Below are 72,089 nucleotides of genomic sequence, written 5' to 3'. Positions count from 1 at the left end.
TGGTGAGTGTGCCTAGACCAGCCACACCTGGCGTTCTCCTGAGAGTATGCGATTTACCCAGATGGAAGAAATATGCTATGTTACTCCGCAAGGGAATAACTTAGGCGCAAAAAGAGAAGTGCTAGAGCCCTTCAAGTAGTGACACGTGTATGGTTAGATGTGAGTTGCATGCCTCCACGTGTCATCATCTGAGAAGGGCGCGGTCCAGACAAAGGTGCACTCCGTACCGCTAAGGGTACAGACAAGCGCAGACACGCACAGACACTCACGCTCTACTGATTCTGGAGGTACGTTGTCGCAGAAAGGCATAACAGGGTTCTGGCACATGCCAGAGGGGCATAACAGAATTCTGTTAGGCCCAGATACAGAGAGAGGCATAAAAGAGAATCAGGGTGAGATTCAGAGAGATAAAAAGAAAAAAACAGAGAGCAAGAGTTTTCACACACACTACTAGTTTTTCTCATTTGGTGGTTCTGTGATCTAACTTGATCGTCGGAGTGCAAACCGCCGCTAGAGGCGCCGTCTGTGTGTTTTGCAGGTCGCGTTTGGAGATCCTAGAGAAGGTTCTGAGGGTGATTTTGCAGATAACACAGTCGCGTAGACGGGGCAGAGAGAGCTGCGAAGCGATTCCTCCATGCTCGAGTTGTCAGCAGGATCATTTGGCGCCCACCGTGGGGCACGAGTGAATCGTGGTCCCATATACACCACAGTTTTTGAAGCTTACCAAAGTTTTGCCAAGTTCTTTGCTGGGAAAGATGCCAAGAAACAGACAACCATCACCTGCGCCATCTGCTGACAAAGGAGCTGTGACAATGGCGCAGGTCCTAGAGATGGTGCGCACGCTGCAGGACAACGTCGCAGCGTCAAGAGCTGAACAAGAGAGGATGCAGACGGAGTTGGCTGCGTCGCAGAGTAGGAACGACGAGCTGAATCGCGTCAATGAAGAGCTGAGGCGGACGTTGCTGACACGGAAGGAACGCGCGGTTGAAGAAAGGGTGTCGAGGCCACCGTCGCCTCCAAGAGCGTTTCCCATGCCATTCTCCCCTGAAGTCATGGGAACCATGGTGCCTCCCAACCTGGTGGGAGTGAAGGCGTCGTTCACAGGGGTAGAAGATCCGAAGGCACATCTGACGGCGTTCCACACCCAGATGATATTGTCTGGGGGCTCAGACGCTGTGTACTGCAAAATGTTCATGAGCACACTAAGCGGAATCGCCATGGAATGGTTCGTGAGCCTACCAGAAGGACATATCACGTCCTTCCCTCAGTTTTCAAAGCTTTTCACTGAGCAGTACATCGTTAACAAAGCACCCGCAGTGGTGTCATATGATTTGTTCGATGTACGACAGTACCAAGGCGAGTCGCTGAAGGACTACCTCAACCGCTTTGGAGCACAAGTGGTTAGACTGCCCAGCAAGGATGAGGATATGCTGGTGCACGCGTTTAAGAAGGGAGTGTTGCCTGGTCCCTTCAGTGAGTCTCTCATCAGGAGCCATCCCAGCACCTTTGCAGAGATCCGACGACGCGCGGTGGCGCACATAGTGGCAAAAACAGAGGTTTATGAGAAAAGAGGAAGTGCTGCACCACCAAGACCGCGTGGAGGGCAAGGGAAGCCGCAGCAGCAAGCAAGGGTGCATGAGGCGAAGGAGGGGAAGAGGGTGCAGGGAAAACCTCGTCCCTATCCACCAGGCAAGGACCAGGGCAGGGGGCGTGCAAGGGAGAATAATGCACCCCCAAGATACAATTTCATGGTGGGATTGGCGGATCTTATCGCCCTTCCTGCTGTGGCAGCGAGACTACGAGTACCGGAGAAGACAGATAAGGTACTTGGAAGGAAGAAGAATGAGTGGTGTGAGTTTCACCAGGGCTTTGGCCACACACTCCACTCATGTTTGGCGTTGGGACACCAACTAGCAGAGTTGGTGAAATCCGGATTCCTGGCAGATTACCTGTGTGAGCCGCAGGGTGATCGCGCGTCGGGATCCCAGGCTGGAGAACAGCAGCATGAAATCCCTGTGCACGGGGAAGTGCAAACAATCGCGGGAGGCTTCTCTGGTGGAGGATGCACCGCGTCACAGAGAAGGAGGTACGCTCGATAGGTTATGGCGGTAGACTCGGTAGACGAGAGCCATTTCCCTGAAGTAGATATTGTCTTCAGGAAAGCTGACCTACGGGACGTTGTCCCGCACGATAACGACCCTGTGGTCATTTCCCTCATCACGGCAGGAAGACGAGTGCACAGAGTGATCGTAGATCAAGTTCTGGCCGACGTTTAATAAATTGCAGTTGTCCCCTGATCAACTGAGGCCGTATACCGGGTGTCTTTACGGCTTTGCAGGGGATCAGGTAGAGGTGCGGGGGTACATTGAGCTGAGGACAACGTTCACTGATGGAACGACAGCCCGCACCGAAAGGATAAAATACTTGGTGGTGAATGCCCCTTCTGCGTACAACATTTTGTTGGAGAGGCCAACACTCAATAGGTTGGGCGCAATACCATCAACAAGGCACATGAAGCTGAAGCTGCCGTCGATGGAGGGGACCGTAATAACCATCAAGTCAGATCAGGCTGAGGCTAGACGCTGTTATGAGAACAGCCTCAAGCAGAAGAGAAGCGTATGTCACGTCACCACAACACCACCACCCGGTGTGCGCGAAGAGCGATCGGTGGTTAGGGGAACGCATGGCGCACGGAGGATGGAGAACGCTGCGATGGGGGGCTCCCAGGTAGCTCAGGTCGAAGAAGAAGAGGAGGGCGCGATCACTCCTCACGAGTCAGGGATCGCGAGGGCGGTCATCGCCATGGAGAGAAGGCCCCACCCAGCTGAAGGATGGGTTGAAGTGGACATAAGGGGGAAAAAGTTCAAGTTGGGAGGATCTCTCGTTGAAGAAGAGCGAAAGCTGATTGTCAGTGTTATCGAGAAGCACATGGGTGCCTTTGCATGGTCCGCGTCCGACATGCCAAGAATCGACCCCGACTTCCTTTGCCATCGTCTGTCGATGGATCCTAAGGTTCGACCTGTGCGACAAAGGCGAAGGAAATTCAACGAGGAAAAGAGGAAGGTGATCCACGACGAAGCGCAAAAGCTCCAAGCTGCAGGGCACATCAGGGAGATCCAGTACCCAGAGTGGCTAGCGAACGTGGTGCTGGTGCAGAAGTCAAATGGCAAGTGGAGGATGTGTGTGGACTTCACTGACCTCAACAAGGCATGCCCCAAAGACTCTTACCCCTTACCCAGTATAGATGCTCTAGTGGATAGCGCGTCGGGGGGGAAACTACTCAGCTTCCTGGATGCGTTCTCAGGATACAACCAGATCAAAATGCACCCGATGGATGAATGCAAGACCGCGTTCATGACTGAACGGTCTTGCTATTGCTACAAGGTCATGCCATTCGGACTAAAGAACGCGGGGGCTACCTACCAGCGACTCATGGATAGGGTGCTCTCGCCCATGCTGGGAAGGAACGTACATGCATATGTAGATGACATGGTGGTCACGTCCCAAGAGAAGAAGCATCATGCAGCCGATCTGGAGGAACTATTCACCACCATCGCCAAGTACAGGCTGAAGCTCAACCCTGAGAAGTGTATTTTTGGCGTGGAGGCTGGGAAGTTCTTGGGTTTCCTCTTAATAGAGCGGGGAATCGAGGCTAACCCAGAGAAGTGCGCAGCGATCGTGGCAATGAGGAGCCCGACGACGGTGAAGGAGGTGCAGCAACTCACCAGTCGCTTGGCAGCCTTATCTCGGTTTATGTCCGCTGGAGGGGAGAAAGGTCATCCATACTTCCAGTGTCTTAAACGCAACAGCAGATTCCTTTGGACACAGGAGTGCGAGGAGGCCTTCATCAAGCTGAAGGAGTATCTGGCAAGCCCACCAGTCTTGCGTAAACCACAGGTAGGTATCCCTCTTTGTCTATACTTCACTGTGACGGAGAGAGCAGTCAGCTCAGTCCTGGTGCAAGAGCAAGATCAGGCCCAGAGGCCTGTGTACTTCGTGAGTAAGGTGCTGCAAGGCCCTGAAACAAGGTACCAGGCCCTCGAGAAGGCTGCCCTGGCGGTGGTATTTTCAGCAAGGAGACTCAGGCATTACTTCCACAGCTTCACAGTGGTGGTAATGACGGATCTGCCCATCCAAAACGTGCTGAAGAAACCTGACGTAGCGGGAAGGATGGTCAAGTGGGCGGTGGAATTGTCAGAGTTTGAAATTCAGTACGAGCCCAGAGGACCGATCAAGGGGCAGGTGTTCGCGGACTTTGTGGTCGAGCTGTCATCGGTCGCGACACCTGCAGAAGGTTTAGATTTCCGATGGGTGTTATCGGTGGACGGCTCCTCTAATCAGCAGCGGAGCGGCGCTGGAGTCATTTTGGAAGGCCCAAACGGAGTACTGATCGAGCAGTCCCTCCGCTTTGCCTTCAAGGCTAGCAACAATCAGGTGAAGTATGAAGCCCTGATCACAGGAATGTTGCTGGCAAGAGAAATGGGAGCAAGAAACCTGGTGGCTAAAAGCGACTCTTTGCTAGTCACCGGGCAGGTTACAGGGGAGTTCCAGGCAAAAGATCCCCAGATGGCAGCCTACCTGGAATATGTACAGCTCCTGAAGACGTCCTTCACCGAGTTTGAATTGGTGCACGTGCCAAGAGAGCAAAATGCCAGAGCAGAGCTGCTTGCCAAGCTGGCCAGCTCAGGCAAGGGGGGGAAGCAGAGGACCGTCATTCAGGAGACCTTGAAGGTACCACGAGCGTTCGTGTCAGACAACCAGGTACTTCATGTGTAAAAATCAATGGAGCGTCTGACGATCGGTCATCGGTCGTTGACTCAAGAAACGTTGAAGGCGCCGAGGGTGAGAGCGCGACCGTCGAAGATCGATGAGTCGTTGGAGGCCTGCGCGGTGAAGGAACCCGACACGTGGATAACACCGTACCAGTTGTACTTAGAAGATGGTGTACTCCCACTTGACGTGGCAGAGGCAAAAAGGATAAAGAAGAGCTCGAGTAAGTTTACTCTAATTGATGGGAACCTCTTTAGATTTGGATTTTCTCACCCTATGCAGATCTGCGCGCACGACGAGCAATGCACCAGACTCGTGTCTGAGCTGCACGAGGGGGTGTGCGGAAGCCATGTAGGTGGTCGTGCTTTGGCAAGTAGGATACTCCGCGCGGGGTACTACTGGCCAAAGCTGAAGGAAGACTGCGTGAGGTTTGCTCAGCGTTGCAAACAGTGTCAACTTCACGCAGACTGGCACAAGGCACCTCCTGAGGAGTTGAGGTCCATCCATAGCCCGTGGCCATTTCACACATGGGGGATCGACATCCTAGGACCTTTCCCCCTAGCGATAAGGCAGATGAAGTTTCTTATCGTGGCCATCGAGTACTTCACCAAGTGTGTGGAGGCAGAACCAGTCGCACACATCACTGCACAGAAAGTCGAGCACTTTGTCTGGAAGAACATCGTCTGTCGCTTCGGAATACCCAAGAGGTTGGTCTCCGACAATGGCACCCAGTTCACGAGTCATCAGCTGAGGAAGATGTGTGAGGAGTTAAAGATACAGCAGGTTTTCGCCTCAGTAGAACACCCACAAACCAATGGGCAGGTGGAGTCGGCCAACCGAGTACTGCTCAGGGGGCTGAAGTGAAGACTAGACAAGGCTAAAGGAAGCTGGGCAGAGGAGGTCCCCAGAATCGTATGGTCTTACCATACCACCCCGCAGTCCAGCACCCATGAGACACCCTTCAGCCTTGTCTACGGGACAGACGCCATGATTCCCGTGGAGATACAGGAGAGCTCCCCCAGGTTCTTGAATTTCATTGCTGAAGAGTCCAATGAAGAGCGAAAGGTGAATCTCGACCTACTGGACGAAGTGCGAGAAGAAGCCAGAGTCAGTGCTGAAGCCGTAAAGAGAAGAGTAGAACGGAGGCACAACTCTAAGGTGAGGCTCAGGCGCTTCCAGGAAGGTGATCTGGTGATGAGAAAGGCGCATCAAAATGAGATGGAGAACAAATTGTCTCCAAAGTGGACAGGCCCGTACAAAGTGGTTGAGACGTTGGAGAACGGAGCTTATCGGCTAGAAACTCTGGAGGGAGGAGCAATCCCCAGAACGTGGAACGCCACCCACTTAAAATTTTACTTCAGTTAAGTTGTAAAGTAGTTGCGTTCTCGCGCTAAAGATACATGCTCTGTATATAGTGGAAACAGTTGAACAGACAAGGGGGCACTCTTTTCCCTAAGGAGGTTTTTTGACGAGGCCACCCAATGAAAAGATTTCCAGCATATCAAGTGTGCGCAAGTATTAAAGTTAAAATCCTCCTTGCCCCAGGCGCAAGCGCAGGTGACCGGTTAGGCCTTACTCGCCCTAGGCGCGAGTACTGGCACTGATCTAAGTCTTCCTGACCCCAAGTGTGAGTGCAGGCGACTAGGGTTTGAAAAGCCAGGGGTGCTAGTAAGACCAAGAGAGGGAAAGGAAAGATTTTGACAAAAGTCCTTACCCACTTGGTATACACCAATATTGGCCCAGTAAGGCTCTTAGTTTGAAACCCTTCTCACCCCAGGAGTGAGGCAGGGAATGAACGACCCAATCCGCCAAAGGGTGATGACCTTAGGGAAGGTAAGAGGGGTTAGCGAGAAACACTTTTCTTTCCCCAAAACAAGGCATCACCTCGAGCGATAGATGCCAAAGTCCTCTATGCACTTAGCGCTAGAGCGACAGAGAAGCAAAGTGAAACCCGAAGAACGGCGACTGATTAGTTGTTGGTAGGTACGCTACCCGAGAAACGATGACTGATCAGTTGTTGGTGGGTAAATGCCAAAAGAGCGATGACTGATCAGTTGTCTGGGGATGCGCTAGTGGATAATGCCTTGTCGGAGGAGGCCTTTTCAAACAAGCTCTTGCACGACAAGCTGAGGCAGACAGACTGTGCCTGGTCAGTCATCTAGTATAAAGCTGCGCCCAAGAACTGTTGAAGATTAAGCTAACGAAATTGTTAGTCGTGATCAAAGTGAAGGCCAAAGTTAAAGAGGGCAGATCGCGCTAAACCTAAGCTAGTTAGCAGTTAGTTGTGCGCTAAAGGAAAGATCACATAGATGAAACAAGCATGTATTCACACCAGAGTTTATACAAATTCAAATACAAAGATCGTGCAGAAATGTAAAATTACAAAGAGGGAAAAGAGAAAGGGCTCAAGAAGGAGGGACGAGCTTTCCATCTACCACTTCGTGGTAAATGCTGAACTGGGAGAGGTCCAGATCCGGGAGAATGCACTTGATCTGCTCGAGGGCCAGCTCGAACCCATCAGCAAGGGCCTCGGCGCCCACGCCCATAAGGTCAGCCTTCTCCACTTCGAGTTTTTGCTTGGAGGCTTCCACAACATTCTTCTCGGCGATAAGGGAAGCGATGGAAGAAGCAGCTTCTTCCAATTGGCCCCTCGCCTCGGATAGCTCGCTCACCACCTCCTCGAGCTTCTTTTCCCTGGTAGCGGCCGCTTCTTTGATGGACTCGAGCTCCCCCGCTAGGTGTAAGTTCTGTTGGTGTAGGGAGGAGGTCTCGGCCCCCAGGTGGGTCACCTTGCCCCGCAGCTCCACTACCTCGCAGTCCAAGGCAGTAATGGCTTGTCCCATCAAGATCTCAGTCTTGATGGTCTCTTGGACCTGCGCCAGGTACTCACCCCTGGATTTCTCCACCATACCCCTCAGCAGGGCTGTGGACTCTTGGGCAGCTTCGAAGTCACTCTGCAGCGACTCCTTATCATGCTCAAGTTCCTTTACCCTCCTCTCCAGGGCTAGTTGTTTGCGGTGTTGGGTGGAGAACTCCAAGGAGAGCACTATCTGCTTTGCCAGGTGCATGTCCACCTCGTCCCCATTCCACTCAACAAGCTCCCGGCTGCGAAGGAGCTGTCGGACCAAGGCTATGACTCGGCTGAAGTTTTCGTTGCTGGCTCCAGAGCCGCTTGGTCGCGAGCTGCCCCCACCTTCGGCGGTAGCAGCGGAGGTTGGCGGTGGCGGTGGCGGTGGTGATGCAAGGGGCCCTGGGAGACCCCCCGAGGGAGCAGAATCACCCCCAGCAGGTGAGTTAGATTGGCCAAGAGCTTGGCCTGCTGGGGGAGGTGATGGAAGTGGAATTGGAGAGGGAAGTCGGGGGGTTGGAGAGGGCAGTTGTTGAGCAGAGGGAGGCGAGGCTGAACCCTCCTCTATCTCCACCACCTCGACTTCCCCAGGTTGAAGAGATGAAGCCCCCCCAACCGCAGGTAGTTTCCTCTTGCGGTGTACGAGAGGAGAGCCAGAGCTCTCCTCTTCGGTTGAGGGAGCAGCAGCAGCGGCAGGTGAAGCAGAGGCCTTCACCAATCTCTTTCTCTTCCTTCCTAGCTCGGGGCCTTCAGCTGGCGCAACCGAGAGAGGAGGAGCAGCAATGGGATTGGTGGTGGAAGAAGAGGAGCCAGTCCCCTGGGCCCCTCTGAGCCTGGCAAGCTCCAGCAAAGCTTTTTTCCTATCTTTCCCTGACATCGTATCTGCATTGAAGAGAAAGGAAGAGTTAGATGGGGTAGTTGTGCAAATGAGTCAGAATATATGCAAGCATGCATGAAAATGTGCAAGTATCCTAAGAGGTGAAAGAAGAAGAACCTACCTATGTATCTTTTCAGGGCCAGCACATCAAACTCGTGTTTGATGAGGAAAGCTGAGTTATACTTGGCCCCCAGGAACAACCCATATAGCTCGCGCTCGTAGGGGGCCATGGCTTCGAGACCTCGGGGCTTCTTGAACTCAACCCCAGGAACCCAGTAGAGGGGGTACCCCTCGAGCAAGGTTGGACTTTGTGGGGTGGCAGATATCATGTAGAACCTGCCTTTCCAGTCTTTGAAGGATTGCTGGTACAGGCCCAAGAGCACCCGTCCAGCAACCCCATTCAGACTCACCCAGGACCTGTCCCCGGGGTTCTTCGCCTCGAAGAAGTAAAGGAACACGTTCACGGAGGCATTGAGTCCGAAGTAATTGCAGAGAATTTCAAATGCCCGGATGAAAGCCCAGGCATTTGGATGGAGTTGGCAGGGTGCGACGTTCAGCTCCATCATCAGCTCCTTCTCGAAAAAGGTGAAGGGCAGGCGTAGCTTCAAACTTTTGAAGATGGCAGAGTAGATGAAGACGAAGGGCACCCCATTGGTGGCCCTATCGTCCGCGCAGATGGGCATCCCTCGAGGAGGAATGCAGACGCGGATGTTGAAGTCGTTCTCCCGATCGATGGCGCAAGAGGGCTCATCCGGGTCGCTGCTCAGGAGGGACTTTAGGTGCCCTTGCGGCAGCAAGGTAGAGGTTTCAGCGAGCAACGCCAGGGGAGCCCAGTTATAGACCCTGGCGTTGTCGTGATAGGAAGTTGCAACAGGTGGTGGTGGAGCTGGCGCACTTGCGAAAGGCTGTGCACCAGAAGACGAGGCAATAATGCGGGCGGTTTGTTTCAAGCGAGCCATCGCGAGATAGCTGCAATGGAGAAAAAACGAAAAGTCAGAATGAATGGAAGAAGAGGGAATGATGAATGGTTCAGTGAAAACAGAGAAGGGGAAGGAGAAAGAAATGCCCAGGTGAAAAGAGGAAGGAGGAGAAGCAGAAATCAGAGCAAGAACGCGAAAAACCCTAGCGCGGGTCGAGAGAGGGAAAACAGAGAAGATGAATGCATGATAAAGAGAAAGATGAATGCAATCGGTAAAAATAACCTAAGTGGACTGAGGAAGAAGAAAAACCATACATTTGAATGATCGCAAGAGTCTTGAAGGTAAAAGGCTGGAAGAAGGATGGAAGCGCGGAGAGAGAGTTCGCAGAAAGTCTAAGAGTTGATTGAAGAAGATGAAGAAACAGTGAAGGCGCGCGCCTATTTGAAAAAGGGAAGCGCTAACGACACTCCACGCTGACCGTTGATGCGTCCACGCGTCGCAAGATTAAGGGAGGAAGTTGTAACGTTAAAAGGGCCGCACGTGAGGTGGCACGAGATGTGGCCCACATGCCACGTGGACCAAGGGCACGACCACTCAGTCTCTTCGCTGAGAACGAGTTCACAGCTTGAGACTAGGGGGCTTGTGATCCGGTCGGTCATCGGTAGTCGATGACGTCAACAGAAGACAACCACGTGGACCACTCGCAGGGTGACACGTGGACCAGGTGACAGATAGATCAGGGTGAACGTGATCGGTTGTCAGTAACCAAGTGACCACCGACAGATCAGGCGGCAGAGAGGTCAGGGGACAGATCACCCAGAACGGTGATCGGTGGTCAGTAACCAAGTGGCCACCAACAGACCAATTCCCAGATGAACGCCTGGGGGCAGAATGCGAGAAGCAATAGAGCACTGATCAGTCATCGGGTGCATGGTCATCGGGGTCTCGTGTTATACGCAGCTAAACTGGGACTGAGGTTCCCAGCGAGAGCGTTACGCATGGACCTCGCATGAGCACATCTCAGGGAATCGTGCACGAGAGTGGCCTGAGGGAGCTAGTAAACCGGTCAGTGATTGGTTATTCCCTCAACCCATTACGTGCGTGACACTGTGAAAGGTAAGCCGTTTACGCAGAGAGGAACGCTTGGTGAGTGTGCCTAGACCAGCCACACCTGGCGTTCTCCTGAGAGTGTGCGATTTACCCAGATGGAAGAAATATGCTATGTTACTCCGCAAGGGAATAACTTAGGCGCAAAAAGAGAAGTGCTAGAGCCCTTCAAGTAGTGACACGTGTATGGTTAGATGTGAGTTGCATGCCTCCACGTGTCATCATCTGAGAAGGGCGCGGTCCAGACAAAGGTGCACTCCGTACCGCTAAGGGTACAGACAAGCGCAGACACGCACAGACACTCACGCTCTACTGATTCTGGAGGTACGTTGTCGCAGAAAGGCATAACAGGGTTCTGGCACATGCCAGAGGGGCATAACAGAATTCTGTTAGGCCCAGATACAGAGAGAGGCATAAAAGAGAATCAGGGTGAGATTCAGAGAGATAAAAAGAAAAAAACAGAGAGCAAGAGTTTTCACACACACTACTAGTTTTTCTCATTTGGTGGTTCTGTGATCTAACTTGATCGTCGGAGTGCAAACGGCCGCTAGAGGCGCTGTCTGTGTGTTTTGCAGGTCGCGTTTGGAGATCCTAGAGAAGGTTTTGAGAGTGATTTTGCAGATAACACAGTCGTGTAGACGGGGCAGAGAGAGCTGCGAAGCGATTCCTCCACGCTCCAGTTGTCGGCAGGATCACTTACCAATACCACGTTGGCTAGCCATTCGGGGTATTAAATCTCCCTAATGTGGCCAGCCTTCAGCAGCTTCTCCGTTTATTCGCGCACGACCTGGCGCCTTTCTTCATTAAACTTTCGCCTTCTCTAGCGAACAGGTCGGATCGAGGGGTCCATGGTGAGACGGTGACACAGGAAGTCGGGGTCTATGTCAGGCATGTTGGAGGCAAACCACACGAAAGCGTCAAGGTGCCTCGCTATGACCTCAACAACCTGATCCTGCGACTCTCGGCTCAAAGATCATCCAAGTTTGAACGTCTTCCCGCCGATCTCTCTTTCTACTATGTCTCCGGCGGGTTCAGGTCGTCTTTCCCGGGCGATCTCTGCACGGGTGATCCCTTCTTCCCTTGGAGGCTGGGTTGTAACAGCGAACACCCCTCTCTTCGTCTTGAGGCTGTTTTCGTAGCACTTCTTAGCCTCTTTCTGGTCAGATTTAATGGTGATCACCGCACCCTCAAGGGAAGGCAACTTCATCTTCATATGCCTCGTGGAGGAAACTGCTCCGATCCTGTTCAAAGCTGGCCTACCTAACAGTATATTGTAGGCCGATGCAACATTAACAGCGAGATACCTGATGTTGGTAGTGCGCGAAGTCGTGCCATCCGTGAATGTCGTACTCAACTCTATGTGCCCACGAACCTCCACCTGGTCCCCTGCAAAACCATACAAACATCCGGTGTAGGGCCTTAACAGGTCCGTGGATAGTTGTAACTGGTTGAAGGTCGTTCAAAACATCACATCGGCCAAACTTCCTTGGTCCACGAGGACGCGATGCATCTTCCTTCCTGTTGTGACTAGCGAAATCACTACCGGGTCATTGTCATAGGGTATGACATCCTGGAGGTCGGCCTTGGTGAAGACAAGGTCGACATTGGGGGTCTGGTCTACCTTTTGTACCTTCACCACCATTACACTTCGTGTGTACTTCTTTCACTGGAAGGCAGTGCATAGGCACCTCGTGCCCCTGATCTGCCCCTACAGCTACTAACGCCTGATCGTTCTGCGACTCTTGAAGATAATCCTTTAAGAAACCGCTCTTAACCAGCTAAACTAGTTGGTGTGCCAGGGCCAAGCAATTGCGTATGTAGTGCCCATTTGCTTGGTGAAACTCACACCAAGCGTTTTTGTTGGGCCCCATCTTCCTGTCGGTCTTTGCTGGCACCTTCAGCCTCGCCGCTATGTTCGGGGTAGTGATCAACTCCTTGAGTTCCACTCGAAAATTATGCCTCGGGGTGGGTCCCTTCGCATGCGGGTCTCCGCCTGGGTCCACTTGTAGGGTTTTCCGGCCCCCTTTTTCTCGTGGTTGCCTCGTGCACCCTCATAGGTTGAGGTCGTGCCGCCGCTTGAGGTCGGACAGGACCGACAAGACCTTGTTTTTGTGTTACTCGACGCCTAATCTCAGTGAACCTCTTCGGGTAGAACCTTAGAAGCGATTCACTGAAAGGTCCAGGCACCATTCCCTTGACAAAGGCATGCACCATCATGGCCTCATCAGTGGGTTTCAACCTTACCACTTGGACCCCAAACTTGTTCAGGTAGTCCTTCATGGACTCCCCCTAGTATTGTTTAATGTCGAAGACATCGTAAGAAAGTCGGGTGGGGGCCTTGTTAACAAGGTACTACTCCCTGAACAGCGTTGTAAATTGGTCAAAGGTGGTGATGTGTCTATCGGGAAGGCTAACGAACCATTCCAACGTCGTGCCTGCCAACGTGCTCATGAGAAACTTGTAGTAAACAGAGTCAAATCCTCTTGTAAGCATCATCTGGGTGTGGAACACCGTGAGATGGGCCTCTGAGTCCTCTACTCCTGTGAAGGAGACTTTCGGGCCTAAAGAGGTCATTGGTAACGCCGTATCCATGATCGCTTGTGAAAACGACATGGGGTGTGCCCTAAGTGGTACAGGTGGGGCACGTTTGTCCGTCGCGCGCTCCCCTACTTGTTGTAAATCCCTGCGCATTTCCTCATTGGCCCTACGCAGTTCCGCGTTGTCTGCTCGTGACGCAACAATTTCATCCCTGGACACTACCACTTCTGCTTGGAGGGCTCGCATTGTGTCCAAGATTTGTTGTGTGGTAAAGTTGTCCCCTCCGGGGGGCACAACTCCTGCGGATTCAACAATTCCTTGCCTCGTACTCCTCATATTTATGGTAAAGACTCCTAATGTGATTGCGAGTGGGACCTTTCTTTAACGGCCCCATGGTGGGTGCCAAATGTTCCTGTCGGTTGACTCGCTTCGCCGATTGACTCCAACATCTGCTTTGGCCCTTCAATCTTGCCTGAGAATCGTACCTTCTTGATCAAGAAACCTCTCACCTGCAAAGACAAAGGGGCGCCCTAGCGGCCGTTTGCACTCCGCGCTCAAGTCCGTATTAGGGCAAAGAAACATCAAGTGTGTCTATTAGCTTCAGTCTTAGAAACTGTGTACCTTGCTAGGGTTCCTAGGACCCTTTATATAGGCTGAAACTAGGATTTACCTTTGTGTTGTTACCCTTGTCTAGGGTTCCTTGGGGAACGTCCTTGCGCCGCTATTTACAAAATCTTAGCGTATCTGGCACATGGAACTTCCCTTAACTGGAGTGCAACGAATAACTGAGTGGCCGCTTGGGTACCAACTTGTGCACCTAATCTCTAGCGCCATCTGCTTCGTGGGTGCCCTAAGTATTCACGTGTCATGCATGCAACTTCCCTAGAAACCCTAACCTTGATGGGCCTTAACACCTCCCAGGATTATTCACTCGTGTCGCGCCTTCATGCGCTATACACACCACGTGCATGGATCCTTCGTGACTTAGGCTTCCAACATATCTCATGTCTTAATTGTTAACTTAGTATAACTCTAGGGCCAACCTCACATGGCCCTCTATAGCGTTCAGATCACCAATGTCCGATCTTCTCACTCTGCTGGCGAGGTCTGATATCGATCTCCAACATCAGGGTCTATGATACTATTGTCCAAAATCTAACCAATCCCCTGGTAAGTGCGTCTGGGGCCCACCTTACGTAGCCCCCTTCCATTACCAAGCATCGGTGTACGATGTTTGAGATCAGTCCCTGAGTCGATGACCGAGGATTGGTCAAGACAGCTTGAGAAGGGAAATCCAAGATATGGTAAAATTATATGCGTACTCATCTTTAGAAAATTTCAAAGCATACCTCTTCCAAAAATTCTCAAAATGATGATGGTTACTACCAATCATCTTGGAAAAATAAAAACAAGTTTTCTTCTAAGACTTCTCCCTCCAATTTTGTAAAGGAGTCCACTTACGACCCTCGGGATTCTAAACCCTTCACTACAACACCTAAGTCCCCTACCAAAACCTCAAGTAAAAAGTGTTTTAAATATTTAGATTTTGGGCAAATAGCGACCGATTGTCCAACAAAATGAACCATGATGGTTAGGGGGGGGGGGGGGAGTAGTAAGTGAACATGGTGATCTTTCTTCTAAGTCTAACTCCCCTTCACCTTCAAAAATCTCTAGTGATACTGAATGTGAGATACCTTGTGAAGGTCACTTATTGGTAATATGTGGCAAGTACAAAAGTAGTGGAGAAGCTTGGCTTACCCACTATCTCTCATACAAAGCCCTATAAACTACAATGGCTTAGTGCCGAAGGAGAAATCATGGTTAATAAACAAGTTCTCATAACTTTTGCTATAAGAAAGTATAAAGATAAGGTTTTATGTGATGTTGTCTCAATGGAAGCAACACATATTCTTTTGGGAAGGTCATGACAATATGATAAACAAGTTCTACATGATGGCCTAACCAACAAAATGACTTTTACCTTCCAAGGGCACAAGGTTTTCTTAAAACCTCTCTCTCCCAAAGAGGTTCATGAGGACCACCTAAAAATGAAAATAAAAAGTGAAAATGAAAAATAGAAAGAAAGAAAAGATAAACCGAGTCACACCATATCATCTTCCACCACTGAATCAATCATTGGGGGGGAGGGGGGGGAGTAGTAAGTGAACATGGTGATCTTTCTTCTAAGTCTAACTCCCCTTCCCCTTCAAAAATCCCTAGTGATAATGAATGTGAGATACCTTGTGAAAGTGACTTATTGGTAATATGTGGCAAGTACAAAAGTAGTGGAGAAGCTTGGCTTACCAATTATCTCTCATACAAAGCCCTAGAAACTACAATGGCTTAGTGTCGAAGGAGAAATCATGGTTAATAAACAAGTTCTCATAAATTTTGCTATAAGAAAGTATAAAGATAAGGTTTTATGTGATGTTGTGTCAATGGAAGCAACACATATTCTTTTGGAAAGGCCATGGCAGTATGATAGACAAGTTCTACATGATGGCCTAACCAACAAAATGACTTTTACCTTCCAAGGGCACAGGGTTATCTTAAAACCTCTCTCTCCCAAAGAGGTTCATGAGGACCAACTAAAAATGAAAATAAAAAGAGAAAATGAAAAAGAGAAAGAAAGGAAAGATAAACCGAGTCACACCATATCATCTTCCACCACTAAATCAATCATTGGGGGGGAGGGGGGGGAGTAGTAAGTGAACATGGTGATCTTTCTTCTAAGTCTAACTCCCCTTCCCCTTCAAAAATCCCTAGTGATAATGAATGTGAGATACCTTGTGAAGGTGACTTATTGGTAATATGTGGCAAGTACAAAAGTAGTGGAGAAGTTTGGCTTACCCACTATCTCTTATACAAAGCCCTATAAACTACAATGGCTCAGTGAAGGAGAAATCATGGTTAATAAACATGTTCTCATAACTTTTGCTATAAGAAAGTATAAAGATAAGGTTTTATGTGATGTTGTGTCAAAGGAAGCAACACATATTCTTTTGGGAAGGCCATGACAATATGATAAACAAGTTCTACATGATGGCCTAACCAACAAAATGACTTTTACCTTCCAAGGGCACAAGGTTATCTTAAAACCTCTCTCTCCCAAAGAGGTTCATGAGGACCAACTAAAAATGGAAATAAAAAGAGAAAATGAAAAAGAGAAAGAAAGAAAAGATAAACCGAGTCACACCATATCATCTTCCACCACTGAATCAATCATTGTATTTTGCCAGTATATATTAAAAAAACATATTTCACCCTAAATTATTTTAAGCCAACATCACTTATTTTTAATCTTAAATCAACTATGAGGAATAACATTTAGATAATTCTATAAAATATTTAAATTTAAATATAATTTTAATCCCTATAAAATGAGTGATGTTTTTTTTTATTTTAGTCGCTATAATTTTTTTCTAAATTTTCATTTCCTTGTTAATTGAAATTATTATTTTTAGTTCTTATGAAATATATGAATTTTAGTTTATTTTTTATAAATAAAATTCGTTGTTTTTCTTACAAAATTTAAAATGATTATTTTTTTATCATTAACATTTATGTTAGATAAATAAGTAACATATATTTTGTTGTTTTTAAAGAGGCTAGTAACTGAAATTATATCACAGTACTTTTAAAGAGTGATACATAATATTAGAGATAAAAGAAATCAATTTTAGAGATACTAAAATTAAAGAGTTTATTTTACAAGGATCAAAATAAAATAATAAAAAAAACTTGCTCATTTATAGGGATTAAAATCATATTTTAGTTTTGGGTTTTGTTCAAATATTATCACAATAAAGAATTGAAAATGAATAAAAAATCATTAAAACATATACTTTGACAAAAAATATTTAAGCGGTTACAAATTTAATTGATATTTCACTTTATTGATATTTTAAAACATATGTCTAACATTTTTTATTTTCTAACAGAAAACAAAATTTAAATGATAAACCAATTATTACAAAATATATTTAAATAGTTATTATCAATTAATATTTTGATTCTAGGTTACGAGTAGAAAAATAACGAATAAGGAACTAGCTAATTTAAGAATAATACATGTTAGCATGGTTTTAACCTATCAGATATAACATAATACCTTTGAAAAATAATTAAGCTAATGAAACATGTGCTGGTTATTGGTCGCTTCTCGATAGCAATTTTGAGACTGCTCGACTCTAGAGTGGGGAAACAACTCGATTGTTGGGTTTGGATGAAACTTGCATAAATGGTATTTTTCAAGGATGGACCCAAGGCACGCAGGAGGGTCGTTATGTAAATAAATCAATATACGTGTGCTTATAAATATATTTGGAGTGATGAATATAATATTTATTATTATTGTGTATATTTGTTATTATTACAGATATTTATTATCATCGTATATTTGATATTATTATACTTGTTATTATTACGTGGTAATATTTTTTTTTTTTTGCATGCTTGTTGCACGTGGCTAGTTGCTAGTAACCCTAAGAAGATGGGGAGATGCATTGATAACAAGTGGGCTTGCGGATAGCACTGGAAGAATGTTAGTGTCCGTGGCATGCGGTTTTCTGCAAAAAATAAAAGTTAATATGATTATTTTGAGTTAAGATTTGCTTATCTACAGGGAAAGTAGTTGCATTTTGCGTGTGCGGTGATAAAAGGCGATGAAGTCTCCTTGTAAAGGTACATTGTTTTTGCACACTAGACTGAAAACTGTTTACTTTTGGTGAACCCTAGCTGACTTGATCGTCGGAGTGTAATCAACAGGTAGGGCGCCCTCTATCCCAACAGAGCCTTATTCTAGCATCAAGAAGGAAACCTGGGTCCGCTTCCAGAAGAGGCATTTCCAGGAGGAGGCGTTCAATCTAGTCAATCGGCAGGAGAGTAAACCGGCAAGAACATTTGGCGCCCATCGTGGGGCCCGCTAAAACTTGATCCCAAAACATTCTGGTTCAAGTTTGCAGACGAAGATGAGGAATACGTTGCAAGTACCATCGTGACAATAAGGAGGTGAGGCTTCTACACTGTAGCAGCTTATGGAGACCATTAGGAATCTCTAAGAGGCCAACGAACAGTCCAGACAGGAGCAAGAAAGAGTATGAGAAGAGTTACGCAAAAGCAATGAAGATTTGCGTAGAGACCAACAACAGCGAGATCGGCATATCCCGAGAGGGCGAGATTCAAACCCGCCTGAGAGAGACTACCCCAAGCCTTTCTCACAGGCTATCACGGACGAGCCAGTACTCGCAGATTACGTGACACCTAAGATCACTTTCACCAGAGTAGAAGACCCTGAAAGTCATCTTACTACGTTTAATGTCCAAATGATCATCTCGAGTGGGTCAGACGCAGTGAGGTGCAAGATGTTCATGGGCACTTTCGCGGGTACGATGATACAGTGGTTCAATGGACTCCCAAACGACCATATTACCTCTTTTACACAGTTTGCTAGACTGTTCCGAGAGTAGTTTTATGCCAACCGGGTTAAACCCCCAGTCCTATATGACCTCCTCAATGTGCGCCAGAGGAAAGGGGAGACGTTGAAGGATTATCTGAACCAATTTTGGGCTCTCACTATGAGACTCCGAACTCATGATGAGAACGTCATGGTGTCTGCCTTTGAGCAAGGAGTCGCTCCAGGACCGTGTTGCGATTCCCTCATCAGAAATCCGGCAGAGGCTTTCTCTGAAATCAGACGAAGGGCAGTAGCCCACATTAATGTTGAAGAAGCAGTGGTGGCTAGAAACAATGCTTCACATTCTTGGCTGGCTAAGCCGAGGGAGGCTAGCAAAGCTTCCCGGCCTTTGAGCGTTAATAAGGCCTCAACCGGGAGGAAGGCAGAAGTCAAACATGCCCCTTACAGGAAGGGTGAGCTCAAGGCAATAGGCAAAGAAGAGGACTCAGTCCCAAGTTCCGCATATCGTACAAGGAATCGATAAGCATATATATAGTGGCCAAAAAGTTGAGGTTGCCCCAAAAACATGGTGATATTTCTTCTAAGTCTAACTCCCCTTCCCCTTCAAAAATCCCTAGTGATAGTGAATGTGAGATACCTTGTGAAGGTGACTTATTGGTAATATGTGGCAAGTACAAAAGTAGTGGAGAAGTTTGGATTACCCACTATCTCTCATACAAAGCCCTATGAACTACAATGGCTCAGTGTCGAAGGAGAAATCATGGTTAATAAACAAGTTCTCATAACTTTTGCTATAAGAAAGTATATAGATATGACTTTATGTGATGTTGTGTCAATCGAAGCAACACATATTCTTTTGGGAAGGTCATGACAATATGATAAACAAGTTCTACATGATGGCCTAACCAACAAAATGACTTTTACCTTCCAAGGGCACAAGATTATCTTATAACCTCTCTCTCCCAAAGAGGTTCATGACGACCAACTAAAAATGAAAATAAAAAGAGAAAATGAAAAATAGAAAGAAAGAAAAGATAAACCGAGTCACACCATATCATCTTCCACCACTGAATCAATCATTGGGGGGGAGGGAGGGGGGAGTAGTAAGTGAACATGGTGATCTTTCTTCTAAGTCTAATTCCCCTTCCCCTTCAAAATTCCCTAGTGATAATGAATGTGAGAGACCTTGTGAAAGTGACTTATTGGTAATATGTGGCAAGTACAAAAGTAGTGGAGAAGCTTGGCTTACCCATTATCTCTCATACAAAGCCCTAGAAACTACAATGGCTTAGTGTCGAAGGAGAAATCATGGTTAATAAACAAGTTCTCATAACTTTTGCTATAAGAAAGTATAAAGATAAGGTTTTATATGATGTTGTGTCAATGGAAGCAACACATATTCTTTTAGGAAGGCCATCGCAATATGATAGACAAGTTCTACATGATGGCCTAACCAACAAAATGACTTTTACCTTCCAAGGGCACAGGGTTATCTTAAAACCTCTCCCTCCCAAAGAGGTTCAAGAGGACCAACTAAAAATGAAAATAAAAAGAGAAAATGAAAAAGAGAAAGAAAGAAAAGATAAACCGAGTCACACCATATCATCTTCCACCACTGAATCAATCATTGAGGGGGAGGGGGGGGGGAAGTAGTAAGTGAACATGGTGATCTTTCTTCTATGTCTAACTCCCCTTCCCCTTCAAAAATCCCTAGTGATAATGAATGTGAGATACCTTGTGAAGGTGACTTATTGGTAATATGTGGCAAGTACAAAAGTAGTGGAGAAGTTTGGCTTACCCACTATCTCTCATACAAAGCCCTATGGACTACAATGGCTCAGTGTCGAAGGAGAAATCATGGTTAATAAACAAGTTCTCATAACTTTTGCTATAAGAAAGTATATAGATATGACTTTATGTGATGTTGTGTCAATGGAAGCAACACATATTCTTTTGCGAAGGTCATGACAATATGATAAACAAGTTCTACATGATGGCCTAACCAACAAAATGACTTTTACCTTCAAAGGGCACAAGCTTTTCTTAAAACCTCTCTCTCCCAAAGAGGTTCTTGAGGACCACCTAAAAATGAAAATAAAAAGTGAAAATGAAAAATAGAAAGAAAGAAAAGATAAACCGAGTCACACCATATCATCTTCCACCACTGAATCAATCATTGGGGGGGAGGGAGGGGGGAGTAGTAAGTGAACGTGGTGATCTCTCTTCTAAGTCTAATTCCCCTTCCCCTTCAAAAATCCCAAGTGATAATGAATGTGAGAGACCTTGTGAAAGTGACTTATTGGTAATATGTGGCAAGTACAAAAGTAGTGGAGAAGCTTGGCTTACCCACTATCTCTCATACAAAGCCCTAGAAACTACAATGGCTTAGTGTCGAAGGAGAAATCATGGTTAATAAACAAGTTCTCATAAATTTTGCTATAAGAAAGTATAAAGATAAGGTTTTATATGATGTTGTGTCAATGGAAGCAACACATATTCTTTTGGGAAGGCCATCGCAATATGATAGACAAGTTCTACATGATGGCCTAACCAACAAAATGACTTTTACCTTCCAAGGGCACAGGGTTATCTTAAAACCTCTCTCTCCCAAAGAGGTTCATGAGGACCACCTAAAAATGAAAATAAAAAGAGAAAATGAAAAAGAGAAAGAAAGAAAAGATAAACCGAGTCACACCATATCATCTTCCACCACTGAATCAATCATTGAGGGGGAGGGGGGGGGGGGGGCGAAGTAGTAAGTGAACATGGTGATCTTTCTTCTAAGTCTAACTCCCCTTCCCCTTCAAAAATCCCTAGTGATAATGAATGTGAGATACCTTGTGAAGGTGACTTATTGGTAATATGTGGCAAGTACAAAAGTAGTGGAGAAGTTTGGCTTACCCACTATCTCTCATACAAAGCCCTATGAACTACAATGGCTCAGTGTCGAAGGAGAAATCATGGTTAATAAACAAGTTCTCATAACTTTTGCTATAAGAAAGTATATAGATATGACTTTATGTGATGTTGTGTCAATGGAAGCAACACATATTCTTTTGCGAAGGTCATGACAATATGATAAACAAGTTCTACATGATGGCCTAACCAACAAAATGACTTTTACCTTCAAAGGGCACAAGGTTTTCTTAAAACCTCTCTCTCCCAAAGAGGTTCATGAGGACCACCTAAAAATGAAAATAAAAAGTGAAAATGAAAAATAGAAAGAAAGAAAAGATAAACCGAGTCACACCATATCATCTTCCACCACTGAATCAATCATTGGGGGGGAGGGAGGGGGGAGTAGTAAGTGAACATGGTGATCTTTCTTCTAAGTCTAATTCCCCTTCCCCTTCAAAAATCCCTAGTGATAATGAATGTGAGAGACCTTGTGAAAGTGACTTATTGGTAATATGTGGCAAGTACAAAAGTAGTGGAGAAGCTTGGTTTACCCACTATCTCTCATACAAAGCCCTAGAAACTACAATGGCTTAGTGTCGAAGGAGAAATCATGGTTAATAAACAAGTTCTCATAACTTTTGCTATAAGAAAGTATAAAGATAAGGTTTTATGTGATGTTGTGTCAATGGAAGCGACACATATTCTTTTGGGAAGGCCATGACAATATGATAAACAAGTTCTACATGATGGCCTAACCAACAAAATGACTTTTACCTTCCAAGGGCACAAGGTTATCTTAAAACCTCTCTCTCCCAAAGAGGTTCATGAGGACCAACTAAAAATGAAAATAAAAAGAGAAAATGAAAAAGAGAAAGAAAGAAAAGATAAACCGAATCACACCATATCATCTTCCACCACTGAATCAATCATTGTATTTTGCCAGTATATATTAAAAAAAACATATTTCACCCTAAATTATTTTAAGCCAACATCACTTATTTTTAATCTTAAATCAACTATGAGGAATAACATTTAGATAATTCTATAAAATATTTAAATTTAAATATAATTTTAATCCCTATAAAATGAGTGATGTTTTTTTTATTTTAGTCGCTATAATTTTTTTGCTAAATTTTCATTCCCTTGTTAATTGAAATTATTATTTTTAGTTCTTATGAAATATATGAATTTTAGTTTATTTTTTATAAATAAAATTCGTTGTTTTTCTTACAAAATTTAAAATGATTATTTTTTTATCATTAACATTTATGTTAGATAAATAAGTAACATATATTTTGTTGTTTTTAAAGAGGCTAGTAACTGAAATTATATCACAGTACTTTTAAAGAGTGATACATAATATTAGAGATAAAAGAAATCAATTTTAGAGATACTAAAATTAAAGAGTTTATTTTACAAGGATCAAAATAAAATAATAAAAAAAACTTGCTCATTTATAGGGATTAAAATCATATTTTAGTTTTGGGTTTTGTTCAAATGTTATCACAATAAAGAATTGAAAATGAATAAAAAATCATTAAAACATATACTTTGACAAAAAATATTTAAGCGGTTACAAATTTAATTGATATTTCACTTTATTGATATTTTAAAACATATGTCTAACATTTTTTATTTTCTAACAGAAAACAAAATTTAAATGATAAACCAATTATTACAAAATATATTTAAATAGTTATTATCAATTAATATTTTGATTCTAGGTTACGAGTAGAAAAATAACGAATAAGGAACGAGCTAATTTAAGAATAATACATGTTAGCATGGTTTTAACCTATCAGATATAACATAATACCTTTGAAAAATAATTAAGCTAATGAAACATGTGCTGGTTATTGGTCGCTTCTCGATAGCAATTTTGAGACTGCTCGACTCTAGAGTGGGGAAACAACTTGATTGTTGGGTTTGGATGAAACTTGCATAAATGGTATTTTTCAAGGATGGACCCAAGGCACGCAGAGGGTCGTTATGTAAATAAATCAATGTACGTGTGCTTATAAATATATTATAAATATATTTGGAGTGATGAATATAATATTTATTATTATTGTGTATATTTGTTATTATTACAGATATTTATTATCATCGTATATTTGATATTATTATACTTGTTATTATTACGTGGTAATATTTTTTTTTTTGCATGCTTGTTGCACGTGGCTAGTTGCTAGTAACCCTAAGAAGATGGGGAGATGCATTGATAACTAGTGGGCTTGCGGATAGCACTGGAAGAATGTTAGTGTCCGTGGCATGCGGTTTTCTGCTAAAAATAAAAGTTAATATGATTATTTTGAGTTAAGATTTGCTTATCTACAGGGAAAGTAGTTGCATTTTGCGTGTGCGGTGATAAAAGGCGATGAAGTCTCCTTGTAAAGGTACGTTGTTTTTGCACACTAGACTGAAAACTGTTTACTTTTGGTGAACCCTAGCTGACTTGATCGTCGGAGTGTAATCAACAGGTAGGGCGCCCTCTATCCCAACAGAGCCTTATTCTAGCATCAAGAAGGAAACCTGGGTCCGCTTCCAGAAGAGGCATTTCCAGGAGGAGGCGTTCAATCTAGTCAATCGGCAGGAGAGTAAACCGGCAAGAACATTTGGCGCCCATCGTGGGGCCTGCTAAAACTTGATCCCAAAACATTCTGGTTCAAGTTTGCAGACGAAGATGAGGAATACGTTGCAAGTACCATCGTGACAAGAAGGAGGTGAGGCTTCTACACTATAGCAGCTTATGGAGACCATTAGGAATCTCTAAGAGACCAACGAACAGTCGAGACAGGAGCAAGAAAGAGTATGAGAAGAGTTACGCAAAAGCAATGAAGATTTGCGTAGGGACCAACAACAGCAAGATCGGCATATCCCGAGAGGGCGAGATTCAAACCCGCCTGAGAGAGACTACCCCAAGCCTTTCTCACGGGCTATCACGGACGAGCTAGTACTCGCAGATTACGTGACACCTATGATCACTTTCACAAGAGTAGAAGACCCTGAAAGTCATCTTACTACGTTTAATGTCCAAATGATCATCTCGAGTGGGTCAGAAGCAGTGAGGTGCAAGATGTTCATGGGCACTTTCGCGGGTACGATGATACAGTGGTTCAATGGACTCCCAGACGACCATATTACCTCTTTTACACAGTTTGCTAGACTGTTCCGAGAGTAGTTTTATGCCAACCGGGTTAAACCCCCAGTCCTATATGACCTCCTCAATGTGCGCCAGAGGAAAGGGGAGACGTTGAAGGATTATTTGAACCGATTTTGGGCTCTCACTATGAGACTCCGAACTCATGATGAGAACGTCATGGTGTCCGCCTTTGAGCAAGGAGTCGCTCCAGGACCGTGTTACGATTCCCTCATCACAAATCCGGTAGAGGCTTTCTCTGAAATCAGACGAAGGGCAGTAGCCCACATTAATGTTGAAGAAGTAGTGGTGGCTAGAAAGAATGGTTCACATTCTCGGCTGGCTAAGCCGAAGGAGGCTAGCAAAGCTTCCTGGCCTTTGAGGGTTAATAAGGCCTCAGCCGGGAGGAAGGCAGAAGTGAAACATGCCCCTTACAGGAAGGGTGAGCTCAAGGCAATAGGCAAAGAAGAGGACTCAGTCCCAAGTTCCGCATATCGTACAAGGAATCGATAAGCATATCTATATGGGCCAAAAAGTTGAGGTTCCCCCAAAAGGCTTATAGAAATTTGGGGGGAAGAAAGGATATTTGGTGTGAATTCCACAGGGGGTTCGGGCACGATATTGAGCGGTGTATGGCCCTGGGCTACCAGTTGGTCGAGCTGTTGAAAAAAGGTTTCTTAAAGGAATACCTTGAAGCCTATCAAAGTGATCCACAGGGGGAATTTGTCCTACGCGACCAGGTGCACGAGGTCCCAATGCACGCCGAGTTAAATACGATCTCGAGCGGGTTTTATGGGGGAGACAGTACAATCATCAAGATGATACGCTAGAGCTAGATCTCTACTTCACGAAGGCTGACTTGGTAGGTAAAGTCCCTCACAACGAGGACCCGATAGTGATATCCGTTGTTATGGTGGGGAGAAAGGTGCATCTGGTTCTCATTGACCAGGGAAGCTCGACAGATGTGCTGTTTTGGTCCACGTTTGTCAATCTATGGTTGGTTTCGTAGGGGACCAAGTGGAGGTTCGGGGCTATATCGATTTGAGGACGACCTTCTGAGATGAGGAAGCAGCCAAAACTATCGTCATCAGATATGTTGTGGTTTACACTCCCTCTGCTTATAACCTGTTGTTACGAAGGCCCTCGTTGAACAGGTTAGGAGCGGTGGCTTCTACGAAACACATGAAAATGAAGCTACCATCCCTCGAGGGAAAGGTGATTACGATAAAGTCCAACCAGAAGGTTGCTCGAAAGTGTTATGAGTAGCCTGAAGAATAGAACGAGTTTTAATTTTGCCACCATTTCTCATGAGGGAAAGGTGACCGAGGTCCTAGAACTTGAGATAGACCATAAACAACGACCGGGACCAGTTGGTAATGTTCAGAAACGATAAATTGAAGGAAATTTGTTCAAGCTCGGTGCCTCGTTAGGTCGGGAGTTGCAAAACCAAATAGTTGGGGTGATAGCCAAGCACCTGGACGTGTTCGCATGGTCCTTCGCTGACATGCCTGGGATAGACCTTGACTTCCTATGTCACAGATTCACTATGGATAGCAGGGTTCGACCGGTAGTGCAGAGGAAGAGGAAATTTAATGAAGAGAGACGCCTAATTATTAAGACGGAGACTCAGAAGTTGTTCAATGCCGACCATATCCGAGAGATCCAGTACCCTGAATGGTTAGCAAACGTGGTGCTAGTTCAGAAGGCCAACGACAAATGAAGGATGTGCTTCGACTTCACGGACCTGAACAAAGCATGTCCGAAAGACTTTTACCCACTCCCGAGCATCGATTCCTTGGTAAACAGTGCCTCGGGTTGCCAACTACTGAGTTTCTTGGATGCCTTATCGGGGTACAATCAGATCCGGATGCAGCCAAATGATGAGAACAAGACTGCTTTCATGATAGATCTCGCTAGCTATTGCTACAAGGTCATGCCCTTTGGCCTAAAAAATGCTGACGCTACTTACCTGCGATTGATGGACAGGATTCTCGCCCCCTTGCTCAGGCGAAATGTGCAGGCGTACGTAGACGGCATGGTCGTTACCTCCAAGGAGAAAGAGCAGCATGTGACGGATCTTGAGGAGCTCTTCGCGACCATAGCCAAGTATAACCTGAACTTAAACCCTGAAAAATGTGTGTTCGGGGTGGAGGCAGGGAAGTTCCTTGGATTTATGTTAACCGAGAGAGGCATAGAAGCTAACCCTAACAACTGTGCCGCCATCATCGAAATGAGGAGCCTTGCCACCGTCAAAGAAGTCCAACAGCTAACTGGACAGATGGCAACTCTCTCTCGTTTCCTATCAACCAGTGGAGACAAGGGTTATCCATATTTCCAATGCCTAAAGAAGAACAATCGCTTTGTGTGGACTTCCGAGTGTGAGGAAGCTTTCGTCCCGTTGAAGGAGTATTTAGCCAGCCCTTCCTTTCTCGGTAATCCAATGGAGGGTGTTCCTCTCCGCCTGTATTTTTCTATCACATACCGGGCGATTAGCTCAGTGATAGTGCAGGACCAGGACTAGGTTCAAAAGCCAATTTACTTCATCAGCAAGGTGCTACAGGGGCTTGAGGAACGTTACCAAGCGATTGAGAAAGTTGCACTAGCGGTAGTATTCACAGCTAGGAGATTACGCACTATTTTCACAGTTTCACTGTGATAGTGATGACTAACCTACCCATCCATAAGGTTTTATAGAAGCCTGACATAGCAGGGCGCATTGATGGGTTGTTACCAAATGATGGGTTGTTCTTCTTGGAGATTTGAAAGGGTGGCGGAAGCAAATGGATGTGATGGATCAAGGAGGGCTCATATAGAGCTATGGGTTCCTTGTAGGTGCATGAAAGGTATGGAGAGTGATTGGTTGGGCCATATCACTTGGAGAAAGGTGGAGGTGAAGATCAAAGTGTTTAACCTAGAGAGACTAGACAAGGGAGTAGAAGCTTGCAATATTTGGCAGCAATTTACTCATAAAATTGATCTTATTAAAACATGAGCCAAGCACCCCATTATAAAGGTTCAAGTGCCTTGGAGAACAAGGAGCAAGGGTAGGAAGGGGAATACACAAAAGAGCGGCTGCTAGGGTTTTGACTAAAGTCAATGTCGCACCCTAGGAACAAAGTTCTAGAAGCTAGGTTAAATTCTTACCCTAAAAGGCTTTACTCAAGCTACAATGATAAGCACACCCCCCCCCCCATTATGCTAAAGGAACCCTATTCTACTGAAATTACAAATAAAGAAACTAGCTCTCATGGCTTGGGCTTTACTTCTTGTGGTCCTCTTTGAACATATAAAGAAACATTTCTCTGCCATCAGTAGTATAAAGATGAGGTCTATGAGCAAGCATATGCTAAGTCTGAGGCGCTGAAAAGAAGGGTTGAGTTGAAATAAAAAACCAAGGTCAGACCTAAGCAGTTCTAGGTGGCCGATTTGGTAATGCGAAAAGCTCATCCTTATAAGTTGGAAAATAAGTTGCCTCCAAGGTGGACAAGATCGTTTCGCGTGGTTGAAGTGCTCGGAAACGGCGCGTACAAGTTAGAAACCTTGGAGGGAGGACCTATTCCTCGGACATGGAACGTTGTAACCTCAAGTTTTATTTCAGTTAATTCATCTAATATTTGTTGTTGAACAATACAATGTTAAAGGGTGATGCTCTTTTTCCCTAGAAAAGGATTTTTTAACGAGGTCACCTAATAAAAAAGTTGGTTATGATGCACTGTTGCTTTATTTTGTCTTTGTCGTTTGATTGTGATGCATGGTGCGACGACCTTTCTCGGAGAAGTTCTCTGAGAAAATGGTCGTGTGAGCGATTAATTACCATTGGCAAATAAATCGACCTTCCTCGTGAAGTCGAACAGCGGGTAAAGTTGCATAGATGCCTCATCCAGACCAACACAAAATAAGTCGGGCTAACTCGGTGTGAAAGTGATCACTCGGGTCTAGGCGCTTTGTGGGATGAGTAAAGTTGCACCAATAAATCACTTGACCCAGTATAGGGTAAGTCAGGCTAGCTCGGTGTGAAAGTAATCACCCAAGTCTAGGCGCTCTGTGGGGTAAGTGAAGTTACATATAAAGGCCATCCAGTTGGCACATGGTGAGTTAAGCTAGCTCGGCGTGTGAGAAACACTCGATTATAGACGCTGTGTGGGATGAGCCAGTTGCGCAGGTAAATTGTCTAATTGGTGTAGGAAAACTCAGGTGTTGCCAGTCACCTGAGTACAAGCGCTCTATGAGAATGGTTTTTTCAGTTGCATAGCTCAGTCGTCCGAGCATGCGCCATGCACGACGGTACCTGTTGGATTCGAGGTAAGATACCTTTGAACACACCACTTTAAGCGCTAGCCTATAAAGGCTATGGTGAATGGTCCAACAACAGGTTAGTTTCGTTAAACTTTGATTATATTTATTATCCCATGGTGGGAAGAGTTAGCACCAAAGACGAGTTGGTTGATTGATATACTTAGACGTGTACGCATTATCATGAGCTACTTGAACTAGTCGAGGTTAATCATAGCATGCATGTGCAAAGATTTAAGGCATTATTATACGACAAATGATTGCGGTAAACTAAGGCAGGTTAATAATAAAAATAAAATACAAAAGTGCCAATAAGTGCATAATTACATTATGTTTAATTTTCTACAATTTATCTGTCTACGACCCTTTTTCTTGGTCCCAGTTGAGATAAGTCCAAGCTCGGATGGAGGCTGGAGGCTTACTCGACAACAACCTCAAATTCCACCAAGAGGGCTTGGGTAGCTTCACCTTTGTAGACCTCGACCTCGTCGGCAAAGAACTTGTCCTTCTGGACAAGCTCTTGTTGCAAGTTGGACATTCGGTCGTTCTGCTCTGTTTTAGTTTGAGTTCATGCTTGTATTCTAGACCTATACAAGTTCCATATACATCATTTTCCATTATGTCTTTGCTAGTTCATAATTCTGTTTTTCATTCCTATTAGGATTCCTCTGTTTTTCTGAAAAGTGCTTACTGTTTTTCCTTATTGCAATTGATTTACTCACTGGAAAATTATGAAATTCTGGATTTCTGTTATTCAAAGTGTTATAAAAGCATAGAAAAAATAAGTACTCAAAAATTCAAAGTACACAAAAAATGATAAATAAAATACTAAAAGTGTACAATTCTGCCGAAAAAAATACAGTAATCTAGCAGCGATTTTAAAAAATTTATCTCAATTAATTGGCTTACTGTTTTTAAGTGATTCCAGTGGCATTATTGAGTTAACATCTTGAAGTTTCTGTGGTTTAAATTTCATAATCCAGTTCGCTCTATATCATTCCAGTTAAATCAGTGAACATCAAGCACAGTTTGCATAAAAAAAATATTTTTCCAGTAGCTTTTTTTTGTTTTCTTCATCTACTCTTGTGCTTTTCTTTAAGTATTCTTTTGAGTGCCTAATTTTTCATTGAGTTCCTTATTTTCTTGCTTGTCTTTTGTTCATTAATCTTTGAAGTTTGTCAAGCATCTAGTATTCCTTTTGTTCTAGCCTTTCTTTGCTTATACTTTTTCTTGTTTGTCTTTATTGCTTCTTTGGTTTTGTTGTGGTTGGCTTTGAGATTGGTGTGCCTTGCTTTGACATCTTTCATTTGAGGATTCCAAGACCTCAAGATCAGTTTGGTGCAAGGACATTCTTTCTTTGAGAGTGACCTCTTTTTTCTGGCCAAATTCACTTCGGCAATTTGGTTGCCAAACTCACTGTTTTTGCTAATTTTGTTTCTTGACTTGTTTGCTGTTTTTGTTTGCAAATGGCCGGATTTTCAAGTGATGCATCCTACAAGCAGCATTCTCCTTCCAAAGCTTCGGTCCTTGGTGAATTGCATGAAGCTCAACGCACCATTAGGCGTTTGGAAGAGAAATTTCAAAAGATGGAGGTGCAACATGCTAGGCCATCTCACTCTATCAATGATGGGCATCATTCACATAGACCTTCATCAAGAGGTTCTTCAAATGCCTTAGGCCATGAAGAGGAACATAGAAGAAGGAAGCATCACCATCATTCTCATGAAGAGAGCTATAACCGTGACCAAAGATATCACCAAGTGTTCAACATTTCTTGTGGACAAGTCCCTAGTTTTAATGGTGATAGTGATCCTAATGTGTATTTAGATTGGGAGGCTAAGGTTGACCATTATTTTCATGTGTATAAGGTCCAAGATGACGATAAACTTAGGGTAGTTTCTTCATCCTTTTTGGGCTATGCCAAAGAATGGTGGCATAAAATTGTAATGGACATTATATATCGCAAGAAACCTCCTGTGGTTTCTTGGAATGCTTTGAAAGAGCGTATGCGCGCGAGGTTTGTTCCTCCTTCTAGGAAGGAACACTTGTTGAAGTTCCAAAGGGTTCCTCAAGGACATAGGATGGTAGATGAATACTTTAAAGATTTTGAAACAACTTTGACTAAAATGAATATACATGCTAATGAAGAGTCAAAGATAAAATGGTTTGTACGTGGTTTGAGAAGAGATATTAGAGAATTTGTAGAATTAAATGAGTACTCTTCTTTAAAGAAAGTGTTTCGCAAAGCCATCAAGGTGGAATCCTATCTTTTGAAAACAACTTTCAAAAATACTCATGATGATGATTTCTACAACTCTTCTAGGAAGGATGCCAACAAAATTTCTACTCAAAATTCTCCTTCCAATTTTTCTAAACAAACCTTGTTTCCAAAAAAAGTTTCTACTACAAATCCTTCTACTCCTAAGTCACCTACCAAAACTTCAAATATCAAATGTTTTAAATGTTTAGGTTTTGGGCACATAACTCTTCATTGTCCACAAAAGCAAATCTTAAAGCTAAACAAGGTAAAACAAGACCTCACTCACCCACCTACCACAAGTAAAAATGAAAAAGACAAAGAAGGCCAAGTTGACATAGGTCTTATACTTTCACATCCAAGGTGTTTTCCTTCCTTATCTTTTTTCATTTCCAAAGGTTCTTACTTCACCACCATCTTGGTTAAAAAATGTTAGGGATGATTTTTTCATACCTCCTAATGGTTGTCACCATTTAAGAGGACTTTTTCCAAAAGATATCATCATTCCTAAACAACATTTTCCAACTTGGTCGTTTTATAGCACCTCATTTTCTGAAATCCCATTGTTTCCAAATGCTAAGTCATGTTTTCCTTTTTCTTCCACTTTTAATTGTAAGAATAAACTGACTTTGTTATATGCAGGGATTCAGAATTCGTGGACGAATTCTCTCCAACTCGAGGAGTATGATGAGAATCAAATAAAGAAGGCTTTTATTAATGGAGGAAGAGGACATCCACCCTCACATTTGAAGTTCTTCCTTCTAGTCTTCTCAAAATTAAAAGAAGACATAAAATAAAGATGAGGCCCAAGCCCAAAGCCCAAGCCCAAACCCAAGAAGGCCAAAGCCCAAAGAGCCCAAGTCCATCCCATGAGGAGCAAGGCCAAACTTTGAAATACTCTTGTATAGTTTTTAGGAGGTGTGGTTATTAAATAAAGGAGTGTGAAAATGTAAAATAAAGTCACATTGTCCATGTGACTTAGGAGAGTGGTGTAGGTGTAGTTTTTAGGAGGTGTCATAGTAGAAAAAGGTCACACCTCCCATGTGACTTGTTTTTTGGTGGGAATTTCAAATGAGTTTATTTGAAATTTCCCACCTATTTTTCAGCACCTCTAGGCTATAAATAAAGGTGCTTAGCTTGTACAATTCAGATTTGAATTTAGACTAAAGAAACTATACTCAATTTTTGAGAGAGCATTGGAGAGCTTTGTTCCTTCTTCACTAGTCTTATCTTGATGGTTCCATGGTTACCTCAAGTGGCGGCTTGCACACTTATCTTGGAGTCTCCATCCTCCTAGTGGCGTGATCATCCAACCATTCTTCCATCTTCATGAGCTTTCTCTTCTCTTTCTTTCCTTCTCTTTTGATATTCATGTCTTAAGCTTGTGTTCTTGTATTTTGGTTCGGCACTTTCATTTTCCAGCTGCTGTTCTTCTTTTATTTTGAATTTTGGTTCGGTGCTTTTACATTTCCAGCACTTCTTTTCAGTATTCTTGCCTTTTAGTTCATTTTGTTCGGTTCATTTCAATTCTATGTCAATTCTATTCGGTGCAATTGCTTTTCCTCTCTTTTTAATCGGTTCAATTTGACAATAATTGGAACTTCCATATGAGTTTGTGTTTTGGCATTAGTTTTGGTGAGTTCTTGTTCATAGAACCTTGATCCAATTCTATGATAAAGTGCCTAGCTTATAACCAACTCAAGATGATTCCTAAGAATGTCAAGAATCATTCTAATTGTGCTAGTGGAATCACATCACCAAGGCTTGTCCAAACTGCTTCATAGCCTCTTGCAACAAATGGTGACCCTCGTGAACCACCATCCTCTCCTCATCCTCAGGACGCAGCATGGAGTCTTCCAGGTAGGAGGTGATATCGACGTCAGAATCCCATAAGCCCTTCCTCTTTGAGCTCTCTGCACCCCTTCAAGATAGCACGGTGTGGCTGGAAGGACGTTGGAGGGTTGCAGAGGAGGAGCAGTATTCGAACCCGCCTAGCCTTGGGAAGGAGAAGGCATCGGGCTGATGGCATGGTTTCTCCCTCTTTTCCTAGTGAAGACGAAGCCTGAGGTAGTGTCCTCGTCTTCTTCAGAAGAAGTTGGAGCGACCACCGCCTTCAGTGGCATTTGGCTCCCCACCTTCACCTTCGAGGACAGTTTCAACAGGTCTTCCTTGTTGAAGTGTGACAACATTCTATCTGCAAAAAAGACACAAGAAGAATCGGTTACATTTCATAAGTAAAAATCTTACTCTCTAAGGTTAGAGGAAAAAAGTGTACCAGTATAACTCTTTAAAGAGTCTGGGTCAAACTCGTTGGCCAGGAGGTAAGCTGTATCGAAGGCAACTGGGAGGCTTGAGAAAAATTCGCAAACCTTCTGGTCAACAGGAGTCTAATACAGGGGAAACCCATCTAGAAGGTCAGGATGCTTCTTATTGGCGCGGACCTTGAGGAAATGGCCTTTAAAGTTTTTATAAGATGATTGGAAAAGGGTAAGTTTCTATTTGCAGAGACCCATAGTTGACGACCTAGTTTCTTCCCCTTGAAGAAGTAAAGGAACACGTCGAGCTGATCACAGAGAATGAAGAAGGCTCGGACGAATGCCCAACTATTGGGATGTAGCTGGGCAGGGGCCACGTTGAGCTCGGTTAAAAGCTCTTTTACAAAAACAAATAAGGGGAGACGAATAAGGACTCTTTTAAAAATAGTGGCGTAGAAGTAGCAAAAGGGTCTGTTAGGGGATATGGATTCATCACAACACATAGGCTCGTCTACCTCACAAGGGTCCAAGAAAATCCAATTGTCTTCCTTACCGAAGTGGCATTTACTCTTTATAAGGGTTATTATTTTCTCGTGGGAGGTATAGGAAGAGGTTTCGGTTAGGAGGTTTGGCAGTGCCCAAAGGTACAAGGATTTATAATCCATGGTTGGTTGCATCTAAACACAATCACATGCAGAAAGTGAAAAACAACTCAGACCCAACACAACAGAGAAACAAGCAAGGCGAGCATAAATTTAGAAATTCATACAATAGAACAACAGAAGAACAAAACCTAACACACATTTGGGAATTCATGCGACAATCTATAAGTGATCAACATAAAGCATGTATATGAACAGAAAAAAGTAGAGAACGATGCCAAGCAGAACATGCAATTGTAAAGATGAATAATTGAGGTTGAGAAAAAGTGATGGATTTCCTATGAGCTCTTCATGGATGATTGGTTGAAGATGGTGCGGAAGCTTATGGATGAGAGTGGGCAAGGTCCTCCTAGGAGGTGTGGTGACCTTGAAGGTGCATGTAGAGTGTGGACATGGGGAGGTTCGCCAGCCCCTTTGTAGGTGGTGAAATGAAGATTAAAACCTAGAAGCTAGGCAAGGAGTAATGTATGGCACTAAATGGGTAGCATAACAATACTCTATTCAATCTTGAAAATACAAGGTGTAGGTTCCCCCTTTTATAGGCTAAGGAGGACCATAATGCAATCCTAATGCTAATCAAAATGAAATGCAAATTACTCCACATGGAGCACATGGCCGGCCATGTGAGGCAATGTTCTAGAACGTGCACAAAATCTAGGGTAAATCACATGTAAGACAAGTTTATGCTATTTACACTACACTTAGTACTAAGCTACCCTTAATGGGCCTTCATGGAGCATATACATGTTGTTTTCTCTCCCATCCATGGCTTGGCCCAAGGCTCCCATCCGTAGCTTGGTAATGGACCTAGTAAGAGGTCCTAGACGCTCTCCTCCTCCTTCTAGACACTCCCCTCTAGACGCTCTTCTTCATGTGCTAGACGTTCCCCTCTTGGCTCTAGACGCTCTAGGTTTGGCCCTTGTCTTTCATGGGGTGTGGAGCTTGGCCCTCTTCCATCATCCCCTCCCCCTTGGAAAGGATTTGTCCTCAAATCCAAGTCGTCTTCGTCGTCATTGGTACCAACAAATGGAGATAGGTCAATTACATTAAAAGTATCATGTACTCCATATTTAAGAGGTAGGTCCAATTTATATGCATTGTTGTTGACTCTTTTGAGGACTTGAAAGGGTCCATCACCTCGGGGACTTAGTTTGGACTTCCTTTGAGTTGGAAAGCGGTCTTTTCGAAGGTGAAGCCAAACTAAGTCTCTTTCCTCAAAAAATATTTCTTTCTTCCCTTTATTGTTGTATTTTGTATACTTTTCATTTTGTTGTTGTATTTGGAATTTAATCTTCTCATGCATTTTCTTCACAAAATCGGTTTTGATTACTCCTTCCTTATGCACAAAATCTTGTGGATTAGGAAGAGGTAACAAATCCATAGGTGTGAGAGGATTAAATCCATATACCACTTCAAAAGGAGAAGCATTAGTAGTCTTGTGGACCACTTTGCAAGCAAACTCAATATGGGGAAGATACTCATCCCAAGATTTATGGTTTCCCTTCATGATAGCCCTAAGCATAGTCCCAAGAGATCTATTGACTACTTCAGTTTGACCATCCGTTTGAGGATGACAAGAAGTTGAAAATTGTAGTCTTGTTCCAAGTTTGCTCCAAAGAGTTTTCCAAAAGTGGCTTATGAACTTGGGATCTCTATCGGATACTATACTTATAGGGAGACCATGGAGTCTCACCACTTCTCTAAATAAGAGTCTAGAAATATTTTGAGCATCATCTACCTTGTGGCAAGGAATAAAATGGGACATTTTGCTAAAACGGTCCACTACCACAAAGATAGAGTCATGGCCTCTTGCAGTCCTAGGGAGTCTTAAAATGAAGTCCATGCTAATGTCTTCCCAAGGAGCATTTGCAATCGGCAAGGGGGTATAGAGTCCATGAGGCATTGTTCTAGACTTTGCTTTTAAACATGATATGCATCTAGAACAATGTCTTTGGACATCCTTTCTCATGTGTGGCCAACAAAATTTTTCTTTCAAAATGTCTAGAGTTTTATCAACTCCAAAATGGCCCATGAGTCCTCCTTCATGTGATTCCTTGCAAGGAGCTTTCTATGTGTGCCTTGGGGAATGCAAAGTTTTCCTTCTTTAAAAAGATATCCCTCGGCCACATAGTAACCTCCTTGCGCCCTATGTTGACATTGGGCATAGATGGATGAAAGTTCTTGGTCCTCTTGATAAATCTCTCTTATGTGATCAAATCCAAGAATTTGGGCACCTAATTTGGAAAAAAGTGTATGCCGTCTTGAAAGAGCATCGGCCACTATATTGGTGCTTCCTTTCTTGTATTTGATTACATAAGGAAATTGTTCAAGAAACTCCATCCATTTAGCATGTCTCTTGGTGAGCTTGTGTTGGCCCTTTAAATACTTTAAAGACTCGTGATCACTATGGATTACAAATTCTTTGGACACAAGGTAGTGTTCCCAAGTCTTTAGGGCTCGCACAAGAGCATAGAGCTTTTTGTCATAGGTGGGATAGTTGAGGGTGGCACCATGGAGTTTTTCACTAAAATATGCAATGGGGTGGCCACCTTGCAACAATACCGCACCTATGCCTACTCCCGATGCATCACATTCTATCTCAAAAGTTTTGGAAAAATTTGGAAGAGCTAGAATTGGTGCATTGGTGAGTTGAGCCTTTAGCCTTTGGAAGGCTTGCTCATGCTTATCACTCCAACAAAATGCAACATCTTTTTTTACAAGTTCATTTAAAGGAGAAGGTAAGCTTGAAAAATTAGGCACAAACCTTCTATAGAAGCTAGCTAACCCATGAAAACTCCTTACATCACTTACATTTAGTGGAGTGGGCCACTCTCGGATGGCTTTGATCTTCTCGGGGTCAACATGCACCCCCCTTTTGTTAACTATGAAACCTAGGAAAACTACACTATCTACACAAAAGGTGCACTTATCCCTATTGGCAAATAAACTATTGTTCCTAAGCACTAGAAGAACTTCCCTAAGGTGACTTAGATGGTCTTCTAGGGTTTTGCTATACACTAGGATATCATCAAAGTAAACTACTACGTATTGACCTATACAATCCCTCAAGGTATGATTCATGAGCCTCATGAATGTACTAGGGGCATTAGTGAGCCCAAAGGGCATCACCAACCACTCATATAATCCAAACTTGGTCTTAAAAGCAGTTTTCCACTCATCACCCTCTTTGATTCGAATTTGGTGATACCCACTTTTAAGGTCAATTTTAGAAAATATGGTTGACCCATGCAACTCATCAAGCATGTCATCAAGCCTCGGAATTGGATGCCTATACTTGATGGTGATGTTGTTGATTGCTCTACAATCACAACACATACGCCATTTGCCATCTTTTTTGGGCACCAACAAGATAGGTACAGCACAAGGGCTTAGGCTCTTTTGAACCCAACCCTTCTCCAACAAGTCTTGAACTTGTGACTCTATCTCCTTTGTTTCCTCGGGGTTAGTTCTATAAGCGGGCCTATTTGGTAGGCTTGCCCCCGGAATGAAGTCAATTTGATGTTCTATACCTCTAATGGGAGGGAGTCCAATGGGTCCCTCATTAGAGAATATATCTTCAAATTCACTTAAAAAAATTTCCACTTGAGGAGGTAGACTCATGAGTTCATCACTTGTGGTAGTGCATGCAAGTGTTCCTTTACAAAAGATTAGGCTTGGTTGTTCAACAAGAAGCAAATTTTCCAAGATGTTTTCAAAAGGCTTTTCTTGTTGAGCAACCTTGTGGGAAGGAACACTCTTCTCCCACGCCTTCCTATCCCTAAGGATTTTCTCTTTTTCTAGCACTCTTTTTTTTTGTTTTCCTCATCCCTCTTATGTTTCATTTGTATTTGGTCTTTCACCACTTGAGAATATGGTAAAAGACTAAGTACAAACTTCCTATGCTTATGGGTGAAGGAAATCTCGTTAGTGAGACCATCATGCAAGGTTTTCTTGTCAAATTGCCATGGTCTCCCTAATAAGATGTGGCAAGCTTCCATAGGCACTACATCACATAAAACTTTGTCTTTGTAGTTCCCTATGGAAAACTTGATTTCCACTTGCTTATCTACACTTAGTTCCCCATTCTCATTAATCCATTGTAGTTTGTAAGGTTTTGGGTGAGGAACTACTTGTAGATTAAGCTTATCAACCATTCTAGCACTACAACAATTGCAACTAGATCCACTATCCACAATGAGGGAACATATATTTTCTAAAACATTACATCTTGTATGAAAGATGTTCTCCCTTTGTGTTTCCATGGAAGTGCTAGGTTGATTGTTGAGGGTTCTCCTAATCATTGGCAATTCTCCCTCTAATGGAGCTACCCTCTCATCCTCTCCTCTCTCTCACTTGGCTCATCCTCACCACTAGTGTATTCATCTACACCTTTTAGAAACAAAGTCCTTTGGTTTGGGCATTGTGCTTGCTAGGGATGGCAAAGCGGGGTGGGCCGTGCGGGCCGGCTCGCGGCCCGCAGGTAAAAAACGCGGGGCGGGATGACCTTTTCAACCCGCTAACCCGCATTAGCCCGCCCCGCATTAGCCCGCAACCCGCGCGGGCCAGTTGCGGGGCGGGCGGGCTGGCCCGCAAACCCGCAAGAAAAAAAATATTGACACTTAATAGCAGCAGAGCAACCTAAACTGGGTCATGCCAATTAAATCAATTTCAAACACGATAAAGGAGCAAGACACCAGTTAGAGAAGGAGAAGTAAGCAGAGGGTATTTTAGAAGTTACCCTTGACCAAACCATCAATTGAGCCAAAAGTTATCTTATTTTTATTGTATTATTTTTATGAAAAATTAATTAATTAATTGTCATTGTTTTAATATATGCAGATGACGGAGAAGATTATAATTATGAAAAAATGGATGAAGGTTCTACTAAGGTGGCATCCAATGTTATTGAAATGGAAGAATGTCAATAATGTTTATGTTTAATGCTTTTGAATTAATGTTTATGTTTAATGTTTTGGAATTAAGTATTTTTAATGTTTTGGAAGTGGAAGAATAGTGATATTTGATATTTATCTTAATGTTTTGATGTTTGACTATATTTGAAAAGGAAGGAAAAAAAATTAGGTTTGATAATAACAAATATATAGGTTTAATTTGACAATTTTTTAATAACAAAATGTAAAAAAATAAATATTTAATTTAAAAAAAAAAAAGAACGCGGGCTGGCCCGCAAACCTGCAGGTCAGCTCTTATGCGGGGCGGGTCGGGAATTCTAGCCCGCAATAACTTTGCGGGGCGGGCCAACCCGTCCCACATTTTTGCGGGCCAAACGCGGGGCGGGCCAATGCGGGGCGGGCTGGCCCGCTTTGCCATCCCTAGTGCTTGCACATGCCCTCTTCCATAGCACTTAAAACACTTATAACGTCTCTAGTTCGGATGGGTGGGGTGGAGGCTTCTTTTGCTAAGGGCTTGGTAGTTTCCTTTGGTTTTTCTCTAGATGTACTACCCTCCCTCTTATAGTCTTTCTTGGGATAAAAGCTAGAGTATGAAACCACCCTTTGACTTGAAGTTTTGCGCAAATTTTGTTGTTCAACTTTAATGCAAAGTTGAACCAAGTCATTCAAGTCTTGGTAGGGAAGGAGTTCTACCCTATCTCTTATCTCAAGAGAGAGGCCACTAAGAATCTTGCTATGGTGATGTCCTCCTCTTCTCTAATGGATGCTCTCATCATATAGAGCTCCATTTTCTGCCTATACTCCTCTACACTCATATTTTTTTGTTGGAGTATTTGAAGCTTGTCCATTAACTCCCTATGGTAGTACAAGGGTATATGTCGACGTCTTAGGGCTCCCCTAAGGTCATTCCAATATTCAATGGGAGGTTCCCTATGAAGACGTCTTTCTCTTTCGAGAGAGGTCCACCAATACATGGCGTTCCCTTGGAAGCTAAGGGTGGCTAGGGTTACCTTACGTTCTTCACTCACATTATGGCAAGCAAAGAGTTGCTCTACTTTCATCTCCCAATCTAGGTAGATTTCTACGTTTTCCTTACCATGGAAGTGAGGTAGGTCTACTCTAACCTCCCTTGGGCCCTCTTGCTCCCTTTTCCTATTTCTTTTAGGGGGTGGTTGGTAATAGTTATTGATTCTAAGGCTACCCTCCCCTAGAGACTCATCTTCTTTTCAATGAGATGCATGAGTATGAGATTTTTTTTAATTTTGTGATTTTTCTTCCTTTGCTCTAGTTAGTTCATTGATTTTAGACTCATTCTCCAATTGTCTATAGGAAATGAGTTGAACATCCTTTGCAAGTTGTTTTAAAATAGATTTCATGGACTTTACATCACTTTCAATAGACTTTGCAGAATGAGATGGAGAAGACATGACTAGAGCTTTGTGTATAGCAGTGTTTTACTTTGAGAAAAATTAGGGAAGTTAAAGAAGGTAGTTTTCCAGGTAAGAGAGGTGAGTCACAATGGACTACTTAAATACCAAGTCTTGCCTTAGCCAAAAACTATCCCTCCAAATCTTCACACAAATCTTTCTCTTAGTAAACCACTTAAAACACAATCAAGTTGGAGAAATCAAATTTTGAATGCAAGAAACAATGCAAACTATCTAATCAACCAAGCAAATTTAACAAAGCTTTAAACAATACAAAGACAATTAATAAGCATAGCTAATTAAAACAAAGAGATACGATTAAAACAATTAACAATTGCTAAGCTAGATAGTTCTAAACTAATCGGCCCTAGGTGAGGCTTTCTGGACACTTGGAGCCCTTGAAGACACACTCACCGTCTAATTACGTAATTAAACAAGTAATTAACAAAAGTTAAGTTAAAAAGAAATTAGATGAACTCCCTTTTGTTGATTTTTCTATTTTAACTTCTTTTGTTGTCTCTTCTTTGTTGGGCCTTCCAATGTATGTGGTGTATTTAGAAGGTGTTTGTTTCTGCCCCTTGCCTTTGTTCCTCTTGGAATTAGGTAATTAATTCTTCAATCCAGCACCTATTAAGCAAACTAGACTCTCCTCAAGTCAAATCCCACTCAATCAAGTACCAATTGATAATTAATCCACCACGAAGCTTAGAGGTCAAAGAATTAAAGCAAGAAACAAATTAATTTGAAAAACAGTACCACACAAAAGGAATTAAATGTGACAACTAGAAAAAGTTCCAAAGAAATTAGACAAGCAAATAAAAAGGTACTCAAAGAAAGGATGGCACACAAAATGGAACCTATAGAATAGCACTAGATTTGATTTCAAAATCAAAAACAGCACCACTGAAATAATTGTTGTGGTCCAGAGAGCGTGATTTTCACTGATTTATGCTGAGTTGTCCTTTTAATATTTTCTTCTGAAAATTTATATGCAAACAAATCAAGATCTTGACAAAATTCTGGCGTTGGTTTCACTCCAAACGCATGCACCATTTTGTTTTAATAAATTTTCTAAAATCAGTGTTCAATTACGCCAGTTGTAGCGTCAGGATTGCACACTGTTTTTATAATATTTATCATTTTTTTTCTATTGACTTTTTTGAACTGATTCTTTTTTTGACTTTTCCTTAACACCTCAATTTTGCAAAATCCAGAGGATCAGAAATTTCCTATGTGGGAAAATAATTTTCTTAAGCAAAACAGCCAGCACAGAGTTATGCAAAATAGGGGATTCTGTAAATCTGGAAAAAAAAAAACAGCAAGATATACCAAAAGAAAAACACAATGGAATTGGTGAAATGGAATTTGTGTAAATCTAAACACAAATATGAACTCAAGCTAAAAATAAAAAGCACCAAAGGATAAAAAACACAACAGATTTAGATCAAGCATTTATACCAAAAACAAGAAACAAATAAGCCAAACAAAGTACTACTATGATTTGATGACATTTTTGGAAGAAACATGACTAGACAAAACACATATAGATTCAGAAATTAAAAGACTCAAATGAACACAAAATGAACCAATTAAAATTGCAATAAGGACTCAAATACCTAAAATAAAATAGCAACACAAACTATATGGAATCCTACCAAAAATTGCACAAAGATTGCTCAAGAACAATTGAACAAGATGCACTGATTGGAATTTCCAAACAGCACACCAATTCAAAACAAAAATTAAAAAACAGCAAGACAATATGGAAGATGAAGAACAACACGGATTTAAGAAGAACTCAAAAAGAAAATGACAAAGAGATACTCATCTTTGAAGAACCATAGCTCATGATACCAAATGATGGATTTCCTATGAGCTCTTCTTGGATGATTGGTTGAAGATGGTGCGGAAGCTTATGGATGAGAGTGGGCAAGGTCCTCCTAGGAGGTGTGGTGACCTTGAAGGTGCATGTAGAGTGTGGACATGGGGAGATTCGCCAGCCCCTTTGTAGGTGGTGAAATGAAGATTAAAACCTAGAAGCTAGGCAAGGAGTAATGTATGGCACTAAATGGGCAGCATAACAATACTCTATTCAATCTTGAAAATACAAGGTGTAGGCTCCTCCTTTTATAGGCTAAGGAGGACCATAATGCAACCCTAATGCTAATCAAAATGAAATGCAAATTACTCCACATGGAGCACATGGCCGGCCATGTGAGGCAATGTTCTAGAACGTGCACAAAATCTAGGGTAAATCACATGTAAGACAAGTTTATGCTATTTACACTACACTTAGTACTAAGCTACCCTTAATGGGCCTTCATGGAGCATATACATGTTGTTTTCTCTCCCATCCGTGGCTTGGCCCAAGGCTCCCATCCGTAGCTTGGTAATGGACCTAGTAAGAGGTCCTAGACGCTCTCCTCCTCCTTCTAGACGCTCCCCCTCTAGACGCTCTTCTTCATGTGCTAGACGCTCCCCTCTTGGCTCTGGACACTCTAGGTTTGGCCCTTGTCTTTCATGGGGTGTGGAGCTTGACCCTCTTCCATAAAAAAGGAATACCTTTTGTGATTGGAAGAAAATAAGCTTTAAGAAATGCGTGAAGATCTCTGAGTAATGATTAAGAAGAGTGTAAGTTTTTGAAGGTTTAGAGAGCTGAATGTTCTAGACGAAGGTTAAGAGGAAAAGAGAATTCAAAACGATGGAGTTTCTGCTACCAGTAATGTCAGGACACGTGTATGTGTGGGGTCGTATACAGTAAAACGTCACTTCAAAGACGCTTCATGTGCCGCGCCTCACCTACCCCTGAGAAACAGTCACATCAATTGCTACTCAGGAGACTCTTTGCTTAGCCAAAGCTTAGCTCAAGCCTGGGGGGCTTGTGTGCTAGCCATAGCTCGGTTCTCGGTAGCAATTTTGAGACAACTCGGCTCTTGGGTATAGTAGGGAGACAACTCGGTTGTTGGGCCTGGGTGAAACTTGCGTAAATGGCCTTTTTCAAGGATGGGCCCAAGGCACGCGGGAGCGTTGTTACGTAAATAAATCAATATACGCGTGCTTATTGATATATTTGGAGTGATGAATATAATATTTGTTATTATTGTGTATATTTGTTATTATTGTGCATATTTATTATTATTGTATATTTGATATTATTATATTTGTTATTATTACGTGGCAATATTTTTTCTATTGCATGTTTGTTGCATGTGGCTAGTTGTTAGTAACCCTAAGTGGATGGGGAGATGCATTGATAACAGAATGTGGGCCTGCGGATAGCACCAGAATAGTGTTAGTGCCCGTGACATGCGCTTTTCTGTTAGAAATAAAAGTTAATATGATTATTTTCAGTTAAGATTTCTTTATCTCCAGGGAGTGTAGTTGCATGTTGCGTGTGCGGTGATAAAAGGGGATGAAGTCTCCTTGTAAAGGTACGCTGTTTTTGCACACTAGACTAAAAACTGTTTACATTTGGTGAACCCTAGTTGACTTGATCGTCGAAGTGTAATCAATAGGTAGGATGCCCTCTGTCCCAACGAAACCTTATTCTAGCATCAAGATGGAAACATGGGTCCGATTCCAGAAGAGGCATTTCCAAGAGGAGGCGTTCAACCTAGTCAATCGGCTGGAGAATCAACCGACGAGAACAAAACATAAACTGTAAATTGAATTATTAAAAAAGAAAAAAAATTGTCTAATAAAATGGATTTCTAAAATACAGATAGTTAAAGAAAATGAATCAAAATTTAAAATATGACAATATAAGGAAATACATCACATTTTAAAATTAAACAAAGACTAATAAGTAAATACTCTCTTAAATCATTAATATATACTTGTGTTAAATATATTGACGTAAATAATCAGTTTACAAATATTTTAACTTAATACACGTGTCAGTTATTAAAGAGTTATTAAAGATCAGACATGTATTCAATTATTTCAATTAGAGTTTAAAAAAAAATAACAAAATTAAAAAAATTGTATCAAAAGTATAATTTTTTAGTATATTAAAAACGATGTGATACAACTATTTATCTTATACAATGAGATACCTTTTCATACATATTTTATGTTATTATTTATTCTTTGATTGAATTTTAGTAATATTATAAACTTCAAAACTATCACTTTATGTTTTGTAAGGAAAAGAAAAAAAAATTCAAAAAGAAGTATCGACATATTAAAATAACGGTATAATTAGACTTATTGTAATGTATATTATTCTTTGATATTACCTTATTTTAAAAATATATATAAAATTAAAATCAATATAAATATTGTTCCGATCGGGATCGAATGAGTCACAACACTCTTAGCGTCATTAAGCGATAGATCCAGTAATCAACCATATTAAGGGACAAACTAACAGTAAATGATAAGTAAGGAAACATCCTATAAATCAAGATAATCTCCCTACAAATTCAGGCCACACTTCGCCAAATCTGGGTGACACCCCAAGAAATCAGCTAACACTGATTTATTGAAAATATGTGATGGAAGAGGACTCAGCACCAATCTTTTAAAAAGCCACCTAAATATCAAAACAAGGCAACCACTAGAGTTATGGTCAAAGAGGGGCCAAGAGGACACATTTTACATGTCTTAAACTCTAGTGTAGAATAGTTTTTAAAGTAACATAGTTTAATTTCTTTTTGTGATTGTGTTGAAACATGCAAAGAGGCACCTAGAAGGCTAAATCTTAAGTTTCATTAGGATTTCCTAATTAAACTAAAGTCCAGCCCACACATAAACATCATGGAGCGTAAGTTCTAGGCATTTTCACACAAGGAAGGATTCAAGAACCTACCTCCACATGTGTGCTCTCATTTAGGCGCCAACTTCATTTCATTTTGTGCACATTTGCCTTTCATTTGACTCTTCATTTCTGGCCTCCTAGTCCTATATAAGGAGAGCTTGGGTGCTGAAATTGGAAGATTAATTTGAGTAATGAAATGCTGCCAAAATGTGTCATTCTTACTCCTTTGCCTAAACTCTCTTAGGATTTAGGTCTTTAATCTTCCCAAAACTGCACCAAAAAGAGAGTTGGCCGAACCTCTCTCACACTCTTCCTGCACCTCTAAGGCTTACACAACTTTTAGGAGAGCCTTATTCCACCACAATCCATGGATGCTTCCGCCAATTCCACCACAAAAACCACAAGATGAAGAGCTCAAAGCTATCATTTGGTATCAGAGCTATGGTCTTCAAGAGATAAGTGTCTCTTTTCTTTTTTGTGTTTGATTTCTTCCTATTTTCGTGTTGTTCATCTCTGTTCATGTTGTCTTGCTGTTTTTACATTTTTAATTTGATTTAGATGTTGTTCTAAGCATTTCAATCGGTACAAATTGTTCAAATTGTTCTTGAGCTTTTTATTTTCATATTTTGTGTAGGAATCTATGGTGAATTTTGTTGCTGTTTTGATTTCAGGTTACTTGAGTCTTGTTTGAATTTTTTGTTCGGTGCAATATGATGTTCTTGAGTCATTTTAATTTTTGAATCTAAATCATGCTTTGTCTAGTCATGTATTTCCAAGAACGTCAACAAATCTTAGTAGTACTTTTCTTCATTCATTTGTTTCTTGTTTTGATTTGAGTTCAATTTGAATTCTGACTTGATTTGATCCTTTGGTGCATTTTTCCTTTTAGTTTGAGTTCATATTTGTATGATAGATCCATACAAATTCCTATAACATTCACTCCATTGTGTTTTTGTAGTTTCTCATTATGTTTTTAATTCCAGAATTAGGAATCCTCTATTTTTTACAAATTCTGTACTGGCTGTTTTGTTTTATGGAATTTAAATACATTGAAGGAAAATTCTGAAACTCTGGATTTCAGTGGTTTGATGTGTTAGAAAAATAAGAAAAAAATAATTAGTTAAAAAGGCAAAATAGAAGAAAAAAAGATAAATCACACAAAAAAAGTGTGCCTTTTGGCACTAAAACTGATGGTAGTTGGACAAGAAATTTGAAAAATTTAGCACAATTAATTGGTGCATGTTTTTGGTGTGATTCCAGTGCCAAAAGTTTGCTCAAACATTGAATCGTTTGTGTTTAAATTTTCAAAAGCAAATTCAAAATAGCCAGCTCAACATAAATATTTTAAGTCACGCTTTCTGAACCTTAATTTTTCCAGTAGTGCTGTTTTGGTTTTTCAAATCAATTCTAGTGCCTTTCCTTAGGTTCCTTTTGTGTGCCAACCTTTGTTGAGTGCCTATTTTTTATTTTGCTTGTCCAATATCATTTTGAACTCCTTCTAAGTTGTGCCATATCATTAAATCCAGTTGTTGTGGTACTTTTCAAATTTAATTTGTTTCTTGCTTTCTTTTCTTGACCTCTAAAATTGTTGGTGGATGAATTTCAATTGGTGCTTGTTAAGTAGAAATTGACTTGAGGTGAGTCTAGCTCTACTTAGTAGGTACTGTTTTGAGGAATTTAATTGCTTAAATCATAAGAGGCTAAGGCAAGGAGCAGCAGCAAAACACAAATACCAAAAACCATACACTTTGAAGGGCACAACAAAGAAGAGCAAGAACAAGCCAAAGGAGTGCATAGTTTAGCAAGCTGAAATTAAATTTGTACAATTCAATTTCTTTGTATTTCTTTGAATTGTAATTACATTTCACCTTTGTTTAATTAGTGGATTAATCACATTTAAACGGTGAGTGTGTGATGGAGATCAAGATCAAGAAGAAATAGAAGCCAATAATCAAGGACAAGAAGAGGTAGAGGCCCAAGTTGTAGACGCTCAAGAAGTCATTAGCCCACCTCATAGGCTTACAAGGAGCAAGTTTAAGGAATTAGGAAATAGTGGAAGGTTGTTTTCTCTTTTTATAGTATCTTTTGTATTAAAAGGTGCTTAGAGGGAAACATTAGACACCTCTTTTGTAAAAGCATCTTTAGGCTTTAGTTTAGGAAATTCTAGAAGCTTGGGGAGTGAGCTTAGTAGGGGCGTGAGTTTAGGAGTCTTTTGGGTAGCTTACGGAATAAGCTTTGTAAGCTTTTGACCGGCCCTTGCTCCTATAAAAGGAGGGCTTGGGTCCTTCATAATTCAGAATTTGATGTTTGAAGTAGCAAAACTCTCCCAAATTGATGATTGAGTGTGTGAGAACTTGTCTTCTGCTCTTCCTAGTCTCATCTTGAGTGCCTCGGTTCTCTCAAGTGGCGGCATTGCACACTTATCTTGGAGCTTTCACACTTCAAGTGTCGTGACCATCAACCAAGCTCTTCATTCTCATAAGTTCCTCTCTTCTCCATCATTTCATTTCATTTCCATGTTCATACGAAGCTTAAACATGTCTTAGGTTCCTATTTTAATCGGTTCAATTGGCAAGAAATGGGTCTTCCATGTGAGTTTGGTGTTTGGTGCAAATTTTTGTGAGTTCTTGAAACATAGAACATTGATCCATTTCTATTAAAAGTGTCTTTTCATTCTCCAACTCAAGTTGATTCCATAAAATGTCAAAGAATCATCTATATCTTGCTATTGGAATCATATCAGTGTGTCTTCAAAGGCTCAAAGTGTCTAAGAAGCCTCACCTAGGAAACGCCTAGTTTAAAGCTTTGTAGATTAGCAATTTTAATTGTGTTTAACTAGTTTGTTTTACGCCAATTTCTTGTTTAGCTTTTCTTAAATTGCTTACGTTAATCTCTTGCTTAAGCTTTGATTAATTGCTTTGTTTGTTAAATAGCTTTGCATTGTTTTCCTTGCATAAAATTTGATTTTTCATTCCTCATTGTGTTCTAAGTAATTTACTAAGAAAAAAAATTGTGTGAAGTTTTTTAGGGATAGTTTTTTACTAAGGCAAGACTTGGTACTTAAGAAGTCCTAGTGACTCACCTCTCTTACCTGGAAAGCTACCTTCACTACTTTCCTCTTCTTTCTTGAAGTAAAATACTTTTAATCACAAATCTTTAGTCATGTCAACTCACTCCTCTAAATCTAATGAAAGTGATATGAAGTCCATAAAATCTCTTTTAAAACAACTTGCTAAGGACTTTCAAACACTTTCATATAGACAATTGAAGAATGAGGCCAAAATTAACGAATTGACTAAAGCAAAGGATGAGAATTCTCAAAAATAAAATAAAAATATATTATCATGCATCTAGCTCTAAAGATCATGATTCTCTTGGGGAGGAAAGCCTTAGGATAAATGAGTATTATCAACCCCCCTAGGAGAAATAGAAGAGATAGAAGAGAACAAGAGAGCCCAAGAGAGGTTAGGGTAGACCTACCCCATTTCCATGGAAAAGAAAACGTAGAAGTATACCTAGATTGGGAAATGAAGGTAGAACAACTTTTTGCTTGCCATAGAGTGAGTGAAGAAAGAAAAGTGCCCCTAGCCACTCTTAGTTTTCAAGGAAACGCTATGTATTGGTGGACATCTTTAGAAAGAGATAGGCGTCTTCATAGGGAGCCTCCCATAGGGTATTGGAATGACCTTAGGGGAGCCCTAAGGCGCCGCCATATACCCTCCTACTATAATAGGGAGTTGATGGACAAGCTTCAAAGACTCCAACAAAGAACTATGAGTGTAGAGGAGTATAGGCAAAAGATGGAGCTATACATGATGAGAGCCTCCATTAGGGAGAATGAGTCCACCACCATAGCTAGATTCTTAAGTGGGCTAAATCTTGAGATAAGAGATAGGGTTGAACTTCTACCTTATCAAGACTTGAATGACTTGGTTCAACTTTGTATCAAAGTTGAACAACAAAATTTAAGGAAAACTTCAAGTCATAAGGAAGGTTCATACTCCAACTCCTATCCAACAAGAGAAATTAAAAGGGAGGAGAGTACATCTAAGGAAACACCAAAAGAGACTCCTAAACCCTTAGGTAAAGATATGCTCACTCCACCCTTACACACTAGGGATGTTAAATGCTTTGGAAGAGGACATGTGCAAGCTCAATGTCCCAACCAAAGAACTTTGTTTTTAAAAGGAATAGATGAATATACTAGTGGTGATGACAAACCTAGTGAAAAAGAAAAAGGGGGAGATGAAGAAAGAGTGTATCCTTTAGAGGGGGAATTATTGATGATTAGAAGAACTCTCAACAATCAACCTAGTGCAACCATTGAAACACAAAAAGAGAACATCTTTCACACAAGATGCAAAGTTTTAGAAAACATATGTTCTCTCATTGTGGATAGTGGTTCATGTTGCAATTGTTGTAGCACTAGATTGGTTGAAAAGTTAAATCTATAAGTAGTCCCTCATCCTAAAATTTACAAGCTTCAATGGATAAATGAAGATGGGGAACTAATTGTAGATAAACAAGTGAAAGTCGAGTTTTCTATAGGTAACTACCAAGACAATGTTTTATGTGATGTAGTACCTATGGAAGCTTGCCAAACATACTCCAACTTTGTACTCCTCTTTAAAATTTTGTGAAAAGTTGTCAAACACAAAAGAAAAACAAGAGAAATGGCAACTAAGTAAAATTGATTTTCAAACTAACACGTTTGTTTTGTTTGATGATTCCCATAGGTGGACGTTTGATCCAGGAGGACAACATAGTTGAAGAAGCAAGAGGCTGCTATCCGAGATCAAATCTGTAGATCTGAGGATAGATCTTCTCAAGAAGGAGGAGATGATGGACACCATCCAGCCACATCCATTCCCCTAGCCATGAAGAAGAAGAAGCAATGGGTTTGAGGACAAATCCTTTTCAAGAGGGATGGGATGATGGAAGAGGCCCCAGCACCAATCCTTTGAAAGGTCGCCTAAATATCAAAACAAGGCAACCACTAGAGTTATGGTCAAAGAGGGGCCAAGAGGACACATTTTACATGTCTTAAACTCTAGTGTAGAATAGTTTTTAAAGTAGCATAGTTTAATTTCTAATTGTGTTGAAACATGCAAAGACGCACCTAGAAGGCTAATTCTTAAGTTTAATTAGGATTTCCTAATTAAACTAAAGTCCAGCCCACACATAAACATCATGGAGCGTAAGTTTTAGGCCATTTCACACAAGGAAGGATTCAAGAACCTACCTCCACATGTGTGCTCTCATTTAGGCGTCAACTTCATTTCATTTTGTGCACATTTGCCTTTCATTTGACTCTTCATTTCCGGCCTCCTAGTCCTAATAAGGAGAGCTTGGGTGCTGAAATTGGAAGATTAATTTGAGTAATGAAATGCTGTCAAAATGTGTCATTCTTACTCCTTTGCCTAAACTCTCTTAGGATTTAAGTCTTTAATCTTCCCAAAACTGCACCTCAAAGAGAGTTGGTCGAACCTCTCTCACTCCCACACTCTTCATGCACCTCTAAGGCTTACACAACTCTTAGGAGAGCCTTATTCCACCACAATCCATGGATGCTTCCGCCAATTCCACCACAAAAACCGCAAGATGAAGAGCTCAAAGCTATCAATATGTGTCAGATACGATCCATGAGTCAAATAATTCACTACCAAACACTATAAATAAACCTTTTATAGAGGAGTAAAATATGCTTTTATTAGTTTTGCGTCATATACTCTCAATCTAAAGTACTTACTTGATCATCAGGGAACCTTCTACAGGTTTACTCTCGATCAAGCGTTGAGTAGCTAAGGAATTGAAGGTTTGAAGTCTGAATAACTCAGAGTTGAAGAACTAAAGCACGAAGAAGGAATGACCGAGTACGAGGAGAGCGATCAATACCAACAACAATTGTTACTGTCAATCTCAGGTACTATCTAGGCCCACTTTTTCTATACAAGTACCATTGGCGCCCACCGTGGAGCTAAGATAGAGTTAAAGTAAGCAACAATGGTTTCAACGAGACAGATGATGAACAATAGGATGCCAAAAGCATATCAAATTGCAATGTTCCAAGCTTTACATAAAGAGATGGAAGAAATGCGTCAAAAGAACATAGAGGAGGTCACCCTCCGACGAAAAAATGAAGAAGAGGTGTGAGTCCTTAAGGAGCAAAATGAAGAGATGAGATGAAGACTAGCCAATCCCACTTCTGAAGCTTGGCGTGGGCATCAAAGGCAACCTTCTCCTTAGAGAAGCAAACTCACAAAGTCAGAATCCAGAAAGGACGACTACAGTTTGAACTCAGACTTATCAATCTTCTAGACGTCACACAGAACAAAAAAGGGTTGATTATCGATCAGTACAACGATTCTATGGATCTGGACGAGCACATTGATGTATACAAAACAAATATGAGTTTCTATGACACCCTATGGTTCACAAAAACACTAGTTGATCAAGATTCACTAGAAAGATAAGGATCCTAGAGATCGAAATCCAACCTTATGATGACCAGATCATTGACTTCAAGAGATAGCATCACTAGGGTTAATCACCACATCCGAGGTATTGTCCGCTTTGGAGGTCGGTGCTCCATCACAGTTTTGTCCTTAAAAGGCACCTCGGTTGGTTGGAGGAGGAAAGAGTATATAAACTTTCATTGGTCTCGACTGCTGAGCGATGTGGGACTATATTGACGATACCAAAACAATATCATTTTACAAATTTAAGGTGAGGAATGGTCAATCAAATTATACAATCCTATCTTTTTCACTCCTACCTCTCTTTCATTCCCACTTCTCATCGTTTCATTTATAATTACTATTTTAGTTCAATTTTTTATTTTATTTAATACATGTTTAATCTAACACTTTAATTTTAAAATTACAATAACATCTTATTACAATCTTTACATAAGTGTCTATTCCCACACAAAACTATTACCAAAATACACATTATTACTAATTCTCAAGGAAGTACTCATAACTAATAATTATAAACATAATTTGAATGTTTATCATGCCATAAAACTAGAGATATTTGAACATTACACAAGGAAAGCATTAACTGAAGGAGTGACTACCTAGCTTTTGTTACTGCAACATCGCTTATCAAATTACAGATATCTGAACATTCCACCAAACTGCTCAAGGAAATAAATGGTAATCAGTAATCCAAAGCACTCAAGGAAAATAGCATGCCAAAGTTTGGTTTCAATTTAAATTTAAAAACACAAATTCAAGCTGTTTTAAGTATCTATCATTCATGCACACTCAGGAGATAATTGGTTACTTCATTGCGAAAAGAGGTTGTGACTCTATTATATCTGTGTCATCGTTGCAAGGCAAGGCTTTTAAATTAAATTATTCACTTTTATGGTTCCATTTCGTTGTTTTTATTCTCCCTCGTAGGTGGATAAGACTGCTTCATTATAGAACAAAAGCCAAGTGCCATGGAACTAGAACTAGAACAGTGTAGAAAAGGAATGAGGGTTGAATAGCTTAACAACCTAAGCCTAGACCCAGGGGCCACTGATCCAGTAATGTAATCTCCTTTAAGCAAGCACCATCACCCAAGCTATCCTACCATGATCACCAGACGGTAGACCCATCCGCTGACCAGATGCAATCAAGATATCATCTCCATAAAATAGGTAGACAAATTCACCATTCTGCACATTCTTTGACACGTGAATCAGAAAAACTTGTGTTATATGCCTGACAGACAATGAACCAATCAAACCTCTTATATCACTGTTTAGGAGATTGTTTTATCGTGCAACAACCTCTTCAGTTTACACACAATCTCCATACCATCCACCTTAAAACCTTTAGGTTGACGCATTAGAGGCCATTGGAGCTCCATATCTCTTACCTGCACTTGCCACAAGTGCGAGTAAGACCCTAAAGGACATATGCTTGATTGCTCGAGATAATATCTCATTGTAATCAACATCCTCCTTCTGACCACAGTCCTTAACTTCCCTTCCCCAAACCCTGCATTACCAAAGAACCACTCCTTCCCCTGAACTGCATCACTCCACCCTCCACACTACATCTTAAATCCTTCATATCCAAGACTAAAATATATATAAGTTTCTTTTTTAGCTCCAGAACATACTGACGCTGGTCAATGCACGAACTATGTCATCATGCGTCTTTATCCTAGTAGAGCCTATACCAACTCTCTTGCAAGAACTGTCATTTCCCATCAAAACATTTTCATCATCCAGCTCATCAAATGTGAAAAACAAGTTCCTTTAAGGACACATATTAATTGATCACCCAAAATCTAGGACCCACTTATCAAACGACTATCAACATTTGACCATCATGAGACAACTCCACCTTCTGGACTGTAGCCGCTACCTGATCCTATTTCCCCAATCTTGGGCAATTCCTCCTCCAATATCCCTAGTGCTTGCAATATCTACAAACGTTCTTAACATCAGCCTTTATCTTGTTTGACTTCTTGTCTTTCTTGAAGACCACCAACCCTAAAGACGATGCAGCATCAACACTCTCAGATGCTTTAAGGCGAAACTTCCTAATGCAGAGACTAGACTTAACCTCTTCAAGAATAATGCATTCCTTCCTACACTCAAAGAACTTACCAAATTTTCGTAGGTGGGTAGACGAAAGGCTAGTAGAATCACTATTGTGTCTTCATTATCAACCTTGATGTCCATGTCTTGGAGCTCCATCAATATTGAATTTAGCTAATCAAGATGAGCCTACATAGATACACCAAATTCTCATTGTAAATAGACTTTGTCATGAACAACTTCGCCGACTTCAACTACAACGCTGCATAAGTCTTTTCCTCTACAACCTCATAGAGCACTTCATCAAAAAATATGGGAGGATCATCAAATGTGTCTTCTCCTCCAACTGCTTCAGAGCATGCCTTTCTATGTGTACCATGTTGCTAGAAAGTGGTGTCCACACCCCTTACTCCTTAATCAACACTCTCATCTTAATTCTCAATGAGTTGGAACTATTCTACCCATTGAAGTTCTCGATGTTGAAAGTTATATCCATCTTTCTTTCAAGAATTGACCACTAATAAAGGACAGAGATCAAAACCAACTCTAACCCAATATACGCTCTTATGAGACACACTAAGCTATTAGACGCAATTTAAAACTAGACAACCATGTCTTAGAGAGAAGTTCAATATATTAGACTCTACATTCTACATACTCTAACTTGATGGGGATAATGAGATCGTTATAAGACAACAACTTATTATGATAAAATCATAGCAGAATTAATGATGAAAGCATAATAGATATGATCACACATTAATTATTAGCCAACAATCATGCGACGTGATCTTTGGGAGTTATATTTTGGAATAATCTAAAAACTATAGCAAAGAGTTGAAGTGATTTACCAGTATTGACGAGTTCGAAACCCTTGCTTAAAAACAACAAGAGGTCTGAAAAACAAAATCCAAGGCAAGGGTATGAATCAATTTAGACAATTACATAATCCAAGCAGGAAGTTAGTTATTTTGGTTTTTGTACCTTATGACGTTAAAGGGGCCTTCCCCAGGAGAGCCTTCGCCGCCTCGGATGCAAGTGGTGACACACTTTATTGTGCACGATTCCGCTTTCCTGGACTTTGGTTTCTGTATTCTTGTTTTCTTGCAGTCTTTGGGTAACGTGCACTCACTGGACAATGTTTGCGGTATGTTGGATAGAGTATCCGCTTCATCAGCTGCTGCTACAGAAGCCATTACCGCAGCGGTAGTGAGCAAGGTAGTTAGTGCCACACTGCATGCTCTACTCACTCTCACACTCTGGAATTTGCAACTCACCATGCTTCTTCTCCCACCTCCACTTCCACTCACTTTCTTCCTGCTCTCACTCTGAATGCCCCCGCCACCTACCCACCACCCACAGTACGCCGATAAACTAGGGCCATAAATTACCATTATCTTTAGCCACTCCCAAACAACACAATTATCTTCTTTTCCCTTTTCTATGCTCTGCGCTTCTGTGGAGAGCAAAATCCTCCAATTTCAGTCCTCCAGTTTCCATAATCATTAGCTATTAATATTCTGCAATAATAATAACTACAAATTAAATTAAAAAGATTCAATCACATGTTTATTCTACATGCTTTAACATTTCACATAAGATAAAAAGGGAATAAACACGAAAGAATGGATATTTTTGGGGAAAAAATCCAATACTTTTGATATCTTATATTGCTATATTTTAAATATGAATAAAATAGAATAAAATGAAAATAGTTAAAGTTGAAAGAAATCAAAACAAAGATCATAAAATATTATGTAGTATAAAAAAAACACAGTTTAGATTTGTATACTGTTATTTTGCTAGTTGATATAGTCATTGTGTTACACAATCCATTATCAAACTAGCTATGTTTTATCCTATATATAATCCTTACATGGCAATTTTTTTATTCCAATGCAATATATACTAATTCTTAAACTTTTATATTTTATGGTCTACGCTTTTTATCTATATCTAAGTACAATTTATTCAAAAAAAAATACTTTTAACGGTGAAAGAAATTTAATATTATAATTTGAATTATTTATTATCTATACTTGTATATAAATAGAATTTCTCATTATAATTATTTTGAATTGTACACAAATTTGTTCCTATTTTATTCATATATTAATATTTTATTTTATTATTTTATTATTTTATTATGGTTATTTTGTCATTTTATAATTTTATAATTTTTTAAATTTAAAAAACAAAAGTTAATATTAAATTTGAAACATGGTTTAATGGATAGTTACTTTAACTCTCTTAAATTGATTTTTTGGTCTCATCACCGTTTCTCTCTATTAGTTGTATCTCTCTTCTTCCTCAATTTGTTCACATTCACACTAGCGTAGAAATGCTAAATAAGGATGGCTATTTTACATTTACAAATGTGGCTAGAGAGCCGCATTCGATCAGCACGCATTCGTAAATCAAAGAGATACAAATGCAGCTATATAGCCGCATTTGTAAATACTATTTATAAGTGCGGCTATTTCAGATAGCCGCATTTGTATATGTTTCTGAATCAGGTGACAGGGTTTAGGGGTTTAGGATTTACGAATGCGGCTTTGGTAATAACTGCATTTGTAAATCACATTTACGAATGCGACTTTGGTAATAGCCGCATTTGTAAATTATGCGCGGGATTTACAAATGCGGCTTTGGTAAATAACCGCACTTGTAAATAGTGGTTTTTTTAGTACAATTTGTTTTGTGTCAAACCCATATAAATTAACTTGTTCAGTTATATATACCCAGCCAGACAAATACATAAATTCAGAGTATCAAATATATATTGATCAAAATGTACATTACAAACAGTAATCAAATTACATATAATCCCTACACTATTGATCAACTATCCTAAAGTTATAAAAATTTATGAAATATGTGGACCAAGAATGTCTCACATATGCTATGGCATCCGAAGTCATTGGTGCTTCATCCGTGAAGAACTGCATTTCAAAATATGGTTGACATAAATTAGTTTTAAGATACATATACGTTCAAGAATAATAAAAATAATTTAACATATCATGTTACCTCTTTTCAATCACTTTTAAGGCCTAGTCTTACAATGGTAATCATCCATTGCATAATGTAATAGTCACACTCATAGCTTCCTGGTTGTTTATTACACTATAATTCAATAAAAAGTAAAAGTTAGTATATTGATAAACAATTATAAGAGAAAGAAAATAATTACAAACCTTTATTCTTATCTAGTTCAAATTATTTGAACCGGATCGACCTTTTAGGATGTTATATCCACGCCATGAATTGGTTAATACGTATCAATGATATTCTTCAAATTTGTGGGTATCTTCTTGTGTAGGGAACAAAACCACATAGCAGTCTTATCAACCATTGATAAGACAAGTAACTGTCAATGATGCCTATATCATCCATGAAAGAGTTAGTAAATATTTAAAACATGAAATAGTAATAATTGATGACATATAATTAAACTTACTCATTAATATAAGGGCATAAATAAATTTGTTTTCCCTCCTTTTCCAAGATGTTAGTGATGTATGCTTGGGTCTCATATGACCTTGGTCCAACGGGATTAATATATGCAGGATCTAAGAATCCATACACATTTTCCTTCTCCTCAATGAGACAGACTCCATGCAAAAACCTACAAGTTATTAGTTAAAGCATAATCAATAATAATTTAACATAAAGTAAATTGAAATATAGGTAAAGATACTTACATCATAAAAAATTGAATTATATTTATATTGAGCTCCTGATTCCCAGTTACAAATTCTAATAAATCTGTGTTGTACATCATCAGTGGCAGTTCAGTGTTTATTTGAAAAAACGTATCATACCATGGAACTTCAAAAGGTTGATTACCAATCTGACTAGCAACTAGACCTAAAAATGCTATAGGATCGTCAACTAGAACCTCACGCTTCTTCTCCGGACTTGGTTTCCCAAGAGGTTTCTACAAGATAAAGAACATTTGTATTAAATTATATGTAATATATAAATATAAATATAAATTAATATAATGAAATGAGGTGTCTGGGCCAGGCAATGAATGTCTGAAATGCATCGGCCATAGTGGTTACCTCATCTGAAGGTAGTGGAACACGAGCATCAGGTACTCGTACTTTTTCAACTGTTACCTTCGCTACATCAGGGGAGAAAGGAACGTTATGTAAGGTGGTGGCCTCTTTATAGATTTTTCCAAGGGCCACCATCTGATGAAGCTTGTCGATCGCTACCAGTAGCTCACATTCCCTTTTCTGCCCAATGATATCATCCCCTAATGTTGTAGGAGTCGCACAACTCCCCTTTGTGCTATTGGGAGTGGGATTAACAAGGGGTTCAATTGGCTCAACACAAAGTTGTTGTGATAGAAACTCTTGTCGCATTCGATCATTCTCATTTCTCATCTCTAGCCACATCAGATCAGTCTCCTTTCTCATCTCCTCCATTAATTCTTCGCGTATCTTAGTCTTCATTTTAGTTTCGCTCTCTTTGGAGGAGGAGGATGATTGTCATTGTGAAACTCCAAAAAATAGTTTAATTCCAACCCCTTGCCTAGCTGCACGAACACGACCACAGTGCTCAGGTCATCCAATTGCTTCAACCAGGATATCGTGACGACCTTCAACAACAAAATTACCTTGGGATTCCAAGGAATCCTACAAGAGACAAAAATCATATCCGTTTTTAATATAATTATTGCTTTAAAATAAATGAAAATAACTTAGAATTTTATCAATGATAACTTCGGATTGCTCAGAACTTGGTGCACCGACTTTTTAATTTGAGCCATTTTCCATTTTACATGACGAAAAGGTGGTGGTGGAGGAGAAGTGACATACCAATGTTCTGACGTAGGATTTTTCACGTAGAAAACCTGAGATGCTTGTTGAACCATTATAAATGGCTCATCTCGATACCCTATCTTTCGAAAGTCCACTAGTGTGAATCCTGATTCATCAATTTTAACCCCACTTTTATTGTCAACCCATTTACACTTGAAAACTGGAACGAAAAACTTAGTGTATTCAGCATCCCATATCTCTTCTATAAACCCATAGTATGCCATTGATCCAAGTACTAGATTTGTATCTTTCGAAGTCGAAAACTGCATTGACTCGGTTTCAAGAGTAACACCAGAATTTTGAACTGTACTCTTTTCATTCATGAGATGACGTCAAACTTCAATCCAGCAGTCAACCAGGTCAAGGTCTCTGATGTCGTTGAATCCTTGAACACCTCGTCTTTAAACTAAGGAATGAAAGTTCTATTATGTTCCATCAAGACCCATTTCTCTGCTTGTCTTGGGTTATTTGCCTTCACAATGGCTTTATCAGCTTCTATGTAAGGTATAACTTCATTTGTGTTATAAAATATGTACAAATGTGCTTGCAAGACTTCTGATCGAGATTTGCTTACAATATTCACACCACGTAAAAGTTTACTTGTAGAACATCTATGGTGCCATGAATTAGCTGGAAGACCTATTGGATTTGCTTTTGACATGTACTCTGAACAAAATTCAATACTTTCTTCAGCTATGTACCTTTCAATCATTGAAGCCTCTGGACGATAATGATTTTTCACATAACCTTTCAAAATTTTCATATACCGTTCAACAGGATACATCCATCTTAAGTACACTGGTCCACACAATCTAACCTTTCTTACCAGATGCACCACTAGATGAACCATGATGTCAAAAAAAGATGGAGGAAAAAACATCTCCAATTCACACAAGATAACAATAATTTCATTTTGAAGTTCATCTAGTTTTGATGGATCAATGACTTTACAATAGATGGAAGAGAAGAATGAGCACAAACGGGCTATGGTATGTCTAACATTTTTTGGTAAGATCCCACGAATAGCTACCGGCAACAACTGTTGCAAGTGTGCATTTCTCTTTCTCTGAACTTCTTTAAATTATGTTTTTAGGTTGTTTAAGTTTTAACTAGTATTGTACCAACCAGTCCTCGGTAATCGACTCCAGAGAAGACCTCAAACATCGGACATCGGTGGCACATAGTAATGTTGGGCCACGTAAGGTGGGCCCAAAAATCATATCAGTTATCAGATAAGGCACTCATATATAAGAAAGCCCTAAGACACAAGGGATCCATGCATGTGGAGTGTATGGCGCATTTGGGCGGGACACAGGTAAAGAATCCTTGGAGGCGCTAAGGCCCATTAGGGTTAGGGTTTCCAAGGGTAGGTTGCATGCATGGCACGTGAATACTTAGGACACCTATAGGACAGATAGCTCTGCAACATTGGTGCATGAGTTGGTACCTTGGCGACCATTTTGTTAGTCGTTGCATTCCAGTTAAGGGAAGTTCTATGTGCCAAATTATGTTAAGATGACATAATAGCGGCACAGGAACATTCTACAAGGAACCCTAGACATGAGTAACAAAACAAAGATAAGCCCTAGTTTCAACCTATATAAAGGGCACTAAGAACCCAAGCAAGGTACACAGTTTCTAAGACTGAAACTACTTTATACACTTATTGTTTATGTGCCCTAATACTGACTTGAGCGTCAGAGTGCAAACGACCGTCAAGGTGCCCTTTGTCTTTGCAGGCGAGAGATTCTTCAACCAAGGAAGTTAGATTCTCAAGCGAAGATAGGAGGTTCAGAGACTACCGTTCAAGTCAACCGGCGAGCGAGTCAACCAACGAGAACATTTGGCGCCCACCGTGTTAAGAGTTTACTAGCAATATGAGGAGTACGAGGCAAGGATCTGCTGCGCCCTGGGGGGACAACATCATCATGCAACAACTCATGGAGGCCATGCGCGCCCTCCAGGAGGCGGTAGCAACATCTAGGGTTGAGATAGTTGTATCCTAGGCAGACAACGAAGAGTTGCACATAACCAATGAGGAACTGCGCAGGAATTTGCAACAGGTAGGGGAGAGTGCGATAGACGAGCCTGCCCGACCCATACCACCTAGAGCACACCCGATGTCATTCTCTCAGACAATTATGGACACTGTGTTACCTACCACGTCTTTGGGCCCGAAAGTCACCTTCACGGGTGTAGAGGACCCAGAGGCTCACCTCACAGCGTTCCACACCCAGATGATGCTTACAGGAGGATCTGATGTTGTGTACTCCAAGCTATTGATGAGCACATTGGCAGGCGCAGCGTTGGAATGGTTCGTCAGTCTCCCTAACGGACACATTATGACCTTCGATCAATTCGCGACGCTGTTCAGAGAGCAATATCTTATCAATAGGGTTCTCCCTCGAATCTCTTACAATGTCTTTGACATCAAACGGTACACCTGCCTCTTGAGAATCCACCTGAGATCATATGGAACTCCCCATGAACAGGCATCTCGTGCCCCTGATCTTCTCTTGACGTTGCTGGGGCCCCAGTCCCTTGTGACTCTGCCAAATAGTCATTCAGAAACCCGCTCTTCACCAATTCGTCCAACTGATGCCCCAACGCCAAGCAGCTGCGTATGGGGTGACCGAACGCCTGGTGAAACTCGCACCATACATCCTTGTGGGGTCCCAGCACCTTCTCAGTCTTTGCTGGGATCTTCAGCCTTTTTGCTATGTTGGGCACAGCTATGAGATCCTTCAGCTCCACCACGAAACTGTGCCTCATAGGCTTATTCTCCCTCGCACATCCCTTAGCCTGGGCCTTTCTAGAATCGTAGGGTTGCTTCCTCCCCTGGCTCTTCTTATCCGTTGCAGCCTCATGCACCCTCATGGGTTGCGCACGCGTCGGTTCACGTGGGCGCGTGGGGACAACACACGCGCGCTTTTAATTCACTTCACCTTCTGCTGCGATGTGCGCCACCGCACGACGCCTAATCTCAGCAAAGGTCTTGGGGCAGTTTCTGATGAGGGATTCACTGAAAGGGCCAGGACAAAATCCCTTTCCGAAACGCATGAACCATCATTGTTTCATCCATGGTGGCGACCTTCACCACCTGCGCCCCTAAACGATTCACGAACTCCTTCAACGTCTCCCCCTGATACTGCCTTACATCAAAGAGGTCATAAGAGTTGGGTGGGGGAGCGCGGTTCACGATATACTGCTCCCTGAACAATTGCGACAGCTGTGCAAACGAAGTCATGTGATCGTCTGGGAGACTGATGAACCAGTCCATCGTCGTCCCTACCAACGTGCTCATGAACAACTTGCATCTCACAGCGTTAGAACCGCCAACCAGCATCATCTGCGTATGCAACGCAGTGAGATGAGCCTCTGGATCTTCCATACAAGTAAACGTAGCTTTCGGCCCTACGAATGTGGATGGTATCACCGCATCCATGATTGCCTACGAGAAGGGCATGGGGAACTCTCTAGGAGGCGTAACGCATTCTTGCTCCTCTGTTTCGCGACTCCCCGCCTGGTTTCGCAACCCGCGACGCAACTCCTCATTTCTTGCTTGCGACGCCGCCAGGTCCAGCTGGATACGCTCCTGCTCAGCCTTTGACGCCGCCATCACCTCCTGGAGGCCCTGCATCATCTCCATAACTTGTTGCAGGGTCAAGCCTTCACTTCCAACATAAGTCGTAGAGCTTTGCCTGGTATTCCTCATTCTTGAACGTTTCTTCATGAATCTTGAATTGTCTTAATGAATCATCGAACTTTCTCGATGAATCTTGAACTTTCTTGATGAATCTTTGAACTTTCTTGATGAATCTTGAACTTTCTTGATGAACCTTGAACTTTCTTGATGAATCTTGAACTTTCTCGCGGTTGGGAAGGATGTTTTAGATCGAGCCCCACGGTGGGTGCCAAATGTTCCCGCCAGTTGACATAACATCTTCGTGCGTTTCTGTTTACTTCGCTTCCAAGAACCCTTCACTCCTACGTTTCCTTCCTCTGGTGGAATCACCTGAAAACAGAGAAACAAAGGGCGCCCTCGCGGCCGTTTGCACTCCGACGGTCAAGTCAGTATCTCGGGCAATGAACACCAAACTCTCTTTCTTAGATCACTATGTGTTCTCTCTCACTCTGTTCTCTCTCAGAAATGCGTAACTTGCACTAATGAAAGCGTAGAGTGTTCTGTGAAAATGTCAAAACATACCTGGTTATGTCTATTGTCAATCCTTATATACCTTTGGTGTCTTTGCCCTTCTGTATTGTTGTGACTTGAGCATTCTGTGAGCGTGTCTTAGCGACACTAGCACCCAGACTTAGGGCCATCCAGTGCGTAAGACTACTCTACCGAAGCGCTACTGGCGCGGGGTGACTGCTTGGATGCCAACTCATGCATCCAATCTCTGAGTCATCTGCCCGGGGAGTTCCCTGCCCTACTCACGGGTCATGCATACAGATCACCCCTGGGACGTGACCCTTTATGGATCGTCTCTATCCCAATGGCTCTTTAACGGTGGTGTGTACTGCCGCGTTCCTACACCCCATGCACGGGTCCCTTGTGATCGAGGCCTTCCCCTACTTGTCACTGGGGTGTGGCTTGAAAACCACCTTGCTTATCCACTTTTACTGTTGAGGTGCCGTTACCCGAGGACTCCACGCCCTGCCTCGATGCCACCCCCTCCTCGGCTCCCTTACCCGTGAGCCTAAAGAGACTCCTTTTTGTTCTGTTGTACTTTCCAGCGGACCCCACCTTCGGGGTCCCACCATGTTGACTTTGGTCAACGCCCGAGGACCGGATGGTACACTAATAATGTTTGTCTAAATTTCCCTCTACTATTTGAAATTAGGAAATTTCTCGTAAATTTAATTTCTTAACCATTGTCACAATTAGATGTAATCTTAGGCATGAACTGTTTATTTTCCAATCAAGTCCTTCTAAATTGTGCAAAGAAATCAGTAATATTTTCCAATACTGGGGATATTATAAAATTATGTACCAACTCAATAAGTGAGCTTTTAAAGAATTAAATTCAAGAATATTTTTTTTTGTCTTCAAAATTAAAAGAGACAATCAATTTGAAAAATAGAGGAGTTGTTCAAAATTTTCATCATCACTTGCGTAAGTGAGAATCAGTGTACCCGCATCATGGCAGAGCTCCATGAAGGCATTTATGGGAACCATGTGGGAGTAAGAGCTCGCTCACTAAAGGTTGTTCAAGTTGGGTATTATTGGCCAACTATGAAGGAGGATTTTATGAGACATGCACAACGATGCGAACAGTTTCAGATGCATGCTGATTGGCATCATGCACCACCTGAGGAGTTGCGGTCAATATATAGCCCATGGCCTTTCCATACCTGGGGAATAGACATCTTGGGTTCTTTTCCTTTGGCAATTCGCCAAATGAAGTACCTTGTGGTAGCCATTGAATAATTCACAAAGTGGATAGAAGTTGAGCCAATCGCACAGATAATTGCCCACAAGGTGCAGTACTTTGTGTGGAAAAACAATGTCTGCCATTTTGGGATCCCTAAACACTTGGTGTCCAACAATGGAACCCAGTTCGCAAGTCAGCAGTTATGTAAGCTATGCACAGAGCTCGGCATTAAACAGGTATTCGCCTCGGTAGAGTATCCTCAGACGAATGGCTAGGTCGAGTCTGCCAACAAAGTCTTACTCAGAGGGTTGAAAAGGAGATTGAAGAAGGCCAAGGGACCTGGTCAGAGGAGGTTCCTCGAATTTTGTGGGTTTATCACAGTACTCCTCAGTCAATAACCAAGGAGACGTCCTTTAGTTTGGTATATGAGTTAGACGCCATGATACTAGTAGAGATCCAAGAAAGCTCACCTCGGTAATAGAACTTCGTGATAGAGGAGTCTAACGAAGTAAGGAAGGTGAACCTGGATATGCTAGACCAAGTGCGCGAACAAGCTCGCATCAATTTTGAAGCTTTAAAGAGAAGGGTGGAGTTGAAGCAAAAGACCAAGTTGAGGCCTCGTCAGTTCTGAGTTGCCGACTTGGTGATGCGAAAGGCTCACCCCTATCAGCTGGAGAATAAGTTGCCTCCAAAATGGACTGACCCATTTTGCATGGTGGAGGTGCTCGGAACGGAGCCTACAGGCTCAAAACCCTTGAGGGAGGAGCTATACCTCAAGGCGAACCTTAAATTTTATTTCAATTAAGATATTAATGTTTTCTTTGTGAACGATGTAGTAATTAAGGGGACACTTTTTTTCCCTTACGAGGGTTTTTTAACGAGGTCACCCAATGAAAATTGTTCTTGAAAAATGATGCATTAGAATTGTTTGTTTGTTAGCACACGATAAGTCGACTTACCGGTGAAATTCTCCGATTAAGAGTCATGTGTGTGTAAATGATTTATGTAGTGCCTGGGGAAGCAACCTTTTCTTAGAAAGATTCCTAGTCTAGACGTTCTGAGGTTCATTGTGATTCAAATGAGGCGACATTTTTCTCGGTACTAAGATTCTTAGTTCAGGTGCTCTGGATCCTAATTAACTATAACTAAGGTTCTTTGGATGAAAGCATGTAAGACAACCTCTCTCGGTGAGAGTACCTGAGTAGGCGCTCTGTGAGAAGATTGGTCATCTATAGGTAGGTAATACGACTGACCTCAACATTGGTAAAGACCACCTGCACTCGAACACTCTGCAAATGACTGTTGAGACTAAGATTGTCTAAAAAGTCGGGGTAGTCTGTCAAGAGGGCGATCACCCGAGTTCGAGCACCCTGTGGGGTAGTAATACACTGCAAATGTGATTGTTTAGGAGTTGACTCTATGTCTAAGCCAACACCCAAGTTAGATGCTCTAAACAAAGGTAATTGTTTAATAGTTGACTTGGTGTGTAAGCTAACACCTAAGTTAGATGCTCTAAACAAGGTAATTAATTGCTTAAGAGTTGACTTCGTATGTAAGCCAACACCCGAATTAGATACTCCGAGTAAAGAAGATTGTTCAAGAGTTGACTTGGTGTGTAAGCCAACACCCAAGTTAGATGCTCTAAACAAAGGTAATTGTTTATGAGTTGGCTTGGTGTGTAAGATAACACCCAAGTTAGATACTTCGACTAAAGGAGATTGTTTGAGAGTTGACTTGGTGTGTAAGCCAACACCCGAGTCAGATGCTCCGAGGTTATAAACGAATCATTCTTAGTGCAGGGGGAAAAGACCAAGCTTGGAAAGGGTGCGGTCGTCTAAGTACAGGAGGCCTTGTTTAGCAAAGTCAAAGTATATGATCCCTACTCAAGTAGCTGAAGAGCACTCATGCGAGTCAAGAGGCTCTTTGTGGCCAGAGGGTATGGTTCATCCAGAGGTTAGCTTTCCGAGAGCGTTGTGATTTTTCATACCTGATTCATGCATTAATCTTGTTATTTTTTTAGCTTAGGTAGGTTAGCATGGATATTAAATTGGTATGTTGTCAATAGGTGTCAACTTATGCTAATTGCATTTCACTAAGTTAAACAACAAGACATGCATCTGATACACTAGTCGAAGTTTGTTAACTCAAATAGCTAGCAAAGAAATTTGTAGTAAATACACATAAATAGAAAGTACTTATAAGTTAGAAAGTGCATGTGATGTCCAAAGTGTTCTAAATGGGGGGAAATTAAAAGTAAGGTAGAGAGTAAGGCTACTCCTCCACAAGTTGGTCATTGACCATTGTTTTGTCTAGGCCAAGTTCAGAAAATTCTATGGTTGGATAAAGACATGCAGCTTGTTCTACGGTCGCCTGAACCCCATAAGGAAGGCGTGGGCAGCATTTTGCTTACACGCTTCAATTTTCTTTGCAAACTTTTCATTCTGGCCGGACAGCTCCTTCTTAAGCTTTGCAGTTTCGGCCAAGAGCTACTCTTTCTCTGCCACAACCGTCTTGGTCGTGACGACTTGGTGTTGCTTCGCTTCTTGTTGAGAAGTCTTGGAAAGTTGAAGCTCCTTCTGCAACCTTTCTAGCTCTTTGTACAGCCTAGAGGTCTCTTGAGCTTTTACGCCCTTTGCTACCATTCTCTCTTTCAGCTTAGAAGTAGCTAAGCAATTGGTTGTCAAGGCTTGACCAAACTGTCTCATGGCCTCGCGGAATAAGTAGCTTTCGTCATGAGCTATGAGCTTCTCTTTCTCTTCGTTGAACAACAAAGTCTCTTCAAGGTAGGAGGAGGCGTCCAGGTTGGGGTCCCATAGGTTTGGTGATGTGAGTTGATTTTAGGATTGTTCATTTTATGGTGTGACACTTTACTTAGATTAAGATTTTAGGGATTTAAGAGTGAAAACCTTAGGAAAATCCCCACTGAAAATTAACTTAATCAAGTGGTTAAGTAGACGTGAAGGTTCATTTCACAAAGGCAAAAGGAAAAGACAATTATAAGGTGAAAATGATGATAGAAGGTGTAGAATTAACGAACAAGGAAAAGAAACCAAAATAGAATTGTCAAATGGAAACAAGGAAAACCAAACAAGAACATAATACAAAAAGTAAAAATGAAATGACAATGGAAGAATAGATGAAGAAAGGAGAAAGCTTATGTGATGGATTTGAGAAGTGGAACACGCCACTTGGAATGTGATTGGCCTCCAAGATAAGTGAAGACAGCCGCCACTTGAGAGCTCTCAATACTCACAAGATAAGACTTAAATGCTAAGAGGAATTCAAACCTCACTAACACCTCACACAATCTGTGTAGAGTAACTCTTCTTCTATTAATTTCAACTTGTAAAATACAATGGGTAGGACTCCTATTTATAGGTAAAGGAGCCTTGGAAAACAAGCAACAAGGGTAGGATGGGAAAAGGGAAAAAATGGGCAGCCTCCGCATCCTAGGCTTGTCCTTCTAGAAACTGGGTCAAAATGCCTTTCTAAAGGGTTAGGAACAAGCTAAAATGATACCTACACCCCCTACTATGCTAAAGGCACCTTATTCTAGCCTATCTTTGCTATTTGGACCCCTAAAGTGAACCCAAATTATTTACAAACATATTCTATTTTTTTAGAAGACTAAAAGGAAGACCTTCTGATATTTTGGTTTATAACTTCTTCTTCTTTTGCTGATTTTTTCTCGAGGTTTGGTGGGGCCTGGATTTTTATCTTGAGATGACTGACCCTTTTGGGAAGTTCTTGTTGGTTTGTATCATTTGGCCTCTTCGAGATCTCTGCTTCACACTCCTGGACATCTACCACGACCAAAGGGGTAGTCTGGCCTCTAGATGGAGCAGCGTGATTGGAAGGAACCCGCCCAACTGAGCATGAGTGCTTGGTGGGGGTTGCCAAGATCTCCTTTTTCTCGTGAAGACCAACCCCGAGATTGTTTCTTCTTCATCGATAGGGGATGGGGTGGTGAGGAGAGCTTTCATCTTTGATTCCTTAGGCACATTGGAAATCGCTTTCGTCCTTTTGGCCATCTCCGCTAGCTCCTTCTTGTTAAATTGTGATAGCATGTTCTCTGCAAAGAAAAGAGGGCGAACGATTAGCACAGGTATGAAAGCTTGTCTCATAAGGGGCAGGAAATGAGAAGTACCAGTATAAATCTTTAAAAGTATGGGTGAGAACTCTTCGCTTATAAGACGAGCGGCATCGAAGACCACCTTAAGGTTGTAGAGGAACTTGCAGAATTTCTGGTCTAGAGTTTGTAGATCTTACAGGCGTCGAGCACCTTGGAAGTGTCCATTACAAGGGAAACCCATCCAGAAGGGTTGGATTCCACTTGTTGCTACGAAGTTTCAAGAATTTCCTTTTGAAGTTTTTGTACGAGGATTCGAAGAGGGAAAGCAAGGTTCTTCCAGATAAACCGTTGAAAGAGACCCACAGTTGGCAGCCTAGGCGTTTGGCCTCAAAAAGTATAAAACGACTTCCGCAGTTGGCGAAAAGCCGAATTGGGAGCAAAGGATGGAGAAGGCACAAATAAATGCCCAACTATTTGGGTGTAGTTGGGCAGGTGCCACGTTCAACTCGGTTAAAAGTTCTTTTTCATAAATGGTCAAGGGAAGCCGCTAAAGGACCTTTTTGAAAACAATGGCATAGAAAAAGCAAAATGGACCATTTGGGTCTGAGGGCTCATCGCAGCAAAATTGGCTCATCCTTCCCGCATGTAACTACTCTTACTCTATCCTTGTCTTTATCGAAACGACATTTCTTTTTCCTAAGGGCTAATATACTCTCCGAAGAGGGGTAATCAGAGGTTTCTCCTAGAATATTTTGGGGAGCCCATGGATACAAGGTTTTGTAATCCATTTGCGAAGGTAAATCTAAAACACAAGCATAAGCAGGATATAAGAACAAGTCTAGTCTAGGAAGAGCAAGCAAGTTGCAAGCAAAATGAGTGTGTGTGTGTGTGTTATGCAATACAAGCAACAAATAATCAATCATCACCGACAGAGAAGATGAACAGAAATGGAACCCCAGCTCAGGCAATATAGTTATGAATGCTCAGATAGATGATCTGGCAGGATAATGGATAAGATGAATGTGCAATGCTAGGAATGTGTAAAGAAAAATACTTTTTGTAGTCGAAAGGAAGAAGCTTTGAAGATGAGAAGTCTGAGAGCATGAGAAGTTTGACAAGCACGTGGAAGAGAAAGGTTTCGGGTTTAACTAGAAATGAAACACAGAGGATGGAACAAGGTTTTGAGTGGCGTGTGTGCGAAGATGGAATTTGAAACGGTAGGATTATCTCGTCGTTGATTTTTATGCCACGTTCACCTTCAGACCTACTTAACCACCTAGTTAAGTTAGTGTCCAGTGGGAATTTTCCTAAGGTCATCACCATTAATTCCTAAATTCTCAATCTTAAAGTAAAGTGTCACCTAAACGAAAACATCTAAAATTCAACTCACATCACCCAGTCTCGAGCTGAGCCTTGGCTAAGCGAAGAGGCTCCCGAGTGCTGACGTGATGGTTTCTCAATGGGTAGGTGTAGCGCGATGCGCGAGGCGTTTTTGAAGTGACGTTGCTAGGAATGTGTGTGTCACCATATAATGTCTTTTTTTTATCTTTCCCAAGTAAAGATACGTTGTTTTTTAGACTGAAACTGAATACTTCTTAAATTCTAGTAAGCTCTTATGACTTAATCGTCGGAGTATAATCAACAGATAGGGCCCTCTCTGTTTTAGCGAAGCCGCGTTCCAGTGCATCAAGACGTAGAATAGATTCCAGGAAAGGCTAGAGCTTGTCGCCAAGGTCAACCAACAAGAACAATATTTTAACCAATATGAATATTTTCTCTATTTTTAATTATCTTTTACGAACTGACTACCAATAGATGGACCAAGCTCATAACCCGCCTTTTGGGTCCAAAACCGAGTTGACCATACCTAAATGCTTGGACCGAGATCCCGAGCACTCCTATCACCGTAAATAATTTTGAATTTATGTTACTTTGAAGAAATTTCGGAATCCATTTTATGAAAATTTTAAAATCCATGATAATTTATAAATTTTTTTTATAAAATGGAGACTCAATCGTGATATTTTATGATAATTAAAAATAGTTTTGAGAACTCCATAAATACCAGAAGACAAAATAAAAGTCAATATTATTTTAAGTTAATATTTTTTTTTTTTGAGTTAAACAAATTCCAAAGAACATGTTCAATCAATGATTTGCTTGCAAAAAATGACAAGTTGAGTAAATTCCTTAAGAGAAATCCTAACCTTGATGTTTAAACAAACTTTCCATTGAAAATTATTTGTCTTGTAAAGGTAATTTGATACGGTGAAACATATAATTTGAAAGAGAGGAGATAGATTTAGAGGTAACTTATATCATGTATAAATACAGCTAAGGATGCAAATTTATTTGATCAGTGTATATTTTCATGAAGAAAGCCTTTTTATTTTTTTTATCAATCTAAATTTAAGACTAAGAATTGTATAAGAGTTAAAATTTTATTTATTTATTTTACTACTAAAAAATTATTAACAAAAAATTAATTTTAAAAATAAAAAATAATTATAAATTAAATTAGATAAAGATTAAAATAATTATTAATATTTTAAGTATACTAAGTATTAATTATTTAAATTGTAAAATTGATAATTTAATAACTAATTATATTAATTTTAAAATTATTTAATTTTTAATTTAAAAATAATATATACTTTAATTAAAATAATAATTAATTATTTTTTTATTTAAAATTATTTTTATTTAATAAATTTTTCTTATTTCCATCATATGCATCATATATATATCATTTTGCTGCTAAAAGGAAACTTCGAGAACAATTTTCAGAAACTTAATATAATAAGCTCTATTTATACTGTTATTTTCAATGTTCTACATCAGTTTGAAATCCATGATTTGGAAATATAATTTTACTTGTTGACTAACTAATAATATTAATTCAGTGGTGTGTAAAGGCCCTATATATATATATATAAATATATATATATATATATATACATTTTATAAAAAAATTTAGCACATTTGATATATTTAAAATTCCAATTTTCTTCTACATCTATAAAAAAAAATTTAACACCTCCAAAATATTTTCTAAAAATTCCATCACTGTATGGATGACCCTTTTCTATTAGCTATAGTATTAGTTCTGCAAAACAAACTTATTATTATTATTATATATATACCATTTTCCATTCATTTATGTTATTTAATCTAAAAAACTGTACATACTACATCAAGTATATATACTATTTTGAAATATTTAATTCAAATATTTGGATCAAGTTTTAAATTCAAATCCATATTTTTTTTAAAACAATTTGAGTTTTTATAAATCCAATCCAATATTTTTTTTTTAAAAATAACATAATATTAATATAAAAAAATTTAATATTATATAAATATCAAGAAAATGTAATAAAATTATAATTTAATAATATTAAAAATTAACATTATACATAATCATTATTTAGGGATACAGTAATTGTATACAATTACAAACTAAAATTGGTGAAAAAGAATGGAGAAGTATATGCAGGTGAAAAGAAGTGAGAAGAATGTCCTTAGGTGATTGGTTAAAGATGTCCTTAGGTGATTGGTTAAAGATTCATAGCGTACTGAACAAAATTATGAGAATTAAATATAGATTGAAAATCTGAATTTTCTAATTTATACTAAGATCTGTTTAAGTAAAATAGATATCTGATCTGAAAATTTGAAAAGATGTGGATCAAGAGCAGTTTTGTTCACCCTAGCTATAATCAATTATTTATGTTATAATTAATGTATACATGAACACCATGAGTAGTATATGAAATTAAGATTTAACAAATTTAGATTATAATTGATGTACTATATAAAATTAATTTGTGTCAAAGATCTATGTTCCTCAACATATAAATAAAAACAATATATGTAACATCCATTTCCATTACCACTATCATTATCACTAAAAAAATATTAGTAAATAATTATTAAATAAAAATTAATTTTAAATACAAAATATAATTTGTTATTATATTAATTAAATTAAATTAAATATTAATTTAAGAACACTAAAAAATATTAATATTCAAATTAATTTATATTATTAATTAAATAATCATTAAATAAAAAAAATATTCATTAAATTAAATTAAATATTATTTTATAAATTAAAACTTATAATACCTAAATTAATTTATATTATTAATAAATAATTTTTAAATTTATATTTAATTAAATAAAAATT

At 41.0% G+C, this 72,089-nt stretch overlaps 2 protein-coding genes across 8 annotated transcripts; one reads left to right on the top strand and one right to left on the bottom strand.

The window, feature by feature from the left end:
• Positions 1 to 29,359: 29,359 nt before the first annotated feature.
• LOC137835256 (uncharacterized) lies at positions 29,360 to 55,189 on the bottom strand. Of its 7 annotated transcripts, none has more exons than XM_068643680.2 (4): positions 54,603 to 55,139; positions 54,470 to 54,514; positions 52,158 to 52,217; positions 29,360 to 29,393 (listed from the first exon to the last, which is right to left on the bottom strand). In XM_068643680.2, the coding sequence occupies exons 1-4, from the start codon at positions 55,010 to 55,012 to the stop codon at positions 29,375 to 29,377; spliced, it is 534 nt and encodes a 177-aa protein (XP_068499781.1). In that variant the 5' UTR covers positions 55,013 to 55,139; the 3' UTR covers positions 29,360 to 29,374. The 7 variants fall into 7 exon arrangements, 6 of the variants coding, with proteins under 6 accessions (XP_068499781.1, XP_068499783.1, XP_068499779.1 ...); XM_068643682.2 differs by lacking the exon at positions 29,360 to 29,393 and adding an exon at positions 29,404 to 33,257; XM_068643678.2 differs by lacking the exon at positions 29,360 to 29,393 and adding an exon at positions 33,339 to 40,959 and having other exon boundaries at positions 54,603 to 55,140.
• Positions 45,714 to 49,533, top strand: LOC150027521 (uncharacterized). The gene has a single exon (XM_090302293.1). It carries the CDS (start codon positions 48,478 to 48,480, stop codon positions 49,531 to 49,533), a length of 1,056 nt encoding a protein of 351 aa, XP_090158419.1. The 5' UTR covers positions 45,714 to 48,477.
• Positions 55,190 to 72,089: the final 16,900 nt, after the last annotated feature.

Source organism: Phaseolus vulgaris, chromosome 5, assembly GCF_051622355.1.
Source record: "Phaseolus vulgaris cultivar YP4 chromosome 5, ASM5162235v1, whole genome shotgun sequence".
Taxonomy (NCBI): domain Eukaryota; kingdom Viridiplantae; phylum Streptophyta; class Magnoliopsida; order Fabales; family Fabaceae; genus Phaseolus; species Phaseolus vulgaris.
This window is presented reverse-complemented; position numbering and strand designations above follow the sequence as displayed.

Bases quoted from the DNA above. Each gene is read 5' to 3' on its own strand.
- LOC137835256 (XM_068643675.2), bottom strand. From the start codon at position 55,012: ATGGTAATTTATGGCCCTAGTTTATCGGCGTACTGTGGGTGGTGGGTA. The intron at 52,218-54,469 runs GTAAATCACTTC...TTCCTTGAGCAG, and splicing joins TTTCGAACTCGTCAATACTG to TTTGGTGGAATGTTCAGATA. The intron at 44,855-52,157 runs GTAGTCACTCCT...TTTGATATTTAG, and splicing joins GTTGCAGTAACAAAAGCTAG to GTGGCTTTTTAAAAGATTGG.
- LOC150027521 (XM_090302293.1), top strand. From the start codon at position 48,478: ATGAGTATTATCAACCCCCCTAGGAGAAATAGAAGAGATAGAAGAGAA.